At 51.4% G+C, this 71,524-nt stretch overlaps 2 protein-coding genes and 1 pseudogene across 2 annotated transcripts; 1 reads left to right on the plus strand and 2 right to left on the minus strand.

The window, feature by feature from the left end:
• The first annotated feature begins 205 nt into the window (after positions 1 to 205).
• LOC149328993 (uncharacterized) lies at positions 206 to 7,868 on the plus strand (annotated as a pseudogene).
• A 7,761-nt stretch (positions 7,869 to 15,629) lies between these two features.
• Positions 15,630 to 18,595, minus strand: LOC149328994 (uncharacterized). Its single transcript, XM_089560036.1, has 2 exons — positions 17,173 to 18,595; positions 15,630 to 17,079 (listed from the first exon to the last, which is right to left on the minus strand). The coding sequence occupies exons 1-2, from the start codon at positions 18,328 to 18,330 to the stop codon at positions 17,005 to 17,007; spliced, it is 1,233 nt and encodes a 410-aa protein (XP_089416162.1). The 5' UTR covers positions 18,331 to 18,595; the 3' UTR covers positions 15,630 to 17,004.
• Positions 18,596 to 49,764: 31,169 nt separating this feature from the next.
• Positions 49,765 to 53,727, minus strand: LOC149328995 (uncharacterized). Its single transcript, XM_089562031.1, has 2 exons — positions 53,594 to 53,727; positions 49,765 to 50,482 (listed from the first exon to the last, which is right to left on the minus strand). Exons 1-2 carry the CDS (start codon positions 53,725 to 53,727, stop codon positions 49,765 to 49,767), a joined length of 852 nt encoding a protein of 283 aa, XP_089418157.1.
• Positions 53,728 to 71,524: the final 17,797 nt, after the last annotated feature.

Consider the following 71,524-nt stretch of genomic DNA (forward strand, 5'->3'; position numbering starts at 1 on the left):
TGAACCGCGCGGCAAAAGACACGCGCTACAACACAGGTGACTGTAGCGTGGCGATTATATTCCGGGAGCGGGCAATTCGGACAGGTTCTGGAGCGTAACACACCCCACCGCTCTAACCGATCACAAGTAAGGAGCACTGCCAAGTTTCCAGACAAAGTCGCGTAGATGGTCTGGGAGAGGTGTCGACGCTAAGCGCGATCCTGGAGACGCCGATCTGACCCAGGTACGCCCAATTTTCGGCCACTTCGAGCAACCCTCCGCATCACCACGTAGCGGTCGAGCTGAGCCTAACGGCTCCGGCTCCCCCGCCGCTGGCTGCGGAGACGCCCGCCGGTCAACCTCTCAACATGGCTCTGCCTGAACAACGCGGATACGACCCCACGACTCTGTCGTGGTCGTCTGTCCCTGCAAGCCAGCCAGAGGATGGCCCATCCACCATTTCGGCGCAGCAAGCTGCCCTTTTTCAAGTCGTTGAGAGCCGGCCCCGCCGCCGGCAGAACGCACGAGTAGCTGCAATGCCCAAGACTCCTCTCGACAAATCAGCAACGGAAGACGCTCGCGCTCCGTCTTCTAAATGTCCACAAAAGACATTTTCACCAGTCTCCAAGTGGACGCCCAAGCCAACGGTCAGGATGAACCCTGACGATTACGTGATCGTGCTGCGGCCATGTAGTACGGTCGCCCTCAAGACAGCATTCCAGCACGGTGAGCTCGGCGCTGCCATTTCGCAACTCATCGGCAGACAGCATATGAATGCGATTACAATTTCTCCCAATTGGGAACAAAATATTATCGTCTGTGGCACGAAGAACCCCGAGGTGGCTCAAAAGCTTCTGACGGACATCCAAATTACCACCAGCAAAGGATCGCTCCCGCTTCACGGACACCTCAAGCTCACCGATGATGTGTGTCGTGGTGTGACTACTGTGCATAACCTTGAAACCAGCGAATCCTTGAAACATAGTGTGCAGTGGCGCGGTGGTGAATTAGTCCATGTGCGCAAGCTGGGAACATCGAATGTAGCTGTGCTAACTTTCGAGGGACGCAGCGTTCCGCGTTACATCCACTACAATGCAGAACTGACTCCCGTCAAGGAGTATAAGAAAACGGTGCCAGCGTGCTACCGTTGCGGCACGCTGGGGCACCGGGTGGACAACTGTCCCACCCCGCTCAAAGAAAGATGCGGCCTTTATGGCCAGAACGTGGGGGTTGGTACTGAGGGGATGGCCCCCCACGTTTGCAATCCCGTGTGCATAATATGAGGGGGCCCGCACCTCACCAGCTCCCGCGAATGCACCAGCAAATTCATCCGGCTTCCGCAGCCAGGGCCCAGGCCGCCAATCAAGCCACCCAAGGGAGCCAATTCCGGCGCGACACGGGGAAGTCACGCCACCGGCCGGCAGCAAAACAACCAGAAGACGCCACGGCCTCCCCCTGGCAAGACAGCAATGGTACCGCCACCACCCGGAGCAGCGGAGTTCCCAGCTCTCAGCGCTTCATCTGGCGGCGCCGCCTGCAACCAACCCAAGGTGGGCAGCTGGGGGAGGGTCGCCTCCTCTCCTTCCCCTCCTCCCTCCTCCCCCACCAGCACCGCCGAGACGCAGCAACTCAAGCGCGAGCTCGCCCTCTTGCGAGCTCAAAATGAAAAAATTCCTGAGGCTAAGCTTGGCTAAGCCTGGGGAATGCGAAGCATATTAGTGGCTAGGCTTGGTAATACATGGCTTTCCTTGGTTGAATACTTGGTCATTTTAATACAACCACTAGAAGCCTTCGTCGTGGAGGAAGACAACGGCATGGCTACAGCGGAACGCCGACTAACCCCGAGAGGCGCGTTGGGTGAGCGCCTGGATTGCCACGGAAGCCGCGTCTGCCTGCCCGGTGGAGCGAGCGTTTCACCTACACCGAGTGTGAACGCGCGTTCGAAATGCGCGGGAATGCGCGGGTGTGACGGCTAGGGGTCCCACGGCGACGGCGCGAGGTGGAGGCCGGCTCTCTCATCCGATGTCACGTGGTGTGACGTCACGGTGTCACGTGGCGTGACGGCTAGGGGTCCCACGGCGACGGCGCCAGGTGGAGGCCGGCTCTCTCATCCGATGTCACATGGTGTGACGTCACGGTGTCACGTGGGGGTCCCACGGCGACGGCGTGAGTGGTAGCTCTAGCAATATGCTTCGCATAAAAATTGCCGAGGCTTAACTTGGTTAAGCCTGGAGAATGCGAAGCATCATCGTGTCGCGTAATTTGGAGGCGCACAACCACAGCGACGGCGCGAGGTGGGCCCCCGTTTCTCCACTGTCGTGACGTCATCGTGTCACGTGGTGTGACGTCATGTATCACGTGATTTGGAGGCGCACAACCACAGCGACGGCGCGAGGTGGGCCCCCGTTTCTCCACTGTCGTGACGTCATCGTGTCACGTGGTGTGACGTCATGTATCACGTGATTTGGAGGCGCACAACCACAGCGACGGCGCGAGGTGGGCCCCCGTTTCTCCACTGCCGTGACGTCATCGTGTCACGTGGTGTGGCATCATCGTGTCACGTGATTTGGAGGCGCATAACCACAGCGACGGCGCGAGGTGGGCCCCCGTTTCTCCACTGTCGTGACGTCATCGTGTCACGTGGTGTGACGTCATGTATCACGTGATTTGGAGGCGCATAACCACGGTGAAGGGCTGAAGTGGTAGCTAAAGTGGTATGCTTCGCATAAAACTAGCCAGCGAGCTTAACTCGCTCAAAGCCCAATTCCCTACTCCGCCCGCGTCGAGCGGCGAGGAAGAAAACATCACGACAGGGAGATTCCTACTCCTGTGGAGAGTCGTGCCGCGGCCCTGGAGACCCGGGTGACCGGGATTGAAACACAATTGGCTGACCTCCCCAAAATTATCCACGATACCATTGCGCGTCAGGTGGAGAGTGTCATCGCACAGGTGACACAAGCCGTAACTGACATCATCCAAAATGGATAAAAGACAATCCGCGCGTCCTTAAACGCGTAGGGCCCATCAGGGACGCTAACCGCCCCTCCAAATTCAACAGTTATTCCCGATGAGTTTGACTTCTCGGAAGACTCCTGCATGTCTGCGCCGGGCACTAGCGGACTGGGGAGTCTTAACAACGTAACCCCACCCTCCGCCTTCGACCATGGCCCCCAACCCTAAATCGCGAGCGAGAACAACTCAGCCGCTTATACTAACGCAGTGGAACTGCCGTGGTCTCAAGAACCGCACGAAGCGGACTCATCTCCGCCTCTATCTTGAGACCTTTGAGTTCCTCGTTGCCGTGGTTGCCCTTCAGGAATCCGGCACGGGGCCAAACTAACAAACTACACTACATTTCAACACAACCCGCAGACATGTATACTTGTTCACAAGCAGTATACTGCGCAGGAGGTCACGCTCCCCACAACACCGCCTTTCCCATACACGATGGTGTCAGTGCTGCCCCTAAAGCAGTCTGACCCACCTGTACACATTCTAAACATTTACTGCCCACCTAAACTTAAGAACGTCACGTTCAATGAAATTTTCACCCAAGCTATGCAGGTGGCTGGAAGGGATCCCCTTCTGATCGTCGGGGATTTCAACGCCGCGAGCAGGCTATGGGGGTACCCCCGGGAGGACAGACGTGGGAGGAAGCTTTCGGAACTTCTTTCCACACTTGGACTCACTTTACACACTGACCCCGCCAACCCAACACGTGTCGGCAATTCGATTCAACGAGATACTTGCCCGGACCTCACATTTACACGCAACATACGCCATGCCGACTGGATGAATACAGAAGACACTCTGGGTAGTGATCACTGTATAGTCAACACAACCATTTACATGCGTCCCCTGAAACGCCCACTAACACAAGCTCGTGTCCCGGACTGGACGACTTTACGCACCTCTCTACCCATCGTGGACCCCCTCCAGTCGGGATACGACGCATGGTCCAAATCGCTCACTTCTACACTCACACAACACGAACAGCAGATACAGCTCACAGAAACACAAACGGACGTGGACAACCACTTGCTCCACCTTTGGGAGGCCCGCCGCAGCCTCACCAAATGATGGAAGAAACAGAAACATAACAGACGCCTAAAGAAACGCATCCTCGAACTCACACAACAGGCAGCGGAATATGCTACTCAGCTAGCCGACACTAACTGGGCGGACCGGTGCAACGCGGCTGCGCGCCAGATGTCTGGCCGCAACACGTGGCGCCTATTCCGCGCTCTCATCGATCCAATACAAACACGCACGGAAACCCAACGCCACTTACATAGGGCATTGCACAACTTTACAGGATCGAGAACACAGCTAGCGCACACGCGCAGGGATCGATACCTGTGCACCACTAAGGACCCCCGGCCGGCGGCATACTCTTATGGAGGCGAAGAGAACACGGAGCTGGACACTCCGTTCCAGCTCCACGACCTCCGGGCGGCCTTAAGAAAGATGAAGCGGGCACTGCACCCGGGCGCGACAAGGTTACGGTCAAGCTCTTGGCCAACCTTCCCGACGCAGCCTACGCCGCGCTTCTCAAATACATCAATAGCATTTCGGACGGAGAGACTCCTCTCCCTCTCGATTGGAAATCGGCTCTCGTGACCTTTATTCCGAAGGACGGCAAACCTATTGATGTGGAGAACCTTCGCCCCATCTCCCTCACGTCTTGTGTCGGCAAGCTGATGGAGACGATGGTGCGTGACATACTCTCCGATTATCTCGAAACACAGCACATTTTCGCGGACACTATGTTCGGTTTTCGTCCTCACAAGTCAGCACAGGATATATTTCTGCATCTCCACCACGACATTTTAGATCCTGTAGAGTGTCCCCACAACGACAAGGTTGTCCTGGCCTTGGATCTTAAAGGCGCATTCGACAACGTCAAACATGAAGTAACCCTGGACCACCTCAGTAACACCAACTGTGGCCACAAAACATTCCATTACATAAGACAATTTCTTACAGACCGTCAAGCCTATATACGCATGCAAGATGCGGAACACGGGCCATACACCATTGGCTCGAGGGGAACACCTCAAGGCGCGGTCCTGTCTCCCCTGCTCTTCAATTTGGCAATGCTTCGTCTTCCCTCCAAATTGTCTTCTCTGCCCGGGATACATCACGCTTTTTATGCGGATGACATTACAATCTGGGCCACGCAAGGTAACCTGGGCCACATGGAGTCCTGCCTGCAAGCAGCGGCGACCCTAGTCGACGACTACGCGGCCTACTGCGGACTCCAGTGCGCCCCAGCTAAATCAGAATTTGTGCACTTACGTCCCTCCCCTCGGGACACAACAACGCTTCGCATCAGTCTCCCCTCGGGACCGATCCGGGAGGCCAAGGAGATCCGCGTCCATGGCCTCTTCATACACCACCAACGCAGAGTCGACACCACCCTTTTATTGTAAACTCTCAAGAAATAAAATAAAATAAACAAAAATTGGAGAGGAAGCCCGCACCCAACCAGAGGTTATCGCAGGCGATCCAATTAAACATAAAAGAAAAGAGGCCAACGCCCTAGCCAAACTTCGCACGGTGGGAGACCAGGTGGGCCGCATGGTCCGCCGGGTCTCCAACAAGCGGGGCGGATTACGAAGCAAGGATGCACTGCGGCTTGCCCATGCTTTCGCAACGAGTAGAATCCTCTACTCAACTCCCTACTTGCACCTGCGCAAACACGATGATGACCAACTGGAGGTCATCCTGCGGAAACTCATCAAGCGGACTCTCGATCTCCCGGTCACCACGTCCAACCAGAGGCTTCTGGCCTTGGGCGTGGTGAACACATTTCGTGAGCTTCGAGAAGCCCACTTAGTCAACCAATACACGCGTCTTGCACAGACCACGTCCGGTCGCCGCCTCTTGGACCGGCTACACATCAAACATAACTATACCACATTGAGGAAAGGAAGAGAGTGCCAGAACCCTGGAGACGCGCCCTCCGGGTCCGACCCCTTCCCCGCAACATGTCCAGAGAAGACCATAGCGGTCGTCGCCAGGCGCGCGCGGAAGCGTTGGCGCGATACCATGGTAACCAAGAACACGTGTATTACGTGGACGTTGCCGGCCCACACCACGGGGGGTGGTACATGGCCGCAGTCGTACACAACACAAACACAGTTAACGGGCACACTTTCAAAGCCTACAGCGCAGCACACGCGGAGGAGATTGCCATTGCTCTGGCTCTCACGAATCCCAAGTCAAAACACATCATCACCGACTCGCGAGGGGCCTGTCGGAACTACGAGTTGGGCTGGGCTCCCCCGCTTGCCTGGCGCATACTAGAATATAGCTGTCGATGCTAATATCCAACTCCACGCAACCTGATTTGGGCCCCCGGTCACCAGAGACTCCAGGGAAACGGGAGATCCAGGGCTCGCTTAGTTGCCTTGCGGATGATGGCGTCTATTCGCGCCTCGTCTTGCTTAGTAGTGCGGATATGGCACGGCGTAGAGGATCCGGCTAGTCACGAAGGCATAGACGAGCCGAAGCGCGTCCCTGCCCCGCAGACCACCCCGCTTTACATTATGTAGACGTAGCAGGGCCATCGCCCACGGGATTTTACTCGGCCGCTGTCGTTCACCAGGAAATGCACGTTGATGGACTCTCCTTTCGAGCCCCGAATTCAATGCGGGCCGAGGAAGTAGTGATAGCGCTTGCTGCCGCCCAAGCCAATTCGAGAATAATCATCACGGACTCCCGAAAAGCATGTGAACATTACTTGGCAGGGGAGATCTCCCCCTTAGCTGCTTGTATTCTACGACGGACTGCCACTGATCCAACACCCAAACGAATCATTTGGGCTCCTGGCCACCAGGGCTTACGAGGTAATGAGGCCGCTGACGCGGCTGCCCGAGCGCTTACTCACCGGGCTCCTCATCCCAGCTCTTCTGGCTCGGAGACTAACCAGCCGCTGCTGCGATTCAGGGAAATATTAACACATTATAGCGACAACCACCGCCTTTTCCCGGCCCCTGCAAAAGGGCTGAGTAAGACGGAGGAGCGAACTTTAAGGCGCCTGCAGACAGGTACTCTACTCTGTCCTGCAATAATAAAACATTACGATCCTAACACGGATGGGCGATGCCCACACTGTGGGGAGACCTGTGATATCTTCCACATGGTGTGGGCATGTACTCAAAATCCCCACCTCCCCCCCTCCCCTACCCCTTCCAGAGAGCCATGGGAGACTGCCCTCCTCAACTGCTCCTCGCTTGAGTCCCAAAGGGCTCTGGTGAAACGGGCGAGAGACGGGGCCTCGTCGTGCGGTGTCCCGGACTAGGGACGCCGACCATGTAGCGGGGCCACTCTGTGGCTCCCAAACTCTTTTTTTTACAATATAAAAGTTTTCACCACCACCACCACCAGGGAAACGAACACGCCGATCAGGCCGCCCGCGCACTCTCTCCCCGGGCTATCTCCCTGTCCTTGGAAGGGTACTCCCAATCAGACAATCTGGCCCTTACATTCAAACAAATCACCGATTACTACAAGGAGGAGCACCGGCACTACCCGGCCCCTTGTAAGGGTCTGGATCGCGCTGACGAGCGCCTCCTCATCAAAATTCTTACTAACACTGTGCTGTGCCCGGCGGTGCTTAAACATTTCAATACATCCTTTGATGGCGCGTGCCAGTTCTGTGGGGAGGTGGCTGACACCTTCCACATGGTTTGGGCGTGTCAGTCAAACCCATCTATCCCCCCCAACCCCAACCCCACCAGAGAGGACTGGGAGGCGGCCCTGCTCGGCTGTCAAAACCTAAAGAGCCAAAAGGCTTTGGTTCAACGGACGCGGGCGGCGTTGCTTGCCAATGGGGCACCGGAATAGGGGCTCCACCCAGTATTGTAAGGGGAAAGGGCCAATAGGGTCCTACCCCAATCACCTTTCTGTAAAAAACTCAATTTCCCATAAATGTTTTTCACCACCACCACCACCCATGCACTGAACGCGGCGCATAGGTGAGCGGCGAGACGCCGGCACAACAGGCAATAGCGTGCCCATAATGTCCACCACACGGTCTGCAGCGATACTGACATCAGGTGTACTGCTCTTACATGCCTGTGAAAGGCCACTGACGAAGCGTAGAAAGCGGTGGGTTGCTCTGACTGAGGTCCGTGATAAACAGGGGCCGCCGGATTGAAAAAGCGTAAAGAGGGGCCCAAAAAGTGCCGAGTCAGGATTCGCGCCGTAGACGCGTTTCCTAGCAGGATACGCAAAAAATTGTATTCGAGGAAAGGAAATTACGCAGTAACTGTCTCGCATATCTCGGTGGACACACGTCAAAACGCGGACACATCTGCCGACATTCAATGTGGGTGTGTATCTGTCCTCGCTTCGGCGAGCGCGGCTTCGGCCGCTTATCTGTTATTGCAGCAGCGTCCGCTCCGGCGGACGCAGTTGTTGCTGCGACGCGCGTCTTTTCTTTAATTTTATGCGAAGCATACTACTTCAGCTACCACTTCAGCCCTTCACCGTGGTTATGCGCCAATATGCGCCTCCAAATCACGTGATACATGACGTCACACCACATGACACGATGACGTCACGACAGTAGAGAAACGGGGGCCCACCTCGCGCCGTCGCTGTGGTTGTGCGCCTCCAAATCACGTGGCACGATGACGTCACGACAGTGGAGAAACGGGGGCCCACCTCGCGCCGTCGCTGTGGTTGTGCGCCTCCAAATCACGCGATGCATGACGTCACACCACGTGACACGATGACGTCACGACAGTGGAGAAACGGGGGCCCACCTCGCGCCGTCGCTGTGGTTGTGCGCCTCCAAATTACGTGACACGATGATGCTTCGCATTCTCCAGGCTTAACCAAGTTAAGCCTCAGCCATTTTTTCTCTTTCCTCTATCTTTTAACTCTCCTCTATATGCACGTGGCAGCGGTGGTGGCTCGGCTGGAGCCAGTTGGCAGGCCCGTGCGATTTCCTTTTCATCCTTCTCTCAGTCACAACAACAACAACAACACGGCTGTCGACACGGCTGCTAAAGACAGTATGAAGCATTAAAGGCTTTCGCCTTAATACTCTTCAAAGCTAACAGCGAGGACGTGACGGACAAATTTGTAAAGGCAAAACCTCCTCTCTCCTGTGGTTGTCCAAGCACATCATGGGCCACAAGCCAACACCCTCTGCGCGCACCACTGCAAAGGTATTGAAGATGTAATACGAGCCGGGGTAGACCAACACCCTCTAGAGATTTAGAGGGTGTTGCACAAGCTCGGTTCCAAATGTCGTCTGCACCTGCCTTTTGACACGGAGGGGCGGTTTAACAGTGTAGCAGTGGTACCAGAAGGCACCGAGCATGACGGACTGAACCAAGTAGCGCCTCTCAAGCAGAGACAGGCCGAATGTCTGCGCCCTTCGCAGACGAGCTGTAATGTCTACGATGACCGAAGACCACACACCACCCCATATTCCAGCCAGTCGTAGATCACACCTAAAATGCGCATCTGCGCGCACCACTGCAAAGGTATTGAAGATGTAATACGAGCCGGGGTAGACCAACACCACCTAGACGAATGTGGTATTCCTCTTCGGGTAACAAAAGCAGACCAAAGGAAGAGCTTTGGAAAACGGTGTCGCTGGAGTCGGCGCTCGGTGTACAGTCACCCGAGTGTCACCACGGATAGCCTACTTTGGTGCACTGACAATGTTCGCGTTTCCTGCTAGGGGAGATACAAAAGCCTTTTTCGACGTCAGTGATACGAAGACGTCACATCGCATTCCATCTAACGCTTGAACTTTTTTTTTCTGCTGGAGTAACTGGCTTCACATGAACAGAAAACGGGCTGTTTTGAGATTGGAAGCCTTAGTGTTAGCGTAGTGCTAGCGCACAGCCCTCAGAGAAATAGGTGGTGGGGGCGGTGAAAACTTTATTCGGTGGAATAGAGTTTGTGAGCCACACAGACCAACGCCATCATGGAGGTGCAGGTGCAGGGAGAGGTTCTTAACCCCAACGACTACGACCCAAGGGACTGGACGCACATTCTTAGTGTGCCTGCCCGCTCCAAGGACGTCCTTTCAACAACCCGACGCCAGGAGGCCGCAGCCTCTGCTACCGGTACCCCGAAGCCTCCATGCCTTGAAAGTCAGCTCACCTGCAAGCAACGCGCACAGCTGCACAGCGTTCGCGGCAGCAACCACCGCTTCCTGCTGCAGATTACAAGATCGTTTTTAGATCACGAGGCGGGATGCAGCTGGACCTGCTTCCACCCCGACAACTACGACAGGCCATCCTCCAAGCGGCGTCCCAGCTTAAGGAGCCAGCGCGTACCCAAATCAGGGTACACACGGTCAACAACACCTGCACCGTAAGCACGCCCGTAAAGGATGACGCGCTCGCTCTGGTTCGGGTGAACACCATCACACACCAAGGCAAGGAATTCGCCGTCGCACCTTACATAGCCCCGCCGGACGGAGCAGTACGCAGAGTCATCTCCAATGCGTACTGGAATGAGACCCCGACAGAGCTCCTACAAGACCTGATCGCCGGCAACCCAGACGCCTTCATCGCGGACGCCCGCCGAATGGGCTCCACGCGTTCTATTTTGATCACGTTCCGTGATGGACCAGTCCCACGCGCCGTTCTTTATGGAGGAGCCCTCCACAGATGCACATCGTACCGAGGGCATATAGACGCCTGCACGAACTGCCGCGTCCCAGGTCACCGGACTGATGTGTGCGTCCAACCAAGAGAGAGAGAGAGAAAACTTTATTTACAAAGGAATTCGGGGCATGCCCCAGGGTCCCCGCACGACCCCACTGCACTCAAGTGTTTATGTTCCTGAGGTCCATAACACTGGCAGCACGGCCGGTGGCGATGGTCTGCACGGCCGGGTCCTCCGAGCGCAGCAGGGTCTCCCAGTCCTCCCAGGTCTTGAGGTTCTCTAGGTCCCGCGGGGGAGGGTCCGCCGGGCAGAGGGAAAGGATGTGGAGGGAAGAAGCGAAGGGTTCTGGGCATAGGGCGCAAGCAGGAGTGGGGAAGGAGGGATGATAGTGGGTTAGGGTAAGGGGCGAGGGGAGAGTATGTGTTTGTAATCTGCGCCAGAGTGTTGCGTGTCTGTTATCTAGGGAGGGGTGGGGCGGGGGGTAGAGCTGGCGAGAGGCTCTGTATGCCTGGGTCAGCTCACTGAATGAGTGCATGCGATCCTTCGTGAATCCCCAATCCGAGGCCACCTGAGCCCGGTTTAAAGAACCTCGGGCTAAAAGGTTGGCGGCCTCGTTTCCGGGATTCCCGGAGTGCGCAGGCACCCATATCAGCTCCACTTGGCGGGGCGGGGGTGCATCGGGCGAGTCCAGTATGCCAAAAGCAGGGAGATGAACTCGGCCTCGAGCAAAATTTAGAATCGCAGTTTTAGAGTCAGTTAAAATATACCGGGCTCCCGTGCGGGTTATAGCAAGTGCAATGGCGGCTTCCTCTGCAGCCTCTGGGGACGTATCTGGAGGGAGAGGTAGTGTGAGGAGGGTGGATGAAGAGGAGTCCACCGCAGCTGCTGTCGCTTCATCACCCGTGCAGGCAGCGTCCACCCATACGGCGTCCGGCTGGGGGCCGTACGCTCGATGGAGTGCCTTCGCACGGGCTCTGCGGCGCTGCTCATGGTGGGACGGGTGCATATTCCTCGGGAGCGGCCTGATGAGAAGCTCTCGTTGAAGGGATCGTGGGATGGCGAGAAGGGTTGGGTCGCTGGCCGGTATTTTGATTCCCAGAGAGTCCAGGATATACCGACCTGTGGAAGTTTTTGTGAGCCTGATGTATTGGGCCTGTCGGTGGGCCTCCACCAGTTCCCCGATCGTGTTGTGGAGGCCCAGGCCTAGTAATCTGTCTGTGGGTGTGTTGAGGGGAAGATGAAGTGCTACCTTGAATGCCTTGCGAATCAAAGCATCCAAAGCGTTTATGTCATGTTTGGATAGTTGTAAGTATGGGGTAGTGTACAGTACACGGCTGAGGACAAAGGCATGAATGAGGCGACATAGGTCGCGCTCCTTCATGCCTCTATGATGTCCCGAAACCCTGCGGATGAGGTGCGATATCGCGACTGCAACCTGCTTTAGTTTCTTGAGGGTAGTGGTGTTTTTGCCATCGTTCTGGATGTGCAAGCCCAATACACGGAGGGTGCCAACCTCAGGTACCGGGTAACCATTCAATTCAATGGCAATGGGGGAGCGGGGAAAGCGGTGGTTCTTAGGCCGGATGAGGAGCAGTTCGGACTTCTCTGGGGAGCAAGACAGTCCGATGGTCCGTGCGTAATTTTGGGTGAGGGTGGCTGCTTCCTGTAAGGTGTTCTCTATGTCGCCGTCACTGCCGTGGGTGGTCCACAGGGTGATATCGTCGGCATAAAGAGTGTGCTTGAGGTGGGGAATAGTTGCCAATTTCCGGGCGAGGGGTATGAGGGTTATGTTAAAGAGAAAGGGGGAAAGGACGGACTCTTGAGGGGTGCCGATACTCTGAAGTGTGTAGGAGGTGGAAGACAGAGGGCCGAAGTGTATCTCAGCCGTGCGGTCAGTGAGGAATGCTTGAATGTAGGCATACGTGCGCACACCCACATTCAATGGGGATAGAGCAGTCATGATCGCCTGATGTTCAATGCGATCAAAAGCTTTGGAGAGATCCAAAGCTAAGACTGCCTTGGTGTGACCTGGAAGAAGCGGGTCAAAAAGGTCGTGTGTGAGTTCCAGCATGGCATCCTGTGCGGATAGATGAGGGCGGAATCCCACCATGCTATGCGGGTAGAGATTGTTGTCCGCCATGTGACTTGTGAGTCTCGCTAACACAACATGCTCGAGGAGCTTCCCGAGGCATGAGGTTAGCGAAATCGGGCGAAGGTTTGGAATGGTGAGTGGTTTGTTGGGTTTTGGTATAAATATTACCTTCGCGTGGCGCCAGGACTGCGGGAGGTTACCCTCCCTCCAGCACTGGTTGAAGTATTTCGTAATGTGGGTGATCGATTGGTCATCCAGATTACGGAGCATGGAGTTTGTGATTTGGTCTGCACCAGGTGCGGAGTTGGCGCGGAAAGTCAGGAGGGCCGCTCTGACTTCCGTCTCCGTGATGTCGGTGTCGAGTGTTGGATTTGCTTCTCCTGTGTAGTGCGGTAGAGGTATGGGGCCGCCTGGAGATGTGTACATGGTTTGAAGTGTGTCTAGAAGGGTGTCGGGATCGTCAATGTGTTCATGTGTGAGGCGTGTCACGTGGTGCTGTGCTGCTGATTTGGTGCGTGTGGGGTCAATGAGGTGTCGGAGGAGTTGCCATGCTCGTTTGCTGGACAGGTTTCCGGCGATGCCGTCACATATCTGTCCCCAGTTGGATCGACAGAGCTCCTCAGAGTGCTGTTGGATTTGTGTCTGCAGCGCGGCCAGCCGCTTTTTAAGAGGGCTCACCAGCTACAAGGCAACTCAGATTTGAACTTTTTCTGTCGATAGATGGCAGCACCTGAGTACCCCAAAAAGGAGGGAAGTTCTATTCCGCCTCCAGGTGTGTAAACTACACCGCGACACGAAAAAAAGTATTCGTTCTTCCGCGTACACAAAGTAGAGCCCAGAACTATCTGTAGGTATGCGGCCAAGGTTCCAGAGACCGAAGCACAAGAAAGTTGACCCCCCTCTCAAGCCATTGAGCACAGAAGGATGTGGGGGTCATACAATGGACCATTTCCCAGTAACCCACCAATTTAGCGTTTCTGGTTTGGGTCGCCTAAGCTTCCTTCAGTCTTTTCTGCGAAAATTCTTTTACAATGGTAAGGTGGGGTGACTGGTTTCGCCTGAGCAGACAGGTGTGGTCGGTTAAAATGGCTTGGTGCATCCGCAGGACATTACCCGGAAAAGGTTCCATTGTGTTGAACACCTATGTAGTCAGTCTCTAAATAAAAGGAAAGAAAGGAGCTCCTAGCACTGTAACGGACACGTGTCGTGTTCGTATCAGTGCCGCGCATCGCGCCGATGCGCAACAGTAATGCGCAGTAGGTTACAGCGTCCCGCTCGGCTCGCCCAGAACGCCGGCGCGCGTCCCGCTCGGCTTGCCCAGAACGCCGGCGCGCGTCCCGCTCGGCTCGCCCAGAACGCCGGCGCGCGTCCCACTCGGCTGGCCCAGAACGCCGGCAAGCGTCGTCCCTCCGGTACAGCGCTCTTGCTCGTGCCTATAAAAGCTGTGCCGTGGAAAGAGTACAATGGTACAGCACACAAAAGGGGATCACAGTCAACCAGCTGTTTCTATCTGCAACTCCGGCTACGTTTCTCGTTATTGAGCTCCTAAGCGAGCGAAGCTGACCTTGAACACCTTGACGTAAACACTCGCATTTTTGCGATAATTACGAAGGTTCAAGTAAAAAAAAAATTTTTTATGTGCGCAAATATATTTTTTCAGGAACTATGACATTTACATTTCTTTGTTGCTACACAATTTCCGCGTAATTTCGTAAGCAGAAGCACACCAGAATTACTGTAAATTTGCTCAGTTCAGCTATGTTTTCTTTGTGAAGTTGGAATTATATGAGGTATGAGCTTTATAAAACTGTTATCTTGAGTTCTTACAGCAAAGACGCACTGATTAAAATTTATGGCCATGGAGTGACGGCAAAGTAAGGTGCGATACTTTTTTTCGGTAACGGTAACGCGTTCCTTTTTTTTTAGTGTAACGAGTAACGTATTTAGTTACTTTTTTTCGGTAACGCCTACAACACTGTAATTATTGGTAATAAGAAAGTAAAAAGAAGGACCAGACGTCGCGTGTTTGCATAAACTCGATTTTAGCGAGTGAAGACCGGTTCAACTGCAGCGACACCAAGCTTCGAGCCTCGCATTGCAAGCGAGCAGTGGTAACATATCCAAGATTGAGGCACGCCACCGCTGCTTCGGAGATGCGACGGCGCAAGCAAAAACAATTTCGCGCTTATCCTTTCCCCTCCGTTTTTTCGGCTCGACAGCGTTTACAAGCACATCGGGGCAGGGAGGAGTTGAGTCAACCTACCCCTTTGCGCGGAGTTGACTGGTCCCGACTCCTGACCCGACACGGCGCGTTTACATGAACCCAGTAACCGGTTTTTGGCCGGATAACTCGACACACCTGCGTTTTGGTGCAAACAGTGCCTTACTGTGTGTGTGTGTGGGGGGGGGGGGGGGTAGCTTGTAGGTGTGGCCTTGCATCTCACTTCTTTTTAGCACCACCAGCTCGAGAAAAAAAGAAAAGCAGGAATCTTTTAGAAATACAGCCCAAGCAAGAAAAAAGGAAAGAAAGAAATGAAGTTCGTCCGGGTTCTAAGAAAAACGCATGCGCACGAACACAGACAAGCAAGAAGTTGGTGGTAGAGTGCAGTAGCGACAAAATATTCTGTCGCCAGATGGAGCCACGCCGCGGTAGTAAATTTTGGCGCGAAATTCAAATCCCCTCAGAAAATACATACACAACTTTCAGAGCCTGTAAAAGGCTAACACTAACTTCGATATGGATAAAAATCGTGTCTTAACAATCAAGAAAGAAAAAGGGAGGAAATGTTGCGGACGAAATTTTGATTTTTGGCTTGGTTTTTTCACGAGATGACATGAAAGACCTACATATCTAAAAGCACCATTTTTCTGGAACTTTGCGTCTAATTGGTAAAAAAGTGAAACTTAAACAATAAAATCTGCCCGCAACATTTCCTTTATTCATTCAAGAAGAAAACGCTGCCACAAACCTCATGAAAATCGAGCCATATTTAGACACGGTATAGCTTCTGAAAGTTCCCATGTATTTCCTATGGACACTGCCACTGGTGAACCCTCTTAAGCGTTCTGTTGTGTTTGTTGCCTTTCCAGCGTTCCAGGATGCTGTGATAAGCCTCCCAGAGGTGGGCTAGGCGTGTGTCAAGGGTCGGTGTTTCGGTTGTAGTTTCAATGTGTCGTGTGTTGTGGTGAACGTCATGCTTGAGTGATTGCACCCATGCATCGATGTCTGCGATGGGAGTGTCTGGGAGGGCGGTGCGTGCAGCGCGAAAGGCATCCCAGTTAATGAGTTCGTATGTCATATTTGCGTGACGGGGTGGTTTGTATGGGACAGTGATTTGTATAATGTAATGATCACTGCCCAGTGTATGTTGTGTTCTGTTCCAGGTAACGCCGCGGATACAGCGGCTCAGCGTCAGGTCCGGACTGGTGTCCATGCTGACACTGTTGCCGATCCGCGTAGGCGTCTGAAACGTGTTGTGCACAGTGAGTTGCAGGTTCTGCAGGAGCAGCCAGAGCCTGCGACCTCGATGTGTCGTGGTTGTGTATCCCCAGTCAGTATGCTGACTGTTGAAGTCCCCACCGATGAGTAGGGGATGTTTCCCTGCTAGATGGTGTAGCTTTCGCAGAAGTGATTCTAGCGGGGCCATCGGCAGGGACGGGGGGTGGTATATGTTTGCTATAAATATAGAAGGAAGTGAATGTGTGTGATGTATAATTTCCGTGATCACGCAGGGCGTCTCAGACGTAATGTGATGAGTTTTGTAGGTGAGGCTGCGGTGGATGAGTGTGGACGCCCTGGGTGTGTTAGTGGTATCCGAGTGTGTAGATGTGTAGCTGGGGAGGGTTGCTCGGTGTGCAGTCTCCTGGAGAATAAGTATGTGGGGCGTGGGTGTGATGGTGGGAAGAAGTTGCAGAGGTGCGCGCTTTGCCCGGAAGCCGCGGCAGTTCCAAGTTATAATGGGGAGATAATTAGTGTTCCCCCCCGCCATATTGGATGGTGGGGGGATTGAGGAGGGTATTAAGACGGGTGTCAATTGGTATGTGTGGCTCAGGGAAGGTGTTTTGTGCTTGTGGAGGTAGGATGGGGGGAGTGGAGGGGGTTTGAAGTTGGGTGAAGCGATGGGTAAGATTATGCTCCAAGAGCTCCATCATCTTGGTAAGCATAGCGTCCATGCGCTGCTCAAGTTTTTCGGCGAGGGTGGCGGCAAGGTGATTGAATCTGGCCTCGAGGCGGGCGACTAGCTCCTTTAGTTTATGGTCAAATTTTGCTTCGAGTGCTGCTAATTTAGCGTCTATTTCTGGGGGCACGGGAGGGGGTGTGGCGTCTGTGGTGCGCTGTTTCTTTGCAGGAGGGGTGCTCGAAGTGTCTGTGGATGATGAGCTCGAATTAATGACAGGGGTGCGGGTTGAGGGGGCATGGAGGGGGCGGGGGTGCTTAGGAGAGAGGATAGGCGGCTTACCTCGTCACGCAAGGCCTTGAGTTCCTGGTCTCTCGGGTCTGCCTGGGAGGACTGGGGTGGTGGGGGTTGACGGGTGGTTTTGCCGGAAACGCGGTCTGCCCAGGTGAGACGCGTGGCGTTCTTGCTGCCATTCTGCTGGCTTGTAGAAGGCGACCGGGAAGCCGTCGAGCTGCGTCTGCTGGCTGTGCCTGGTTGATCGCAGCGGGAAAGCCGCGATGTACCCGGAGGAGAGAGAGCGTTCTTCGGGGACGCTAGTTTGCGGCCCCGTCCCTTGCAGTTCCCGGTGCCGGCCATATGAGGGCCTCCGCAGAGAATGCAGCTGGGGGTGCATGAGGGCACATCTTCCTTTGGGTGGGACTGCCCACAGCGGGGGCACTTATGGGATCTTGGGTGGACACACACGTCTGCCCGGTGACCAGGGACGCGGCAGTTAGTGCAGGCGTCTATATGCCCTCGATAGGGTGTGCACCTGTGGAGGGCTCCTCCATAAAGGACGGCGCGTGGGACAGGTCCAGCCCGGAAAGTTAAGATGGAACGCGTGGAGCCCATTCGGCGGGCGTCCACGATGAGGGCGTCTGGGTTGCCGGTGAGCAGGTCTTGCAGGAGCTCTGACGGGGTCTCATTCCAATAAGCATTGGAGATGACTCCGCGTACTGCTCCGTCCGGCGGGGCTATATAAGGTGCTACGGCGAATTCCTTGCCTTGGTGTGTGATGGTGTTCACCCGAACCAGAGCGAGCGCGTCATCCTTTACGGGCGTGCTTACGGTGCAGGTGTTGTTGACCGGGTGTACCCTGATTTGGGTACGCGCTGGCTCCTTAAGCTGGGACGCCGCTTGGAGGATGGCCTCTCGTAGTTGTCGGGGTGGAAGCAGGTCCAGCTGCAGCCCGCCTCGTGATCTAAAAACGATCTTGTAATCTGCAGCAGGAAGCGGTGGCTGCTGCCGCGAACGCTGCGCAGCTGTGCGCGTTGCTTGCAGGTGCGCTGACTTTTCAAGGCATGGAGACTTGGGGGTACCGGTAGCAGAGGCTGCGCCCTCCTGGCGTCGGGTTGTTGAAAGGACGTCCTTGGAGCGAGCAGGCACACTAAGAATGTGCGTCCAGTCCCTTGGGTCGTAGTCGTTGGGGTTAAGAACCTCTCCCTGCACCTGCACCTCCATGATGGCGTTGGTGGCGGAAGCGTCCGTCGGAGTAGGCCTAGCTCAGGCGGAGAGGTCACAGAGAAGAAAGGGCCGTGGGTGCCCGAAAAAGGGCGTAGGCGGGCCAAAAATTGATGGCGTGCAGCGCTCACATTCGCAGATCCGTGGGTGTTGAAATTTTGGCTGATGATGCTGGCGATTGGCGAATTCCGCTGTCTTTGTGCGGAGCCGATGTGGGGTGCGTCTGTACTACACGGCCCCCTAGCGGCCAAATCCTCCAACCAAGACCAAATAGACCAAGAACCAAATAGTCTGGGTTTCCGCTGAACTTGGCCATATGCTTTGCATTATAGGCGCCTGTTATAGACCACCAAGTAGCCAACCTGAATTCATTGAACTGTTAAACTACGCTATCGAGCAGATCCTTGTAAAGCACCCGAATTGCCTCCTATTTTTAGCATGTGACTTTAACTTTTCTGCGATTAACTGGACGACGCTAACCGTTGACTCCAACAATTACCGACAGGATAACATTAACTTCCTTCACTTACTTCAATATCACCAGCTCACCCAAATTGTTCACGAGCCCACTCGCGTTAAGCATATCCTGGACCTCATCTTAACAACCCATCCTGAGCTCTCAGAGATCCACGTCTTGCAAGATGATGATGATGATGATGATGATGATGATGATGATGATGATGATGATGATGATGATGATGATGATGATGATGATGATGTCCTCGGGCTGAATAATTAAGTGACCACGAAGTTGTGCACTGTTCTCTTTCTCTTCCACGGAGCGACAAAACAGAAATGAAAGAGCTTATCTACAATTACGCACGCGCGGACGTTGAAAAAATGAACCTGTTGCTGGAAACTTTCACAAATAGTATTCAGGCCAATTTTCATAATCGCACGGGCAGTGAAAATTGGAAGTTGTTTCGTGACAAGCTAAAAGAAGTTGAAGATTCCTGCGTGCCAAAACGAATCATAAGCACACGTACTAACGATCCTTGGTTTACCACAGATGTCAAAAGGGCACTAAATAGGAAGAAAAGAGCATTTAGGAAAGCCGTTCGAACAAAGGAAACTACAGACTGGGAAAATTATCAAAGCATTTCTAAAATAGCTGAAAAACAAATTTCTGAAGCCAAAAACAAATATTTTATTTTACACTTCCTAGTTTGATAAAAACAGACCCTAGGAAATTTCGGAACACTGTTAATCCTAAAAGCGCTAGTACGGTTCCTATTCTTTTGGGTGTAAACGGCAGCACTCTACCTATAGAACAATGTGCAGAACAATTCAACAGCCACTTCTCACAAGTTTTTACAGATAAATTGCCCTATTGCAATCCACTGCAGCTTGCTGAGGCCGATATCCAGATTCCATTTTCACCCATTCACATATCTGCGCTTGGCGTGGCTCGTGCAATTGAACGCCTACCCCACCACACTAGCCCAGGACCCGATGGTATCAACGCGAAGCTGTTAGAAATAACCTGCCAGCACACAGCTTTCCTGCTATCACTCATTTTCCAACAGTCACTCGATACGACATGTGTGCCAGAAGATTGGTTTGGTTTGGTTTATGGGGTTTAACGTCCCAAAGCGACTGAGGCTATGAGAGACGCGGTAGTGAAGGGCTCCGGAAATTTCGACCACCTGGGGTTCTTTAACGTGCACTGACATCGCACAGTACACGGGCCTCTAGAATTTCTCCTCCAAAGAAATTCCAGCCGCCGCGGCCGGGATCGAACCCGCGTCTTTCGGGTCAGCAGCCGAGCACCATAGCCACTGAGCCACCGCGGCGGCGCCAGAAGATTGGAGGTCCGCTTATGTAATCCCGGTATTTAAATCTGGAGACAGATCCGTTCCTAATAATTACAGGCCAATTTCACTAACCTCGACATGTTGCAAGGTATTCGAACACCTAATATACACAAATATTATGACCCATCTTAACCAGAACAACTTGCTTCGCAATAACCAGCATGGCTTCCGCAAACATTTATCGTGCCAGACGCAGTTATTTGAGCTAAAAAATAAAGGGGGCACTTTGACTGTCTAAAGTGCGTAGAGGCGAAAGCGTTTTCCGCACCACTTTCAGTGCTTCTGTGGCATTGGTGGCGTCACATGTAATTGAGTACTAATTACTAAGTGATGACAAATCACTAATTAATGGTTAATTACTGATTAATGCCTGAATACTAATTAACTGCTAATTAATGACGCTTAAGCTTCGCCTTTAGGAGTGGAACGCGACAGCGAGCTGTAGCGCTGCCAGGGAGTCCACGGAACGCCACCACCCGTTCGGCGCGATGCCTTGCCCTTTGAACGCAACGCTTTTTGAGGAAAGGAAATGGCGCAGTAAATCTCTGTCATCTCCGTGGACACCTGAACCGCACCGTAGAGGAACGGAGGAAGTGGGAGTGAAAGAAGAAAGACGAAGATGGCCCGTAATGAAGAAAATGAAAATTGTATTTGAGGAAAGAAAATTACGCAGTAACTGTCTCACATATCTCGGTGGACACCCGTCAAAATTCAGGGGGGGGGGGGGTGCACTTTTTTGACCTAAAGTGTGGTCACTGATGTGTAGTTAAGATGTTAAGCTTCGCCTCTAAGAGTGGAACTCGAGAGCGTCTTGCAACGCTGCCAGGGAGTCCATAGAACGCCATCGCCCATTCGGTTCTACGCCTCGCTCGTCGGTAAATTGGTTTTTGAGGAAAGGAAATGTATTTCTCTCTCATATCTCGGTGGACACCTAAACCTCGCCGGAAGGGAAGGGAGGAGGATGCCAGTGAGCGAAGACACCGTATTCACTAGACGTGCCTTTGTTCATTCCAAACCATCGAGCTGGCATGGCGGAGACCCTTTGTAACCGCCTCCGCCATGCCAGCTCGATGGTTTGGAATGAGCAAAGGCACGTCTAGTGAATACGGTGTCTTCGCTCACTGCCATCCTCCTCCCTTCCCTTCCGGCGAGGTTTAGGTGTCCACCGAGATATGAGAGAGAAATACATTTCCTTTCCTCAAAAAAAAAAAACAATTTCCCGACGAGCGAGGCGTAGAACCGAATGGGCGATGGCGTTCTATGGACTCCCTGGCAGCGTTGCAAGACGCTCTCGAGTTCAAAGGACCATAAAGAAAGAGCTACCACTTGACGCGCACGGAATTCGCTATTTAAGCACTAATAATGAGGATGGGGCACCTTTTGATCTCATAATGCTCTTGGGCCTCCACTGTATATGGCGCTCCAGAATGGCAGGCTACCATTGTGACAAAGACGCACGACCGGCCCGAATTTATTTTCGGGAAAGCATGGACTAGTTTCTTGCAATCCAAAAAGTAGCTGCGGAGCCTCCCGAGTGGCTCTCAAGACTAGAGCCGTTGTGTATGTTGCGGGAATTTTAAGCTGACGAAGCCAGTCTCGTGCTGGCTGACCACGACAGTGTCGTATGTATATAGCGTTATGTGTATTTTTGTTGTGCAATGTCATGAGCCAAAGACAGGCAATAAAAAAAAAAGCTGGCATGGCGGACTGGATAGCATGCTCGTCTCGCACTCCGAAGACCGGGGTTCGATTCCCGAGCTCGACCAATTTCTTACTAGGTTTTATTTATTTATATGGCCTGACTAGAGAAGTTAATTAGGCTAATTGGGTAATTAAGCAATTAACTAAGCTCTGTCCCACTTGGAGCATCACTATATGGTCCCTTCAATTGGTTGCATGGTTACTAGCCAAAGTACAATTGGCCTCGTTTGAAATTGGCGCACTGTGACGTCACGACCGTTTCGACCAACTGAAAAGCGTGACATTCTCTGTCGACAACTGCTGCTTACAACGATGAGACATTAAAGGCTTTCGCCTTAATAACGGACCTTCATCAAGCAATCGTCTCTTCCCTCTACATTGACTCCATTTATTAATTTCTCTAAAGCCTTCGACCGCGTGCCTCGTAACCGTCTGATGATAAAAATACGCAACTTGCAGCTGGATCAACATACTACGCAGTGGATTAACTCATTTCTAACAAACCGCTTTCAGTCAGTTAAATTAGGAAGCTTCTTATCAAGACGTACAGGTGTTGCTTCAGGAGTACCTCAGGGTTCGGTGCTGGGTCCACTGCTTTTCTTAATATATATTAATGACATCGCGTCGAACATAACATCTCCAATACGACTATTTGCAGATGACTGTGTAATTTACCGAGTAATATCGAGCCCTCGCGACATCTTTCCTCTCCAGACTGACCTTGATGGGCTAACTAATTGGTGCGGCAGGTGGCAAATGGTAATTAATGCAGATAAAACTCAACACCTCAAGTTTACTTCCGTTGCCAAGACGAGCCCTAATGCCTACTCAGTTAATAATACTACCATTGAAACTGCAGCGTCGGTAAAATACCTCGGTGTAAATTTTGACTCCAATTTATCCTGGAGCACTCATATTGAACAAATCACTAACAAAGCCTTAAAAAAACTTGGTCTTCTTAAATGCCTCCTGCACCAAGCCAACCAGGACACAAAACTACACGCATTCAACATGCTGATCAGGCCTGCGACAGAATACGCGTCGGTGATCTGGAACCCTCATCACGTCTATCTTATCAACATGTTGTAATCTATTCAAAACAAAGCTGCTCGTTTCATCCTTTCCCGTTACTCTCGGTATCAAAGCGTAACAGCACTGAAAATATCGCTCCATCTCTCGCCTCTGGTCATGCGCAGAAAATTCAGCCGTTTATCCTTTTTCAAGACTATCTACCACAGCAACAAACCATTTTCAAGCTCTCATCTTCTCCCGGCACCGCACACATCGGCTCGTGTAGATCACATGCAGAAGACTAAACCTATTTTCGCTCGAACAGAACGATACAAATACTCACCTTTGGTCTTGTCTATCGAAGAGTGGAATTCGCTTCCTTCTAGCATTGCGACTATCGCTGAAACATCATCATTTCAAACAGCTCTTTGGTCCTATTTAGAAAATTCTAACATATGTTGACGTGCGTTCTTTTTTTTTTATCACTGTGATTTTCGTATTTTTTGTTTTTTTTTTCTCTTGGTTGCTCCAGTGTGTGTGTGTTGGCCGTAACGTTCCACAGAATGTTAGATGCTGTGTTTAGTAACTTTCGAAGCCGGGATTTTTCTTGATTTCTTTGCGGGGTTTGCTACATGTGCATTTTTTCAAATACCTCATCCTAGCCTTTTTTTTTCCTTTCTCTTATTAACTTGTACCTGCCTTCTTAACTTGTTTACTTCTGTTTTCAGCCATTTGTATTCTGTGTTGTATATCTGTTGCTTTCTTTGGTGAATCCCCCCCTATGTAATGCCCACATTGCACCTTTAGGGTACTGAAATAGATAAATTAAATAAATAAATAAGTGCCCCCGCTGCGGACAGTCCCATCCTAAGGAAGATGTGCCCTCATGCACCCCCAGCTGCATTCTCTGCGGAGGCCCTCACATGACCGGAACTGGGAATTTCAAGGCACGGGGCCGTAAACTAGCGTCCACGAGGAACGCTCTCTCTCCCTCGTCTACACCACGGCTTTCCCGCTGCGATCAACCCAGCACAGCCAACGGACGCAGATCGACGGCTTCCCGGTCACCTTCCGCAACCGGGCAGAATGGCAGCAAGAACGCCTCGCGTATCACCTGGGCAGACGGCGTTTCCGGCAACACCACCCGTCATCCACCACCCCCCAGTCCTCCCAGGCAGATCCCAGAGACTAGGGAACTCAAGGCCTTGCGTGACGAGGTAAGCCGTCTTTCCTCCCTCTTAAGCACCCCCGCCCCCTCCATGACCCCTCCATGACCCCTCAACCCGCACCCCCTGTCATTAACCCGACCTCATCAACCCCAGACACTTCGAGCACCCCTCCTGCAAAGAAACAGCGCACCACAGACGCCACACCCCTCCCGTGCCCCCAGAAATCGACGCTAAATTAGCAGCACTCGAAGCCAAATTTGACCACAAACTAAAAGAGCTAGACGCCCGCCTCGAGGCCAGATTCAATCACCTTGCCGCCACCCTCACCGGAAAACTTGAGCAGCGCATGGACGCTATGCTTACCAAGATGATGGAGCTCTTGGAACATAGCCTTACCCATCGCTTCGACCCTCCACTCTCTCCATCCTACCTTCGCAAGCAAAAACCACCTTTCCTGAACAACACATACCGATTGACGCCCGTCTTACTACTCTCCTCAATCCACCCCTATCCAATATGGCGGGGGGAGCACTAATTATCTCCCCATTTTAACTTGGAACTGCCGCGGCTTCCGGGCCAAGCGCGCGCCTCTGCAACTTCTCCTTTCCACCATCACACCCACGCCCCACATACAACTTCTACAGGATACTGCACACTGCGCAACCCTCCCCTGCTACACATCTACACACTCGGATACCACTAACACACCCAGGGCGTCCACACTCATCCACCGTAGCCTCACCTACAAAACTCATCACATCACGTGTGAGACGCCCTGCGTGATCACAGAACTTATCCCTCACACACATTCACTTCCTTCTCTATTTATAGCAAACACATACCACCCCCCGTCCCTGCCGATGACTCCGCTAGAATCACTTCTGCGAAAGATACACCATCTAGCAGGGAAACATCCCCTACTCATCGGTGGGGGCTTCAAAAGTCAGCATACTGACTGGGGATACACAACCACAACACATCGAGGACGCAGTCTCTGGCTGCTCCTGCAGAACATCCAACTCACTGTGCACAACACGTTTCAGACGCCTACGCGGATCGGCAACAGTGTCAGCATGGACACCAGTCCGGACCTGACGCTGAGCCGCTGCATCCGCGGCGTTACATGGAACAGAACACAACATACACTGGGCAGTGATCACTGCATTATTTATTTATTTATTTATTTCATAATACTGCAGGCCAATAGATTGGCCCATGCAGGAGGGGCTATACAAGGCATTGAAAATGACAAATACTAAGAAAAATACATGGGGTTACAAACAATGAGCAGAATAACAAAATACAACGCTCATTCACTCGAGAAAATGCTTCTCAAGAGCTTTACTAAAATTTGAGGACTGGAAAATGGCCTCGGGAAGAGAATTCCAGTCGGAAACAGTCCGCGGAAAAAAAACTGTGCTTGAATGAGTCAGTCTTTGCAAAAATGGGTTCCAGCAAATGAATTCGCGAATGGTGTGTTCGGCGCGACAATTGTTTGAGAATTACAGGGCGGGGTATGTTTAGTTTATGTGTTAAAAGGTTATGCATAAACTACAGACGGGAAATTTTTCTGCGTACTTCAAGTAATGGAATATGGTTGGTTTTCATTAGTGTTGTAGGTGAGTCTAGCCTCCTGTATTTGTTATAAATAAACCTAACCGCTTTCCTTTGCACCATCTCTATCTTATATATGTCTTTCTTTGTGAATGGATCCCATAATACCGAAGCGTACTCTAATTTGGACCTAATGAATGTTGAGTATGCAAGGAGTTTAACTTTACTTGGGGCATCTTTAAGCTTTCGCCTTAAGTAGCAAAGCTTGGAAAAGGACGAGGAGCAAATGTCTGCAATGTGTGAAGACCATGTTAAGTCATGAGTTAACGTTACCCCTAAATATTTGTATTGTGTAACCTCGTGGATTAAATGATTTTGCAGGGTGTAAGAGAAAGAACTAAAATGTTTTTTGCGCGAAATACGTAAGAAAACAGTTTTATCAAGGTTTAGTTGCATATCCCATTTTACGCACCACTGATGAACAGCTAGAAGCGCATTTTGCAACATGTAGTGATCGTTCTGGTTATTTATGGTATTAAAAAGTATGCAATCATCTGCAAAAAGCTTTAAAGAGACATTTCCGGGAATGGAAGTAGACAGATCGTTGATATAGATTAGGAAAAGCAGTGGCCCTAAGACGCTGCCTTGAGGTACACCTGAAGTAATTGGAAGATCGTTAGATCTACAGCCATTAACGTCTGCGTATTGTTTTCTATGTTTAAGATAAGCATGAATCCAGTTGACAAGATAAGTAGGGACGCCAATACTATCTAATTTAGAAATGAGTTTGCCATGAGAAACAGTGTCGAAAGCTTTGCGGAAGTCTAAAAAAAGAACATCAACCTGCCCGGATTTATCAAGAACAATTTGGAATTCATTAACCGTAGAAACCAACTGCGTCACGGTGGACATACCCTTTCTGAAGCCGTGTTGCAAAGGGGATAAAATGTTATTTTCAGCTAGAAACGAATTAAGGTACCCTGAGACTATGTGTTCTATTAACTTACAACAAGAAGAAGTAATTGAAATCGGTCTGTAGTTAGAAATACTTAGCTTATCTCCTTTTTTATGGATTGGTACAACGCGGGCCATTTTCCAGTCCTCCGGCACATCACCAGAAATTAAAGAGACTTGAAATATCTGTGTTAAAAACTCGGATACTTGTGTTGCAAAACGTTTAAGAAAAGCATTTGCAAGCCCATCAGGACCAGAACATTTCTTATCATCAAGTTTACGCAGCATCGACAGAACACCATTCACAGAAATAGCCGGTACGTTGCCAAGATCTTCACCTCGAATTCTAGCTGTGGTTGCCCTCTCCGTCAGAAATACGCTTTGAAAGTAAGAGTTAAAACCTTCTGCAATCACTGTGCAGTCGGTCACAATGTCGTCATTAATTCGAACCTTGCTCAACTGCTCATTCTTTCGACCTAAAAAATTCCAAAACTTTTGGGGATTGCTTCTGATGAATTCGGGGAGCGTCATGTTAAAATAATGAAACTTTGCTGATTTTAACTTTAAGGCAAGTTTCTGTTTCAGTAGTTGGAACTGTTGTAATGAAGATATCTTTTTCTTCCTAAGTCGCTTCACTTTGCGTTTCAGTTGAAGAATTTCTCGGCTTATCCAAGGATTGCGACGGTTGATATGAACTTTTCTAAGTGGAATAAAATGTTCAGTACAGTACTGCACTGCATTCTTAAAGTGATGCCACAAACTATGAACGTCATTCCCGGCAGAGCTGCTTAACAGCGACTGTAAGGCGTCGATGACTGCATTATCATCAGCACGAACGAAGTCCTTTATCATTTTAGCTGGACGCACACCCGAAGCACCAGGCGAAGCACAACAAAAGTACAAAAGACAATGATCTGATATTCCCGGCTCAACGTCAAGCACTCCATCAAAAAAGGTCTGGCTAACAAAGAATACGTCTAGCACAGATGACTGTCTGGTGTATTCACGAACAGCTTGCTTAAGGTTTAGAGAAAACATCAGATCTAAAACAATATCACATGAAGCACATAGGCCATACGACGGTTTGTCCCAGTCGATGGCAGGAAGATTGAAGTCACCGGTAAGGATTAGATTCCGATTCTGTTAATGTATTAAATGATCGAAAAGACTAGACATGAAAAAATCCGTTGCATCAGGTGGACGATACACAGCGCAAAGGTAAAATGTGAAGCCATGCGTTACTAGGCGCAAAAACAAGCTTTCATGCTGATCAATTTGGTCAAGCAACGTTACGTTCACTTCACGCCTAGCAATCACAGCAACCCCTCCACCACGTGAACCGCGATCACGTCTGTAAATAGCGTAGCCCGGTGGCACAATTTCTTCATCAAAAATACCACTGTGTAACCATGTCTCGCTTATCACCAGCACATGGGGATCATAAGAGATGAGCACTACCTCTAGGCTGTCTGTTTTATTAACAATGCTTCTGGCATTCAAAGATATCACACGTAGTTGGCGAATTTCAGGTGGTGGTTTCGTCCGATTGCCAAAAGAATTGCAAACGATATTCTCTGCAGATGACGGTATCTGTTTAATTTGATGATCAGTAAAAAGGGCGTTGAAGGAAGACCGAATTGAACTTGTTGCCTGTCAAGTAGAAGAAGCGGGAGCACATTTCCTTCACGGACGCCCGGCATTTTTCACTGATTCAGAGGAAGTTGCGTCATTACTCGGAGCGTTTTGACCGATATCACCTGAAACTGCACCACTTACTTTATACCTTTGGTTCTTCTTTTCGTCCCACGCGTACACCTCTTTATTGACAACTAATTTGTCATATTTGAGGTACACTTTATCCTCGGGCTTCTTAACATCCTTAACAGTAGCCCAGAGTAGCTTTCTCGTTTTCCGTAGCCTAGGTGAAAAGTCCTCCGAGATGGACGTTTGGGAACCCTTCAATTTTGAAGCATTCCGGAGAACCTCTTCCTTTTCAGCGAAATCAAAAAACCTCATAATCACGGGACGCTTTTTATCTTCAGCTTTTTTCCCCAAGCGGTGCACCCTATCCAAACTTCCTACTTTGACTTCAAGTTTGCTTTCAAATATTTCCGTCAGAACATGCTTCTTAAGGTCATCTACTGTTTTAGTTTCCGACTCTTCAATGCCATAAATGAGCAGGTTGTTTACAAATCACTGTCCCGTACAAACCACCACGTCACGCAAATACAACGCACAAGCTCATTAACTGGGATGCCTTTCCCGCTCCACGCACCGCACTCCCGCAGATATCGCAGATATCGACGCATGGCTGCAGTCACTCAAGCATGACGTTCACCACAACACGCGACATATTGAAACTACAACCGAAACCCCTACCCTCGACACACGCCTAGCCCACCTGTGGGAGGCTTATCACAGCCTCTTGGAACGCTGGAAAGGCAACAAACTCAACAGAACGCTTAAAAAGCGGCTGGCCGCGCTGCAGACACAAATCCAACAGCACTCTGAGGAGCTCTGCCGATCCAACTGGGGACAGATATGTGACGGCATCGCCGGAAACCTGTCCAGCAAACGCGCATGGCAACTCCTCCGACACCTCATTGGCCCCACACGCACCAAATCAGCAACACAGCACCACGTGACACGCCTCACGCACGAACACAATGACGATCCAGACACCCTCCTAGACACACTTCAAACCATGTACACCTGTCCAGGCGCCCCCACACCTTTACCCCACAACACAGGACAAGCAAATCCCACACTCGACACCGACATCACGGAGACGGAAGTCAGAGCGGCCCTCCTGATTCTCCGCGCCAACTTCGCACCTGGTGCTGACCAAATCACAAACTCCATGCTCCGTAATCTGGACGACCGATCGATCACCCAGATTACGAAATACTTCAACCAGTGCTGGAGGGAGGGTAGCCTCCCACAGTCGTGGCGCCACGCGAAGGTAATATTCATACCCAAACCCAACAAACCACTTACCATCCAAAACCTTCGCCCGATTTCGCTAACCTCATGCCTTGGGAAGCTCCTCGAGCATTTTGTGTTAGCGAGACTCACAAGTCACATGGCGGACAACAATCTTTACCCGCATAGCATGCTGGGATTTCGCCGCCATCTATCGGCACAGGACGCCATGCTGCAACTCACACACGACATTTTCGACCCGCTTCTTCCTGGTCACACCAAGGCAGTCTTAGCTTTGGATCTCTCCAAAGCTTTAGATCGCATTGAACATCAGGCGATCATGACTGCTCTATCCCCATTGAATGTGGGTGCGCGCACGTACACCTACATTCAGGCTTTCCTCACTGACCGCACGGCTGAGATACACTTCGGCCCTCTGTCTTCCCCCTCCTACACGCTTCAGAGCATAGGCACCCCTCAAGGGTCCGTCCTTTCCCCGTTTTTGTTTAACCTTACCCTCATCCCCCTCGCCCGAAAATTGGCAACTATTCCCCACCTGAAGCACACTCTTTATGCCGACGATATCACCCTGTGGACCACCCACGGCAGGGACGGCGGCATAGAGAACACCTTACAGGAAGCAGCCACACTCACACAATATTACGCACGGGCCATCGGACTGTCTTGCTCCCCAGAGAAGTCCGAACTCTTCCTCATCCGGCCTAAGAACCACCGCTGCCCCCGCTCCCCCATTGTCAGGTGACCCGGTACCTGAGGTTGGCACCCTTAGTGTATTGGGCATGCACATCCAGAACGATGGCAGAAACACCACCACCCTCAAGAAACTCAAGCAGGTTGTAGGCGCGATATAGCACCTCATCCGCAGGGTTTCGGTACGTCATAGAGGCATGAAGGAGCGCGACCTATGTCGCCTCATTCATGCCTTTGTCCTCAGCCGTGTGCTGTACACTACCCCATACTTACAACTATCCAAATATGACATAAACGCTTTGGATGCTTTGATTCGCAAGGCATTCCTGGTAGCACTTCATCTTCCCTTCAACACACCCACAGACAGATTACTAGGCCTGGGCCTCCACAACACGATCGGGGAACTGGTGGAAGCCCACCGACAGGCCCAATATATCAGGCTCACACAGACATCCACAGGTCAGTATATCCTGGTCTCCCTCGGAATCAAAATACCGGCCAACGACCCAACCCTGCTCGCCATCCCACGACCCCTTCACCGGGAGCTCCTCATCAGGCCACTCCCGAGGAATATGCACCGTCCCACCATGAGCAGCGCCGCAGAGCCCGTGCGAAGGCACTCCATCGAGCGTACGGCCCTGAGCCGGACGCCGTATGGGTGGACGCTGCCTGCCCGGGTGATGAAGCGACAGCAGCTGTGGTGGACTCCTGTTTATCAGCCCTGCTCAGACTACCTCTCCCTCCAGACACCCCCCCCCCCCCCCCCCCCAGAGGCTGCAGAGGAAGCCGCCATTGCACTTGTTATCACCCGCACGGAAGCCCGGTACATCTTAAGTGATTCTAAAACTGCGATTCTAAATTTTCCTCGAGGCCGAGTCCATGTCCCTGCTTTTAGCATACTGGACTCGCCCGATGGACCCCCGCCCCGCGAAGTGGAGCTCATATGGGTGCTCGCGCATTCCGGGAATCCCGAAAACGAGGCCGCCAACCTTTTAGCCCGAGGTTCTTTAAACCGGGCTCAGGTGGCCTCGGATCGGGGATTCACGAAGGAGCGCATGCACTCATTCAGCGAGCTGCCGCAAGCATACAGAGCCTCAGGCCAGCTCTACCCCCCGCCCCACTCCTCCCTAGATAATAAACAAGCAACACTCTGGCGTAGACTACAGACACACTCTCTGCCCTCACCCCTTACCCTAACCCACTATCGTCCATCCTTCCCCACACTGGCATGCGCGCTATGCCCTGAACCCTTCGCTTCTTCCCTACACACCCTTTCCCTCTCTCCGGCGGACCCTCCCCCGCGGGACCTAGAGAACCTCAAGACCTGGGAGGACTGGGAGACCCTGCTGCGCTCGGATGACCCGGCGTGCAGACCATCGCCACCGGCCGGGCTGCCAGTGTTATGGACCTTAGGAACATAAACACTTGAGTGCAGTGGGGTCCTGCGGGGACCCTGGGACGTGCCCCGAATTCCTCTTTAAATAAATTTTTTTTCTTTCTCTCTCCCTCTCCCTGAGCCACACAGTGGCCCCGCTATATGGTCGGCGTGCCTAGTTCGGGACACCGCATGACGAGGCCCTGTCTCTCGCCCGTTTCACCAGAGGCCCTTTGGGACTCAAGCGAGGAGCAGTTGAGGAGGGCAGTCTCCCATGCCTCTCAGGAAGGGAGAAGGTGGGGATTTTGTGTCCATGCCCACACCATGTGGAAGATATCGCAGGTCTCCCCACATTGTGGGCATCGCCCCATCCGTGTTAGGATCATAATGTTTGATGTTCGCAGAGAATCAGGTGGGCGCATGAGCTCCAGAAGTCTGCGCCCACAATGTGGCATAGGTCAGGACCCGCTTGCACGAAGCGAATGAAGTAGTCCAGTTCGAAGTCTAATCTTATTAATGCGAAAGCATTGCTTGCGCCGCCGCGGTGGCTCAGTGGTTATGGTGCTCGGCTGCTGACCCGAAAGACGCGGGTTCGATCCCGGCCGCGGCGGCTGAATTTCTTTGGATTAGAAATTCTTGAGGCCCGTGTGCTGTGCGATGTTAGTGTAGGTTAAAGAACCCCAGGTGGTCGAAATTTCCGGAGCCCTCTACTACGGCGTCTCTCATAGCCTTAGTCGCTTACGGACGTTAAACACCATAAACCAAACCAAGCATTGCTTGCCTCAGGAGGCGGAAAATCCGGCGTTTTCATGCGAAAACATAACTAGTCCCATTACGAGAAAAGCTGGCGGCGTGCGTGTACTCACAGGTGGTGCAGAAAATCCCAGCGACGGCAAGCAAGAAGGGTGACGTCGTCAAGATGCAGCATGGCGCACTCAGCAAGACAAGCACCGCCGGTTCAGAGAATCCTAGACGTGTTCTTCGTCTACATGTACCCGCCACTGGCCGACCGCCATGTGGCTCCATTCATGTGACATTCCTACCAAAATAGTGTCGCAACCTTTTGTAAGTGAGCTACATTGGCCACAGTCTCGCCTTTTCGCGTGCTCTCTTGCTCGACCATAATGCGCATGCGCGGGGAGCAAGTGACGTCATTACGCACAGCTGGCGTGCTTCGCCGCGCGCTGGCCGCTGCGGGCTACTGCGCATGCGCGAGGAGCATGCGCTGCGTGTGTAAATGTGGATCATGATGATGGCGAAAACTTTATTTGGAGTATGGGAGTTTTGGACACGTCGGTCCTTGGGCCCCCGTACGGCCCCACTGCACTCAAACGTTCATGTACCGGAGGTTCACGACGCTGGCAGCCCGGCCTGCGGCGCTGGCTTGCTTGGCCGGGTCCTCGGAGCGCAGTAGGGTCTCCCAAGCCTCCCAAGTGGTAAGGTGCTCCAAGCCCCGCGGGGGAGGATGCGCCGGGCAGAGGAAAAGAATATGGTCGTGAGTGGCTTTGGAGTGGTGGCAGAGGGTACAGGAAGGGTCTGTGTGGATGTGGAGAGATACACAGCTATAGTAGGATACAACTTAAAAAAACAGCAGTTGCTAACATTGGGCCGCGGACCGCGGCGTCCTGTATTACTCCGCTGACCAATCGCAACAGTAAACGAAATAAACTTTTTAATGTTTGACTGTATCAAACAATTCACGCGTCAAAAATCTAGACCTCATAACCTTTTTTTGTGCTAAGCTTCTTGTTTTGGTAACAAGAAAGGTTTCAGCAGTGGACTACTTTTTTGTCGTGGAGGAATTCTGTACGCGGAGGCTGAGTGTGGGCGGAGCTTCACTGCAGACTTAAGTTGTATCCGACTATAGTGCGCGGTGTTTCATGGAGGACGCCAACGCCAATGAACACAACGAACGCCGACGGCCTATGGCTTCACCAACGAAAACAAGAGAGACCATAATAAATAAACGCTTCACATTTGATACTGCACATTGTGTCATGTTTAATTTAGTCATAGACGTACCGGAATTTCAAGGTTTAACAGGGGGGAAACCAACCTAATAACAGCAAGCTTATCCAAGATATGCCAATACCTCACGCTACGTATATCCAGGCATAGCAGAGCTAAGGCACTGCCAATTTTTTTCGCACATCGTCCCGGGTGGGGCCACACGATTTCTCGTGGCATGTAGCTTACATGTCCTAGTCATGTTGCGGCTAGCTTGCGAGAGGGATTCCACTCGACGACATATGGTACGGGTCTGCCTTCTCCCCGCAAAATCTGCATTTTGATTCGAGTGAATCCGGGTTTAGGGCGTGTAAATACATAAGGGCTGTGGAATCTCGTTGTGTTTGCTCAGATTTTTGGCAGCCGGGGTGATATGTCTGCAGCTCTAGTCTGAAGAGTTGTAGTATCTGGTTGTGTGTTGTGAGTGGATCGAACTGGTCCGATTCCGAGGTGCACCTGTCGGTTCCCCGGGGCAGAAAAGCTCGGGTTGAATTGTGGGCCAACTCATTCCCCTCGATACCCCGGTGGCCAGGTATCCACACCAATTCTTTGGCGTCAGCATAGGCTTGCCTGGTATGGGGGATCATGGACGCAAGCGGGGAAAACCTACCCTTAATGAAGTTTCGGTACACTATTTTTCAATCTGTGAGCATGTATCTCGAGGCGGGATGTATGGCCGCGAGAGCTACTGCCACCTTTTCTGCTGCTGTTGCGTCGTGGCTGACTGCTGTAAGTGCATCAATCGCCTGCTCTTAGTACACAACCGCTACGGTGGCTAGTACAGCTTCGGGACCAGTGGCACATAAGAGAAGTTTATTTGGACTCTAGATCAAGAAGGGACATCCGTCCCTCTACAAAAACAAAGATACATTGCGGCAACTGAGGTCGCCCTGGACTGATGTCGCCTCGGTACCAGTGGTATTGACGTAGAATACGCCATCTTGCATGCCATAGTGCTTCTGGATTCCCTTTGCCCTTGCTTGTCTTCGTGCCCGGTGGTACGTCAGGTGCATGTTTCTTGGAAGCCTTCAAGCTACCTCTCCAGGCGCTTGGAATGGCTTGTTTAGTAAGAAGGTTGAGGGGGCACTGAATGTTGAGGTTACTGAGGACTCTTCTCCCTGTCTGTGCGGTTGGCAGTCAGGTGACTTGAGCCGTGAGGTGTGCCTCGATGGCTCTGTGGACCCCTAAGTAAGCAGTCGCTCTGTTGATGCCGATAGTGGTATCCCCATAGCTTTTTTGTATGCCATTCTTCAACAAGGGCAATTGTATAGATCCGTGGTTTTGAATGGGTACCATTTTTCGTTTCATTGTACACAGCCGGCTCCTTAGTGTTCATATGTATTTATTATGTTCTGTATCGTTTTGGTTGTACACAATAAATTCTCTTTGTGTAGGGTCGAGATCCTTTATATCACGTTTCTTGAGGCGGATTTCTGGGGCCACATATAAGTTACGGCTGATAACAAATGCCTATATTAGGCAAAGGGTGTCATTTTCCTTCATACCGTGTTTCCTAGCTGGGGTTCGGCCAATGGTTCGGGCAGCTTGTTCGCTCACGTCACAGAGATTTTGTAGTTCTTCCGTTGTCGAATGATGAGAAGCTCTGATTTTTCAGGTGAGCATGTGAGTCCACAGCCTTGTGCATAGGTCTGAGCAGTCGTTGCGGCTTCCTGGAGAGACTCTTCCATTGTGCCCATGCTGCCCGTCGTGGTTCATATTGGAATGTAATCTGCGTACAACGCATCACTGATACCCGGAATCTGATCAAGATGGGAGGGGAGAGCTATCATAGCAATGCTGATTAGAAGTGAAGGGAGCCCCGCTCCTTTCGAGGCATCTCTTGCTACCATCTTAACTTGAAGAGTGTGTTGCGTTCCAATGTTGATTTGTACTTCCCGTTCAGTGAGCGAGCTGCCTATGTGGTGGTGGTGGTGGTGACAACATTTATTAAGAATGAACAGGAGGTACGTTTGGATCAGCCCGTAAGGGACCGATGTAAGCATACGTTCGTGTACCGCAGTTAATTGCTTTGAGACTGTCCAGTATTGTGCACTCTTTCACGATATCAAATTCTCCCTTCAAATCGAATGCCACAATAGCTCTGTTGCTGTTTTGGCTCAGTGGTTATGGTGCTCGGCTGCTGACCCGAAAGACGCGGGTTCGATCCCAGCCGCGGCGGTTGAATTCCTTTGAGGAGAAATTCTAGAGGCCCGTGTACTGTGCGATGTCAGTGCACGTTAAAGAACCCCAGGTGGTCGAAATTTCCGGAGCCCTTCACTACGGCGTCTCTCATAGCCTGAGTCGCTTCGGGACGTTAAACCCCATAAACCAAACCAAACCAAGAGCGAAGTCTTTGGCGCCCGTTTCTGCGTTTCGCGGCGTCGCCGTCGCCGCTATCCGTTGTAACCAGCAGCGGATAATCGCGCTTTAAGCTGCGAAACCAATGGGGCGGGAGCTTGGAAAGGAAAGGAAAGGAAAGGAAAGGAAAGGAAAGGAAAGGCGCATAGTGCCCTCTTGGAACAGTGGATACCTCAGTCGTGCTTTAAGCTACGTGGAGGTAGTGATAGATGTGCGCTGCATGCGTTGGCATTGACAGCGTTGTGCCATTTCAGGGAAGTGCGCATAACTGGCTCATTGGGTCAGCGGACGCCTGAATGGCGCTTATAGGTACGTAGGGTAATGAGAGAGAGATGTGGGCTGCATGTGTCAGCGCTGATAACGGGGAGCGAACTCTCGCGATCAATGGTTAACTGCCACCTGTCAGGATGGCAGGGTGGATGGGGACATTAACATAGCTATAAAGACGAACAGGACTTTCTTACCACTTATGCGGGATAACATCCCGTTCATCTCGCTCGTAACGCCTCCCACGGCTGTTTGATTTGATTTGATATATTGGGGTTTAACGTCCCAAAGAGACTCAGACTACGAGGGACGCCGTAGTGAAGGGCCCCGACAATTTCGACCACCTGGGGTTCTTTAACGTGCACTGACATAGCACAGTACAGGAACCTCCAAAATTTCGCCTCTGTCGAAATTCCACCGCCGCGGCCGGGATCGAACCCGCGTCTTTCGAGTGAGCAGCCGAGCACTGGAACAACGGAGCCACCTGCTGTAGATCCCTCGCACGGCTGCGACAACCTCGCGAAATACTTGCACAGACCTCGTCTTTGAGAACCAGGCATTGGTGCAGCAAGTCGAGCATATATCCATCTATTTCTCCGTCGACAAAGCCTCCTTCATGACAATCAAGAACTGTTAGTGGAGTGTTTCATGAGGAAGGAATATGTGTGAAAAATTCAGGGGGCACTTTGACTGTCTAAAGTGCGTAGAGGCGAAAGCGTTTTCCGAACCAATTTCGCTGCTTCTGTGGCACTGATGGCGTCACATATAATTGAGTACTAATTACTAAGTGATGACAAATCACTAATTAATGGTTAATTACTGATTAATGCCTGAATACTAATTAACTGCTAATTAATGACGCTTAAGCTTCGCCTTTAGGAGTGGAACGCGACAGCGAGGTGTAGCGCTGCCAGGGAGTCCACGGAACGCCACCACCCGTTCGGCGCGATGCCTTGCCCTTTGAACGCAACGCTTTTTGAGGAAAGCAAATGGCGCAGTAATTCTCTGCCATCTCGGTGTACACCTGAACCGCACCTAGAGGAAGGGAGGAAGTGAGAGTGAAAGAAGAAATTGTATTTGAGGAAAGGAAATTCCGCAGTAACTGTCTCGCATATCTCGGTGAACACCCGTCAAAATACAGGGGGCACTTTTAAGGCGGAAGCCTTTAATGTCTCATCGTTGTAAGCAGCAGTTGTCGACAGAAAATGTCACGCTTTTCAATTGGTGGAAATGGTCGTGACGTCACAGTGCGCGAATTTCAAACGAGGCCAATTGCACTTTGGTAGGTTTCGTCGACCGGGCAGTGGATGAGTCTGGCTCCCTGAATTTCACGAAGGACTCCATGATCACATATCATGATCTCACCAATCATTTTAAACTAGAGAGGAGAATTTTCCCCCCTCCAGACAAAAGACTTACTAAAGAACAAGAGGTTACGTGGCGTCGTCTACAGACGAGATCGATACGCACCCCATCACTCCTCGCGCACATTTATCCAGATCTTTACAACCCAAACTGCAAACACTGTGGCCACCGTGCTACCTACGATCACATCCTGTGGGACTGCAAAATAGAGCCACCTCCGGGTGATCTAGTTACAGCTCCTTCTCTCGAGCGGTGGGAGACCGTGCTGGCTAGCTCTGACCCCAGAACGCAAGTTTTGGCGGTGGAGTGGGCTGACAAAGTCGTCGAGGGCTATGTACTCTCGACCACTTAACGCGACCTCTTGCCAAGCTCTTCCCGGCGAATAAAATGTTTTACAATCAATAGTAACCATACAACCAATAGAAGGGATCGTATAGTGACGCTCCAAGTAAGTGGGACTGAGCTTAGTTAATTGCTTAATTACTCAATTGGCCTAATTAGCTTTACTAGTCAGGCCATATAAGTAAATAAAAGCGATTAAGAAATTGGTCGAGCTCAGGAATCGAACCCCGGTCTTCGGCGTGAGAGACGAGCACGCTATCCACTCCGCCATGCCAGCTCGATGGTTTGGAATGAACAAAGGCGCGTCTAGTGAATACGGTGTCTTCACTCACTCTCATCCTCCTCCATTCCCTTCCGGCGAGGTTTAGGTGTCCACCGACAAATTAGAGACAGATACATTTCCTTTCCTCAAAAACCAATTTACCGACGAGCGAGGCGTAGAACCGAATGGGCGATGGCGTTCTATGGACTCCTTGGCAGCGTTGCAAGACGCTGTCGCGTTCCACTCTTAGGGGCGAAGCTTAACATCTTAACCACACATCAGTGACCACACTTTAGGTCAAAAAAGTGCCCCCCCCCCCCCTGAATTTTGACTGGTGTCCACCGAGATATGTGAGACAGTAACTGCGTAATTTCCTTCCCTCAAATACAATTTTCATTTTCTTCATTACGGCTCCTCTTTATCTATCTTCTTTCACTCCCACCTCCCTTCTTCTACGGTGCGGTTCAGGTGTCCACCGAGATAACAGAGAATTACTGCGCCATTTCCTTTCCTCAAAAAGCGTTGCGTTCAAAGGGCAAGGCATCGCGCCGAACGGGTGGTGGCGTTCCGTGGACTCCCTGGCAGCGCTACAACGCGCTGTCGCGTTCCACTCCTAAAGGCGAAGCTTAAGCGTCATTAATTAGCAGTTAATTAGCATTCAGGCATTAATCAGTAATTAACAATTAATTAGTGATTTCCGATGACTTAGTAATTAGTACTCAAATATATGTGACGCCACCAGTGCCACAGAAACAGTGAAGGTGGTGCGGAAAACACTTCCGCCTCTACCCACTTTAGACAGTCAAAGTGCCCCCTGAATTTTTTTGACCTAAAGTGTGGTCACTGATGTGTGGTTAAGATGTTAAGCTTCGCCTCTAAGAGTGGAACGCGACAGCATCTTGCAACGCTGCCAGGGAGTCCATAGAACGCCATTGCCCATTCAGTTCTAGGCCTCGCTCGTCGGTAAATTGGTTTTTGAGGAAAGGAAATGTATCTGTCTCTCATATCTCGATGGACACCTAAGCCTCGCCGGAAGGGAAGGGAGGAGGATGGGAGTGAGCGAAGACACCGTATTCATAGACGCGCCTTTGTTCATTCCAAAACCATCACAGTCCTAATTCCGAAAACTACTGATGAAGGAAAACTGCGCTCCGTAGAAGGTTATCGGCCCATTACATTGGCAAATGTGGATTACAAAATTTTTGCTAAAGTCTTGTCAAATCGCCTGCAATTTGCAATGTCGGTACTCATTGGATCTCACCAGACTTGCGGTTTGAGAGGCCGCTCCATTCAAAGTAATGTGCACATTGCGCGGACAATACTTGAATATTCCTCCAGCTGTCATGAGCAGCTTGCCCTCCTTCAGATTGACCTTGCGAAAGCATTTGACCGCGTACGCCATTCATTTCTGTTTTCACTTCTAGAGCGAGCAAACGTGGGTTCTACTGTACTTAAAGGGGTGCAACTTTGCTACAGCAACTGTTCAACACGATTGATCATTAATGGCCAGCTCTCAAACCCTGTGCCAATCCGCTCTTCTGTGAAGCAAGGCTGTCCGATGTCTCCTCTGCTTTTTGCTCTTTACCTGGAACCGCTTTGTTTGAGTGTTTTGCGTAACAGTAATATCCATGGGTTCCCTATTTTGGGTAATGAAGTCAAATTGCTGGCATATGCTGACGACCTTGCATTTTTCTGCATTGACAAGCCCAGCATTGATAATGTGTTGTCCACAATAGATCAATTCGGCATCGTTTCTGGTGCTCAAATGAATCGCTCCAAAAGTTCTGGCCTATGGTTTGGTTCATGGGGCACAACTCCACCTCTTTACGCTGGCATAGAATGGTCTTGTGTGCCTCCTAAATATCTTGGCGTTCCACTTCATGCCTACAAATCCAGTGCCCATTACTGGAGAGAGCGAGTTCCGGCTGTTGAGCGTTACGCTCAGACGTTTGTACCGCATCGCCTCTCAATTTTTGGTCGAGCCCAGGCTTGCAACACCTTTCTGGCAACAAGAATTTATTACGTACTCCAGGTCCTTCACTGCGCCAGACATTACATACAGCGTTTCCATCGTATATTTGCGACGTTTATTTGGTCCTCCAAATTTGAGCCCATGCGGCGTGATAACCTTTTCAGGCCTGTTTGTGCAGGAGGCCTGGGCCTAGAGCACCTGTATGTGAGACAGTTGGTTGCCCGTTTCTTCTTTTTTTCGTGCTTGTTCCCTTCCGATTATTAGAGCATTCTTGCAGGTTAACTTCATGACTCTACTTCCGAACTTAGTAGTTTCTTCCAATTTTACTGAACGACCCCGTTTACTAGGCTTTATGCAGGAAGTTTATGCCTCCGTGCGTTTTTTGACAGTTCGATTTTCAAATGAGTACTTATATTCTGTTTCGCGCAAAAATCTGTACAGGGATTTGATATCCATGCTCTTCCCGCCCCCACTGTATCGTTCCGTCTACGTTGGGCTCATGGGTCATGATGTTTTAAAGCGAGTGCGTAAAATGCCAATTTCTCCTTGCACCAAAACATTTTTCTATAAATTACACACTGAAACTCTACCTGTCAAGACGTGGCTAGATAGGAAAAACATTTTTGTGTCTTCTGTAAACTGTCGCTTGTGCAATGTGCCTGAAACAATTGAACATTGTTTTATAGACTGCAAAGACGCGATTTTGTTTTGGGATGTGTTGCAAAGGACGCTACAGAAAGATTTCCTCCTAAATTCCTACAGTGTGCGCTACCTTGTTGTTTCCCAACCTGACTCGAATCCTTACGATATGATTCTTCTGATTGGCCTTCATAGTCTTTGGAAAACGCGCATGCAAGATCGCAACGTTGAACCTGTTGTTTCGCCCAGAATTCACTTTAGCCGAATGTTGCTGCAGGTAACGGACATTTACAAAAAATCGGACTTTGTACCGGATTGGTTCCCTCTCCTGATGCGCTGTATATCTTTACCGGCCTTTTAGTTATAATATGTTACTATTATGTTTCTGCCACGTAGCGCCTACCTAGGTGCTCTGTAAATAGTTGTTTTTGTGTGTGTATATACACACACACATATGTATATATATGCTTTGTATACAAAACCATGTAAATAAATACCATGAAAAAAAAAAAGAGCTGGCATGGCGGAGTGGATAGCATGCTCGTCTCGCACGCCGAAAACCGGGGTTCGATTCCCGAGCTCGACCAATTTCCTACTCGGTTTTATTTATTTATATGGCCTGACTAGAAAAGTTAATTAGGCCAACTGAATAACTAAGCAATTAACTAAGCACAATACCACTTTACAGCATCACCATACGATCCCTTCAACTGGTTGCATGGTTACTAGCCAAAGTACAATTGGCCCCGTTTGAAATTCGCGCACTGTGACGTCACGGCCGTTTAGACCAATTGAAAAGCGTGACATTTCTGTCTACAACTGGTGCTTACAACGATGAGACATTAAAGGCTTTCGCCTTAGGATAGGATAACTTTATTAAGCCCGGTACATTTTAAGTGATTCTAAAACTGCGATTCTAAATTTTGCTCGAGGCCGAGTCCATGTCCCTGCTTTTGGCATACTAGACTCGCCCGATGCACCCCCGCCCCGCCAAGTGGAGCTGATATGGGTGCCCGCGCACTCCGGGAATCCCGGAAACGAGGTCGCCAACCTTTTAGCTCGAAGTTCTTTAAACCGGGCTCAGGTGCCCTCGGATCTGGGATTCACGAAGGAGCGCATGCACTCATTCAGCGAGCTGACGCAGGCCTACAGAGCCTCACGCCAGCTCTACCCCCCGCCCCACCCCTCCCTAGATAACAAACACGCAACGCTCTGGCGCAGACTACAGACACACTCTCTTCTCTCACCCCTTACCCTAGCCCACTATCATCCCTCCTTCCCCACTCCAGCATGCGCCCTATGCCCAGAACCCTTCGCCTCTTCCCTCCACATCCTTTCCCTCTGCCCGGCGGACCCTCCCCCGCGGGACCTAGAGAACCTCAAGACCTGGGAGGACTGGGAGACCCTGCTGCGCTCGGAGGACCCGGCCGTGCAGACCATCGCCACCGGCCGGGCTGCCAGTGTTATGGACCTTAGGAACATAAACACTTGAGTGCAGTGGGGTCGTGCGGGGACCCTGGGGCGTGCCCCGAATTCCTTGTACAATAAAGTTTTTTCGCTCTCTCTCTCTGTAGCACAAGGTTTTTTTATGTGGTCAGATGAGTCCATCCGCAACGGTCGGTTGCCCCTATTCCAGGGCTCCGCTGGATGCTGCCGTCAGCTGAGCTCGCCGTATCAAACCGATCTGGTCATCGCGGCAGTCGCTGCAGAGCAGACCCTCCCATTGCTCCACACTTGGGTTTTGTATAACTGGGACGATGTCGACTTTTTGACACGCCCATGTGATGTGATACAGTGTAGGTTTTCCATGGCAACACGGACAATTGTGTGCGTAAAGTGTGGGGTGAATTTTACTTAGTGTGTTTAGACTTGGATATGACCCCGTTTGAAGTTGTCTCCATGTGACAGCCTCTTCTTTGTTTAAAGATTTGTGCGGTGGTGGGTACCGCATCCTGCTGCCTTTGTAGTTGTTTAGTATGGCCGAGTATTCCTGAGGTACTGGCAGGGATTCCTCAAGGTCGTTGACGTTGGATGCTCGGTAGTTAGTATATCCTCGAGCTATCCTGTCTGCGTCTTGGTTTCCTGCCACCCCCGTGTGCCCCGGTACCCAGATGATCTTATGTTTGATCGGCTTGTGTGGTTTTGCATGTGTTTGTTGCTTCTTGCAGTCTACAGAGCGGAGTATGCGGAGCGCTCTGTGACCGACTCTACCGCAAAGATAGTTGCGGCAGGCTGCTTGTGAATCAGTAAGAATTGTCAGTGACCGCCCAGTCCGATAGCCCTCCGCTGCCGCTAGAGCGACGGCCGCTTCTTCAGCCTCAGCTATCGTGCAGTCTTGCAGGGAGGCGCTGGTAATCTCGTGTAATTCCGAGTTGACTACAGTTGCCACTGCGTTGTTGGTGCCTTGTCCCCTAGTCATGGCATATGTGGCAGCGTCGACATACACTGTTGTATCCTGGGATGCGTGTGTTTTCTGTAAGCGGTCGGCCCTTGCCTCTCTTCGGTCTTTGTGGAGGTTCGGGTCCATGTTTCTTGGTATTGGTGCCACCCTGAGCGTGCTGCGGTACTCATCGGGGATCGTTTTAGTTCTCAATATTTCTCGAATTTGTTCGGTGTAGCCCAGTTTCTTTAAAAGAACTCTGCCTGTGGGGGTCTGCTGTAGTCTGCGCATTTGGGCAACATGCTGCGCTTCCCGTATTTCCTCGAACGTGTTGTGCAGTCCCAAGGCTAAGAGCTTTTCAGTTGAGGTGTCATGCGGTAGTCGAAGCGCGGTTTTATACGCTTTGCGTAAAATCGCGTCCGCCTGTTGTATTTCACTTTTGATATGAATGTAGTACGGGAGACTGTATGTCGCCCGGCTGACCACTAGGCTCCTGACCAGCTTGAGTGTGTCTTCTTCTCGCATGCCATGACGTCTGTGTGAGATGCGCGTAATCATGCGGGCCACTTGGGGTGTAGATGCCTTTAATAGCGCAAGGGTGTGAGTACAGCGTTGATTTGACTGTATCCACATCCCTAGTACCCGTATGAGTGTCTTCTCTGGTATTGGTTCTCCTTGGAGGTAAACTTGTAGTCGAAGTTCTTTACTGGTAGGGACTGTTCGGTTCCGTTTTCCTCTCCAAACCCGTAAGAGCTCAGATTTTTCGGTCGAGCATGCTAGCCCCCTTGCTTTCTCATAGTTTTCAACGCAGGTGGCCGCTTCTTGTAGCCTATCCTCTTTCTCGCCGAGTGAGCCAGTGTTGGTCCATATTGTGATGTCGTCGGCATAAATGGCATGGTGGATGTCGTCAATTTCTTTTAGTTGCTTCGCCAGTCCGATCATGGCCACGTTGAATAGCGTGGGTGAAATGACCGACCCTTGAGGTGTTCCCTTCTTAGGCGTTCGAAACTTCTCGGATCGAAGTTCTCCTATACCGATGGTTGCAGTTCTGTTGGATAGAAATGCTTTGACGAAGCCGTGAATCCTGCGCCCGCAGTTCAGGTTGTCCAGGCCCGTAAGGATTGCTTCGTGGCTCATACTGTCAAAAGCCCCTTTGATGTCTAGGGCCATTATCACGTTTTCTCCGTCCCGAGGAACGTTCCGAAGTACACCTTCATATAATTGGAGGAGTACGTCTTGAGCTGATAATTTTGCTCTAAAGCCGAACATCCTGTGAGGGATCAGTTCCTTGTCTTCCATGTAGTTTTGAAGTCTCTGCGTTACCACTCGCTCGTATAGTTTTCCCAGGCATGACGTAAGCGAGATCGGCCTGAGGTTTTCTATCTGCAGTTTCTTGCCTGGCTTGGGTATCATCACCACTCCAGCATGTTTCCACTCCTCGGGGACAGTTTCAGCTTCCCAATGTTTGGTGAGGAAGTCTGTCAGTTCAGCGACCAGCGCATCGCTGAGGTTGCGGATGAGTGCATTGTTTATTTTATCCGCTCCCGCGGCCGTATTTCTGGTGGTGTTTCGCATGGCCGCGTAGACCTCTTCTCGTGTGATGGGTCTGTCCAGATTAGCGTTATCGTCTCCCCGGTACTCCCCTGTATAGGTTGGCGGGTTCGTGCTGCCAAAGCATTTGGCGCGCAATCTGTCGAGGAGTTCCGAGTCAGTGCCCTCGAATTGGTGAATGAACCGGTATATGGATTTATTGTTTTCAGCTTTTGTCTTAGTCGGATCGAGGAGCGCTCTAAGGATACGCCAAGTCCGTGTCGTGCTTAGCGTCCCACTAAGAGAGTCGCTGAATTGTTGCCAATTTTGTTTTGCCAGCTGTGTGACGTATTCCTCTGCTTTCGCTGTAAAAACATTTGATGTGGTTTAGCTCTGGTTAAAACCCGCCCCACCCCTCTGTAGATAACAAACACGCAACACTCTGGCGCAGACTACAGACACACTCTCTCCCCTTAACCCTAGCCCACTATCATCCCTCCTTCCCCAATCCGACATGCGCCCTATGCCCAGAACCCTTTGCCTCTCCCTCCACATCATTTCCCTCTGCCCGGCGGACCCTCCCCCGCGGGACCTAGATAACCTCAAGACCTGGGAGGACTGGGAGACTCTGCTGCGCTCGGACGACCCGGCCGTGCAGACCATCGCCACCGGCCGGGCTGCCAGTGTTATGGACCTTAGGAACATAAACACTTGAGTGCAGTGGGGTCGTGCGGGGACCCTGGGGCGTGCCCCGAATTCCTCTTACAATAATGATTCTCTCTCTCGCTGGTTAAACGTGGAGGATTGCGAAAGCAACAACTGTGCGTAGCCATAGATTGTTGCGTGAGCTACATTGAGCTCGAACTTCGCACGAAAAAGTAACGTAACTTTTTTACATTCAAGGAATGAAAAGCATAAACGAAAGCACTGCCGCTGGAGTCGGCGCTCAGGTTACAGTCATCCGAGGGTCACCATGAATAACTTGCTTTGGAGCACAGACAATGTTCGAATTTCCTGGCCGTGGAGCTGCAAAAGCCTTTTCCTATGTCACTGATACCAAGTCATCACATCGCATTTCATCCAATGCGCAAAGTTTTTTTTTCTGCTGGTGTAACTGGTTTCAGAAGAAAATACAACGGGTTGTTTTAGGATGGGAAGCCCTATGCGTATGAGCTTATAATGAATGCTCCCACAATGAGGCATAGGTCAGGACCCGCTTGCACGAAGGGAATGAAGTAGCCTACCCTCCTCCCCACAAAGACCTTAGTAGAGAGCAGTCGGTTGCATGGAGACAACTGCAGACTAATACATGTACCAATCTGAGTTTACTCAGAGAGAGAGAGAGAGAAAAAAAAACTTTATTATGCGAAGCATACTACTTTAGCTACCACTTCAGCCCTTCACCGTGGTTATGCGCCTCCAAATCACGTGATACATGACGTCACACCACGTGACACGATGACGTCACGACAGTAGAGAAACGGGGGCCCACCTCGCGCCGTCGCTGTGGTTGTGCGCCTCCAGATCACGTGATACATGACGTCACACCACGTGACACGATGACGTCACGACACTGGAGAAACGGGGGCCCACCTCGCGCCGTCGCTGTGGTTGTTTTGTTTGGTTTTATGTGGTTGTGCGCCTCCAAATTACGCGACACGATGATGCTTCGCATTCTCCAGGCTTAACCAAGTTAAGCCTCAGCCATTTTTGTACAAGGAATTCGGGGCACACCCCAGGGTCCCCGCACGACCCCACTGCACTCAAGTGTTTATGTTCCTAAGGTCCATAACACTGGCAGCCCGGCCGGTTGCGATGGTCTGCACGGCCGGGTCCTCCGAGCGCAGCAGGGTCTCCCAGTCCACCCAGGTCTTGAGGTTCTCTAGGTCCCGCGGGGGAGGGTCCGCAGGGCAGAGGGAAAGGATGTGGAGGGAAGAGGCGAAGGGTTCTGGGCATAGGGCGCATGCTGGAGTGGGGAAGGAGGGATGATAGTGGGCTAGGGTAAGGGGTGAGGGAAGAGAGTGTGTCTGTAGTCTGCGCCTGAGCGTTGCGTGTTTGTTATCTAGGGAGGGGTGGGGCGGGGGGTAGAGCTGGCGTGAGGCTCTGTAGGCCTGCGTCAGCTCGCTGAATGAGTGCATGCGCTCCTTCGTGAATCCCCGATCCGAGGGCACCTGAGCCCGGTTTAAAGAACCTCTGGCTAAAAGGTTGGCGGCCTCGTTTCCGGGATTCCCGGAGTGCGCGGGCACCCATACCAGCTCCACTTGGAGGGCGGGGGTGCATCGGGCGAGTCTAGTATGCCAAAAGCAGGGACATGCACACGGCCTCGAGCAAAATTTAGAATCGCAGTTTTAGAATCACTTAAAATGTACCGGGCTTCCGTGCGGGTGATAGCAAGTGCAATGGCGGCTTCCTCTGCAGCCTCTGGTAGAGTGTACTATCTACTTCTGGGGAGGTGTCTGGAGGGAGAGGTAGTGTGAGAAGGGTGGATAAAGAGGAGTCCACCACAGCTGCGGCCGCTTCATCACCCGTGCAGGCAGCGTCCACCCATACGGCGTCCGGCTCGGAGCCGTACGCTCGATGGAGTGCCTTCGCACGGGCTCTGCGGCGCTGCTCATGGTGGGACGGATGCATATTCCTCGGGAGCGGCCTGATGAGGAGCTCTCGGTGAAGGGATCGTGGGATGGCGAGGAGGGTTGGGTCGTTGGCCGGTATTTTTATTCCGAGGGTGTCCACGATATACCGACGTGTGGAGGTTTGTGTGAGGCTGATGTATTGGGCCTGTCGGTGGGCCTCCACCAGTTCCCCGATCGTGTTGTGGAGGCCCAAGCCTAGTAATCTGTCTGTGGGTGTGTTGAGGGAAAGATGAAGTGCTACTTTGAATGCCTTGCGAAGAAGGATGGAACCAACTCCTCAAAAGGCCAGACAAGAGCATCCAACTGGCACTCATTTCGTGGGCCCAGGAAGTCGCCCCCACCTGGGGGCCACACCATGCCCACCTGCCCTAAATCCCTCCAATCTATGGCAATAAAGTTGTTTCTCTCTCTCTCTCTCTCTCTCCCGCCAAGTGGAGCTGATGTGGGTGCCTGCGCACTCCGGGAATCCCGGAAACGAGGCCGCCAACCTTTTAGCCCGAGGTTCTTTAAACCGGGCTCAGGTGGCCTCGGATCAGGGATTCACGAAGGAGCGCATGCACTCATTCAGTGAGCTGACCCAGGTATACAGAGCCTCACGCCAGCTCTACCCTCCGCCCCACCCCTCCCTAGATAATAGACACGCAACACTCTGGCGCAGATTACAGACACACACTCTCCCCTCGCCCCTTACCCTAGCCCACTATCATCCCTCCTTCCCTACTCCGGCATGCGCCCTATGCCCAGAACCCTTCGCTTTTTCCCTCCACATCCTTTCCCTCTGCCCGGCGGATCCTCCCCCGCGGGACCTAGAGAACCTCAAGACCTGGGAGGACTGGGAGACCCTGCTGAACTCGGAGGACCCGGCCGTGGAGACCATCGCCACCGGCCGGGCTGCCAGTGTTATGGACCTTAGGAACATAAACACTTGAGTGGAGTGGGGTCGTGCGGGGACCTTGGGGCGTGCCCCGAATTCCTGTTGTAATAAAGTTTTCTCTCTCTCTCTCTCCCATTAAAAGAACAGCTGGCGGCGTGTGTGTGTGTGTGTGTGTGTGTGTGTGTGTGTGTGTGTGTGTGTGTGTGTGTGTGTGTGTGTGTGTGTGTGTGTGTGTGTGTGTGTGTGTGTGTGTGTGTGTGTACTCGCAGATAGTGCAGAAAATCCCAGCGATGGCAAGCAAAAAAATTCAGGGGGCACTCTGACTCTCTGAAGTGCGTACAGGCGAAAGCGTTTTCGCACCACTTTGACTGCGTCTGTGGCTCCGGTGACATCACGCATAATTAGTGACGAATTATTAGGTAATTACAAATTACTAATCAGTGGCCATTTACTGTTTAATGACTTATGCTAATTCACTGCTAATTAATGACGCTTAAGCTTCGCCTTTAGAAGTGGAACGCGACAGCGTGTTGTAGCGCGGCCAGGGAGTGCAGGCGACCCCACCACCCGTTCGGCGCGATGCCTTGCCCTTTGAACGCAACGCTTTTTGAGGAAAGGAAATGCAGCAGTAATCCTATGTCATCTCGGTGGACACCCGAACCGCACCGCACAGGAAGGGAGGAAGTGGGAGTGAAAGAAGAAAGAGGGGCCGTAATGAAGAAACTGAAAATTGATTTTCAGGAAAGGAAATTAAGCAGTAACTGTCTCACATATCTCGGTGGACACCCGTCTCTCTCTCTGTCTGTCTGTCTGAAAAACTTTATTATTGTTCCATAATTGGTAGGGTGGTGGTGGTGGTGTGACACTTTTTATTAACAGCCTTTATGTTAGGCGTTCAATAGGTTCTGGGCCAAGGTGACGAGGGCGCGTTGCAGGTTCAGGTCCCAGGAGGCAAGCCAGATGGGCCACGGTGGGGGTGGCGGGAAAGGATAGGCGGGGGACTGGAAGGCTACGTGGCATTGTGTAAGGCAGTGTTCTATGTCGGCATATGTGTGTGGACAGTTTGGGCTCTGAGGTGTGGAAGTGAGAGGACGGCTTCTTCCCTCCACATCCTTTCCCTCTGCCCGGCGGACCCTCCTCCGCGGGACCTAGGGAACCTCAAGACCTGGGAGGACTGGGAGACCCTGCTGCGCTCAGAGGACCCGGCCGTGCAGACCATCGCCACCGGCCGTGCTGCCAGTGTTATGGACCTCAGGAACATAAACACGAGTGCAGTGGGGTCGTGCGGGGACCCTGGGGCGTGCCCCGAATTCCTGTGTTAATAAAGTTTTTTTCTCTCTCTCACCTTGTGGAGTTCCACGAGTGAGTGGAATGGGGTGAGGCAGTTTGTCGAGATAGCGAATACGAGCGGAGTGGTGGGAGAGAAAAGCTCTTATGTAGTTGTACATGTGTCCGCATTGCGTGTCAGCTATTATGGTGAGGATGTGGTCGTGCGATAAGTAGTAGAAAGCCTTGCGTATGTCAGCTGTTACTAAGGGAGGGAGTTTCAGGTATCCCGGAAAGGGCCACCTCTTACAAGCACTAGGTGCGCTCCTCAGTGCAGGAGCCCATTGGCGACCACTGCGTCTCGGGCGCGCTCGACCAGGGCCTTCCCGCTCACCAGGTCGGAGCAGCCAAGCAGGGCTGCCTCCCAGTCCTCCCGGGTGCGGTTGGGTTTTGGGGCGAGGTTCAGGGTTGACTGACATGCCCATACCATGTGGAAGATGTCCGAAGAATTCTCCGCACAGTACGGACACTTTCCTGTACATGCAGGGTCAAAGTGCTTTAAAACTGCCGGGCACAGCAGTGTTTTCGTGTAAGGACGGAGGAGTGTGCGTTCCTCCGTCTTTGTAAGGCCCTTACAGGGCTTAGGATAAAATGCGTGGCCGGATTGGTACAACTCAGTAATTTGTCGAAAAGTGACGGCCGGATTGGGTTCAGGATCCGTTTCCCAAGGGTCTGAAGGCGTTGCCCGAAGAGTGAGCGTGAGGGCGGCGGCATCTGCCGTTTCATTGTCTTTGAGGCCCATGTGAGCAGGAGCCCATACGATCGTTCGAGAGGCGGGGGCCCCGAGGTAGTCGCTATTTTGAAGGATACGATACGCAAAGAAAGGAATGTATCCCTGTTGAACATTTCTGCAGGCCCCTCTCGAGTCGGTAATGATAACTAGCGAGTCCTGGTATGCGGCGGCTAGCGCAATGGAGACCTCCTCCGCATGTGTTATGTCTTGAGCTCGGAACGTTAGGTCGTTCACCACGAAGTTTTGGTGGACGCCTGCGGCCGCGTACCACCGGAGGCGTCCGCGTTGAAGATTCCGGATTTGTTTCCATAGTGGCGGGTCAGTGCCTCCGTCCGCGCAAGGCACCTGCCACTGTGGTCGTCACGTGTCATGTTGGATGGAAGAGGACACACGTGCAGGGCGTATCTCCAGACCTCGGGGATGCGTACGCGCTCTTCCATTAGTGTTGGGTGGTGGATGTGTAGTCTGGCTAATAGGCGGCGTCCCAACGGCGTCTTTGAAAGACTTGTGTATTGATTGGTAAAGTGTGCCTTCCGGAGCTCTGCAAAAGTGTTTACCATCCCTAGGCCCATGAGGCGCCGGCTGGACGTGTTCACCGGGAGATCGAGGGTACGTTTGTACATCTTTCCGAGAATCACCCCCCTCCCGTGCCCTTAGAAATAGACCCTAAATTAGCAGCACTCGAAGCCAAATTTGACCACAAACTAAAAGAGCTAGACGCACGCCTCGAGGCCAGATTCAATCACCTTGCTGCCACCCTCACCGAAACACTTGAGTAGCGCATGGACGCTATGCTCACCAAGATGATGGAGCTCTTGGAACATAATCTTAACCATCGCTTCACCCAACTTCAAACCCCCTCCACTCCCCCCATCCTTCCTCCGCAAGCACAAACCACCTATCATGAGCCATACATACCAATTGACACCCGTCTTACTTCCATCCTCAATCCCCCCATCATCCAATATGGCGGGGGGAACACTAATTATCTACCCATTTTAACTTGTAACTGCCGCGGCTTCCGGGCAAAGCGCGCGCCTCTGCAACTTCTCCTTCCCACCATCACACCCACGCCGCACATACTACTTCTACAGGAGACTGCACACTGGGCAACCCTCCCCTGCTACACATCTACACACTCGGATACCACTAACACACCCAGGGCGTCCACACTCATCCACCGTAGCCTCTCCTAGAAAACTCATCACATCACGTCTGAGACGCCCTACGTGATCACAGAACTTATACATCACACACATTCACTTCCTTCTATATTTATAGCAAACATATACCACCCCCCGTCCCTACCGATGACCCCGCTAGAATCACTTCTGCGAAAGCTACACCATCTAGCAGGGAAACATCCCCTACTCATCGGTGGGGACTTCAACAGTCAGCATACTGACTGGGGATACGCAACCACGACACATCGAGGTCGCAGGCTCTGGCTGCTCTTTCAGAACCGCCAACTCACTGTGCACAACACGTTTCAGACGCCTACGCGTATCGGCAACCGTGTCAGCATGGACACCAGTCCTGACCTGACGCAGAGCCGCTGTATCCGCGGCGTTACCTGGAGCAGAACACAACATACACTGCGCAGTGATCATCACATTATACAAATCACTGTCCCGTACAAACCACCCCGTCACGCAAATACAATACACAAACTCATTAACTGGGATGCATTTCGCGCTGCACGCAACGCCCTCCCAGACACTCTCATCGCAGACATCGACGAATGGGTGCAGTCACTCAAGCATGACGTTCACCACAACACGCGAGACATTGAAACTACAACCGAAACACCTACCCTTGACACACGCCTAGCCCACCTCTGGGAGGCTTATCACAGCATCCCAGAACGCTGGAAAGGCAACAAACACAACAGAGCGCTTAAGAAGCGGCTGGCCGCACTGCAGACACAAATCCAACAGCACTCTGAGGAGCTCTGCCGATCCAACTGGGGACAGATATGTGACGGCATCGCCGGAAACCTGTCCAGCAAACGCGCATGGCAACTCCTTCGACACCTCATTGACCCCACGCGCACCAAATCAGCAACACAGCACCACGTGACACGCCTCACACATGAACACATTGACGATCCCCACACCCTTCTAGACACACTTCAAACCATGTACACATCTCCAGGGGGCCCCATACCTCTACCGCACTACTCAGGACAAGATAAATCCAACACTCGACACCGACATCACGGAGACGGAAGTCAGAGCGGCCCTCCTGACTCTCCGCGCCAACTCCGCACCTGGTGCAGACCAAATCACAAACTCCATGCTCCGTAATCTGGATGACCAATCGATCACCCACATTACGAAATATTTCAACCACTGCTGGAGGGAGGGTAACCTTCCACAGTCCTGGCGCCACGCGAAGGTAATATTCATACCTAAACCCAACAAACCACTTACACTTCAAAACCTTCGCCCGATTTCGCTAACCTCATTCCTCGGGAAGCTCCTAGAGCATGTCGTGTTAGCGAGACTCACAAGTCACATGGCGGACAACAATCTTTACCCGCATAGCATGGTGGTGGTGAAAAACATTTATAATGCAATAAATATTTACAGAGAGGTGATTGGGGTAGGTCCTATTGGCCCTTTCCCCTAACAATACTAGGTGGAGCCCCTATTCCGGGGCCCCATTGGCAAGCAACGCCGCCCGCGTCCGGTGAACCAAGGCCTTTTGGGTCTTTAGGTCCTGACAGCCGAGCAGGGCCGCCTCCCAGTCCTCTCTGGTGGGGTTGGGGTTGGGGGGGATAGATGGGTTTGACTGACACGACCAAACCATGTGGAAGGTGTCAGCCACCTCCTCACAGAACTGGCACGCGCCATCAAAGGATGTATTGAAATGTTTAAGCACCAGCGGGCACAGTACAGTGTTAGTAATAATTTTGATGAGGAGGCGCTCGTCAGCGCGATCCAGACTCTTACAAGGGGCCGGGTAGCGCCGGTGCTCCTCCTTGTAGTAATCGGTGATTTGTTTGAATGTAATGGCCAGATTGTCTGATTGGGAGTACCCTTCCAAGGACAGGGAGATAGCCCGGGGAGAGAGTTCGCGGGCGGCCTGATCGGCCTGTTCGTTTCCCTGGAGTCCCTGGTGACCGGGGGCACAAATCAGGTTGCGTGGAGTTGGATCTTCAGATCGACAGCTATATTCCAGTATGCGCCAGGCAAGCGGGGGAGCCCAGCCCAACTCGTAGTTCCGACAGGCCCCTCGCGAGTCGGTGATGATGTGTTTCGACTTGGGAGTACTGAGAGCAAGAGCAATGGCAATCTCCTCCGCGTGTGTTGCGCTGTAGGCTTTGAAAGTGAGCCCGTTGACTGTGTTTGTGTTGTGTACGACTGCGGCCGTGTACCACACCCCGTGGTGTGGGCCGGCAACGTCCACGTAATACACATGTTGTTGGTTACCATAGTATCGCGCCAACGCTTCCGCGCGCGCCTGGCGACGACCGCTATGGTCTTCTCTGGACATGTCGCGGGGAAGGGGTCGGACCCGGTCGGGTTCTGGCACTCTCTCCTTTTCCTCAATATGGTAGTCATGTTTGATGTGTAGCCGGTCCAAGAGGCGGCGACCGGACGTGGTCTGTGCAAGACGCGTGTATTGGTTGACTAAGTCGGCCTCTCGAAGCTCCCGAAATGTGTTCACCACGCCCAAGGCCAGAAGTCGCTGGTTGGACGTGGTGACCGGGAGGTCGAGAGCCCGCTTGATGACTTTCCGGTGGATGACCTCCAGTTGGTCATCATCATGTTTGCGCAGGTGCAAGTAGGGGGTTGAGTAGAGGATTCTACTCGTTACAAAAGCATGGGCAAGCCACAGTCCATCCTTGCTTCGTAATCCGCCCCGCTTGTTGGAGACCCGGCGGACCATTCGGCCCACCTGGTCTCCCACCGTGCGAAGTTTGGCTAGGGTGATGTCGACTCTGCGTTGGTGGTGTATGAAGAGACCAAGGACGCGGATCTCCTTGGACTCCCGGATCGGTCCCGAGGGGAGACTGATGCAAAGCGTAGTTGTGTCCCGAGGGGAGGGACGTATGTGCACAAATTCTGATTTAGACGGGGCGCACTGGAGTCCGCAGTAGGCCGCGTAGTCGTCGACTAGGGTCGCCGCTGCTTGCAGGCAGGATTCCATGTGGCCCAGGTTACCTTGCGTGGCCCAGATTGTAATGTCATCCGCATAAAGAGCGTGATGTATCCCGGGCAAAGAGGACAATTTGGAGGGAAGATGAAGCATTGCCAAATTGAAGAGGAGGGGAGACAGGACCGCGCCTTGAGGTGTTCCCCTCGAGCCGATGGTGTATGGCCCGTGCTCCGCATCCTGTATGCGTATGTAGGCTTGACGGTCTGTAAGAAATTGTTTTATGTAGTTGGATCACACCGGGTCACACCAAGGCAGTCTTAGCTTTGTATCTCTCCAAAGCTTTTGATCGCATTGAACATCAGGCGATCATGACTGCTCTATCCCCCTTGAATGTGGGTGCGCGCACGTATGCCTACATTCAAGCATTCCTCACTGACCCGACAGCTGAGATACACTTCGGCCCTCTGTCTTCCCCCTCCTACACTCTTCAGAGTATCGGCACCCTTCAAGGGTCCGTCCTTTCCCCCTTTCTCTTTAACATTACCCTCATCCTCCTCGCCCGAAAATTGGCCACTATTCTCCACCTGAAGCACACTCTTTATGCCGACTATATCACCCTGTGGACCACTCACGGCAGTGAAGGAGACATAGAGAACACCTTACAGGAAGCAGCCACCCTGACCCAAAATTACGCACGGACCATCGGACTGTCTTGCTCCCCAGAGAAGTCCGAACTCTTCCTCACCCGGCCTAAGAACCACCGCTGCCCCGCTCCCCCATTGCCATTGAACTGAATGGTGACTCGGCACCTGAGGTTGGAACCCTCCGTGTATTGGGCCTGGACATCCAGAACGATGGCAAAAACACCACCACCCTCAAGAAACTCAAGCAGGTTGTAGGCGCGATATCGCACCTCATCCGCAGCGTTTCGGGACGTCATAGAGGCATGAAGGAGCGCGACCTATGTCGCCTCATTCATGCCTTTGTCCTCAGCCGTGTGCTGTACACTACCCCATACTTACAACTATCCAAACATGACATAAACGCTTTGGATGCTTTGATTCGCAAGGCATTCAAGGTAGCACTTCACCTTCCCCTCAACACACCCACAGACAGATTACTAGCCCTGGGCCTCCACAGTACGATCGGGGAACTGGTGGAGGCCCACCGACAGGCCCAATACATCAGCCTCACACAAACCTCCACACGTCGGTATATCGTGGACACCCTCGGAATAAAAATACCGGCCAACGACCCAACCCTCCTCGCCATCCCACGATCCCTTCACCGAGAGCTCCTCATCAGGCCGCTCCCGAGGAATATGCACCCGTCCCACCATGAGCAGCGCCGCAGAGCCCGTGCGAAGGCACTCCATCGAGCGTACGGCCCCCAGTCGGACGCCGTATGGGTGGACGCTGCCTGCACGGGTGATGAAGCGACAGCAGCTGTGGTGGACTCCTCTTTTTCCGCCCTCCTCACACTACCTCTCCCTCCAGACACCTCCCCAGAAGCTGAAGAGGAAGCCGCCATTGCACTTGCTATCACCCGCACGGAAGCCCGGTACATTTTAAGCGATTCTAAAACTGCGATTCTAAATTTTGCTCGAGACCGAGTCCATGTCCCTGCTTTTGGCATACTGGACTCGCCCGATGCCCCCCTGCCCCGCCAAGTGGAGCTGATATGGCTGCCCGCGCACTCCGGGAATCCTGGAAACGAGGCCGCCAACCTTTAAGCCCGAGGTTCTTTAAACCGGGCTCAGGTGGCCTCTGATCGGGGATTCACGAAGGAGCGTATGAACTCATTCAGTGAGCTGACCCAGGCGCACAGAGCCTTTCGCCAGCTCTACCCCCCGCCCCACCCCTCCCTAGATAACAAACACGCAACACTCTGGCGCAGACTACAGACACACACACTCCCTTCACCCCTTACCCTAGCCCATTATCATCCCTCCTTCCCCACTCCGGCATGCACTCTATGCCCAGAACCCTTCGCCTCTTCCCTCCACATCATTTCCCTCTGCCCGGCGGACCCTCCTCCGCGGGATGTAGAGAACCTTAAGACCTGGGAGGACTGGGAGACCCTGCTGCGCTCGGAGGACCCGGCCGTGCAGACCATCGCCACGGCCGTGCTGCCAGTGTTATGGACCTTCGGAACTTAAACACTTGAGTGCAGTGGGCTCGTGCGGGGACCCTGGGGCGTGCCCCGAATTCCCGTGTAAATAAAGTTTTCTCTCTCTCTCTCTCTCGAGGGCGTTCTCGTCAACCTTGCGCAGGTGATGGTAAGGAGTCAAGTAGAGTCTGGTCACGAAAGCATGCGCCACCCGCAAGGCGTCTTTGCACCATAACCCCCGCGTTTGTTGGAAACCCGGCGGACCATCCGGCCAACCTGGTCCCCCACCTTGCGCAGTTTGGCTAGTTTTGTATCAACCCGTCGATGTTTGTGGATAAAGAGACCAAGTACTCTAATCTCATCGTGTTCGGGTATCGGGCTGCTGGCCAGAGATTGTTCTATTTTGGTGGTGCACTTAGGCGACGGGCGAATGTGCACAAATCAAGGAGGATATATAAAACTTGCTGGAGTGGAGGGGGCGCTTGTCAAGTGAAGCCGGCCGCCGCCATCTTGCCAGTGGCAGAAAGCGCGCTTGACGCCGGCTCGCGCTGCTGCTTTGGCGCGCTGTTTGAGTGCAAGCTGACGCGACGGGCATGCAAACACCAACGGTTTGATAATGGTTGCCTCTTGCGTTGCCTACGGATGTGCAAACAGGCTGAAGAATGGTTGTGGCCTCACATTCCACCTGTAAGTACACGAAAACGTGTTCAATTGAGCCCTACGCGCGCGTTGTCGAGCGGCGCAAACTGATGTGGTAGATTTGTGCAACAAATAATAGTGCCTAAATTACTGGCAGGTTTCCAAAAGATCCCGAGCTGCGGAGCCTGTGGGAGCGGGCCGTTCACCGTGAAAGATGGCATGCAAAAGATGGAGATCGCCTGTGCTCCGTAGACTTCGCGCCCGAGTGCTTTGACTGCACCGGACAGACGACGCGGCTGCGCGCGGGAAGTGTGCCTTCTGTGTTTCCTGCTTTTCCGCAGCACCTACAGAAGCCCGTGAGTATTACTGGAGAATGTTAAACCATGACACGCTAGGCAGAATTATTCGCCTTTCTCACGTGAGAAGTGTTCGTGGCATCAATACGGCTGCCGAAGTCGAGATTCGACGAAGGTTCTTGTCGGATAGTGGATGGAAGCAAATGGAAGGAAACGTCTGAGCTTCTTGTCGCTAGTGGTTTTTTTTTTAGTATCGTGCTGAAAAATTGTGTTCGTGGAAAAGGGAGTGCCGTGCGCGCTATTTTTTTGCTTCGTTGTTGAAAAGAAGTTATTGTGATTGCGTGGTAATATGGAAGCGCCCTTCACCCTTCTGTAAAATCGTCTTATGAAGCACTAAGTTCATGGTAAGAAATGAAACCCATTTGCTTTCGCAGCTACACTTTTCTCTTACTTGAGACTGAACAAAAATATGTGGTGTCCATTTCAGGTAAAAAGGAAGCGTTCAGAGCGCAAGCATCAAGACTGCGAAATGCCTGCAGTTCGAGAGCCATCAACTGCGTTTTCGCCGAGCAAACAATGATACAAGGACAAAGTCAGTGCCTCTGAAGAAGAGATAACACAGTTGAAGAAGAAAATTAGATGTTGCAGCAAACGAAGCGAAGGCTTGCGAAGAGAAATGAGAGAGCACAAGAAATCGTAAAAGAAATCAGAGAACGAAAACTCCTGTCCGAGGAAGGCTCGCACGTGTTTGCATCTGCCTTTTCAAGTGACATTCAACAACTTCTGTGCAGGGCAAGCAACGAACAAAAGGGCAAGTACCCACCTGAGCTCCGTGCGTTCGCGCTGACATTACATTTTTATTCTCCAGCCGCATACGAGTACGTCCGATCCAAATTCAATGGTGCCCTTCCGTCACAGCGAACACTTCGGGATTGGTGTCGATCAATCCACGTAGCTCCTGGGTTCACGAGTGAGGCATTTTGTTTCCTCGAAAAGTTTGCACAAACACGGAGTGAACCGTTCTACTGCGCTCTGGTCGTAGATGACATGGCCATAAGGAAACACGTAGAACTCGTTGGAGACAAAGTTGTCGGGTACGTAGGCTTTGGAACGGGGTTAGATGATGATAGTCTCCCCGAAGCCAGAAATGTGTGTCTTCATGATTGTTGGTATAAACATCAGACTCAAGATGCCAGTCGCATACTTTTTAATTGACACACTAACTGGAGCGGAGAGGGCGGAGCTGACCAAACAATGTATTGAGAAGCTTGCATCAGTTCAGGCTGAAGTTGTCTCTCTTACATTTGACGGTGCCTCATCGAACTTCACTATGGCTAAGTGCTTAGGTGCTCAGCTTCGACCGGACTTTGATGGGTTTATTACAAGCTTCGTCAACCCAGCTGATTGCACTAAAAATGTTCTCGTTATTTTAGATGCCTGCCATATGATTAAGCTCATCCGCAACTCATTGGCAACCGAAAGCCACCTCATCGACGCTGAAGGAAAGCATGTGAAGTGGGCTTATGTAGTAGCATTGGAGGCTTTGCGACGTGGAGAGGGTTTGCGTCTTGGCAACAAGCTCACAAAGGTCCACGTTCAGTGGTAAAAGCAAAAAATGAAGGTCCGATATGCTATACAAGCACTCAGTGCCTCAGTTGCCGATGCCTTGGACTTCTGCGAACAAGTGCTCAAGCTGCCACAATTCAAGGGTGCCAGCGCAACATCAAAGTTTATTAGAATTTTCGATCACTTGTTCGACATCATGAACTCCAGGAACCCATTAGCAAGGTCTTATAAGGCACCTCTTCGTAAGCAGAATGAATCCTGCTGGAAGCAATTCTTTTTGGAGACCCGGGCGTACATAAACGAGCTGAGAGATCCGGAAGGACGTCCAGTTACAGAAGGACTAAAAAAAACTGAATTTGTTGGCTTTTTGATATGCATGGCAAGCACCGAAAGAATGTTCGACGAGCTTGTCGGCCAGGATCAGCTGAAATAATTGCTGACCCACAAACTCAGTCAAGATCACGCCGAGAACTTCTTCGGGTCCATACGTGGACGAGGGGGACATAACAACAATCCAACAGCTGCGCAGTTCATGGCTGCATACAAGCGTCTGTTGGTTCAGACGGAAGTGACGTCTTCCAATTCTGGAAACTGCTCCCAAGACATCGTCTCCATCTTGAATTCAACCACTACTGTAGCCATAGTAGATGCAAAAAGCACGGTCACTGACATGCGCAGGTCACCAGTCCTGCAGCCCGATGACCACGACTACACACATCGCATTGACTGGCCCGAAAGTCTTTCTGCTTTTGTCGGTGCCGTGGTGCCATATATAGCAGGCTTCATTGTGCGAAAAGTTAGTACAACGACAACATGCGATCAGTGCATCACAGCCCTGCACTCTGATGCGCTTGCGCCTTTAATTAAGCAGAAGAGCCGGGGTGGACTTGTTTCGCCGTCGCAAGACGTCATTGGCCTGTGTGAAGCAGTTGAGAAGGGGCTGCGCGGCTGCAGGCTGAATGTGATGCCATTACAACGGTGCTGGCAAGGGCAAAACACCTTATCTTGGAAGTCCTGGGTGTGTCCTCAGAGAAAAAGTGGTTCCAGAAACTGGAGGAGCACATCCTTGACTTCGATCCGCTTGACAATCATATCTACAATTTGTGCAAAAAAAATCGCTGAAGAGTACGTGAAAGTGAGGATACACCACATGACAAAGGAACGAAATCGGGAATTGATCAAGAATAAAGTCAGACCAGTTCTGTCAAGGGTGATTATCTTCAATCACCTGTAGGTTGCCTCTCACCATTATTTTTACTGTGCGTCTGATTATTAAGCTTTTTTTCCTTAATATTTGTTCAGGTTAACTGTTTTCTACATGCCAGTTGGCTGCTGATGGATGAAAAATAAACGTTTACAACCCCAACCGCTTGCTTTCATTGTTTTGTAAACGCGAGCAACTTCATAGGCAGCGCGAAGAAGCACGAGCGCGGTTGCGCACTGCTGCTTTTTGCCACTGGCAAGATGGCCGCCAAGGCTTCACTCTCCCGCATAGGCGCGTATAGGCGGCTTCCACTCCTGCAAGTTTTATATATCCTCCTTGGCACAAATTCGGATTTGGACGGGGAGCATTGAAGGCCACAGCGGCGGTCGTAGGCGTCCACGATTACCGCCGCTTTGTGCAGGTTGGCTTCAATGTCTCCAACCGATCCATGTTTGGCCCAGATGGTTGTGTCGTCAGCATACAACGCATGCTGGATGCCTTCGGCCTGCGCCAGCTCAGCCGGGAGTTTCATCATGGCCAGATTAAAAAAAAAATCCACTTCATTCGCTGCGCGCCACGTTTCGACATTTGCTCAGGACGAACTGGCGGGCTAGTTGGTTACACATCTCAAAAATTTTTTTAACGAGCGCACGAGAATGAAACAAGGACTGAAAGAAGAGACACACCACAAAGCGCCGTGCTTTGCGGTGTGTGTCTTCTTTCAGTCCTTGTTTCATTCTCGTGCGCTCGTTAAAATTTTTGAGACGTTTCGACAGCAATGCTGCGACGGCAAACGCTCTGGCCAACGCTGCAGTCATTATTATTTTTTTGACAGCGGTTTCCGACCACCTGGGTGCAAGATTGCTTCACAGTGTCACTCGAGTAGGGCACTGCCAAACCACCTAGTGACGTCGCTGACAAGAGCCAAGCGTGACCAGTGTGTGCGCTTTTATTCGCGCTGCTCTTAAATTTCTCGAGCCAAAAGGTGGGGAGCTTAAATCCGAACTGAAGATAACAGTAATGCCGATTCGCTCGTGGCCAAGATGAAAAGACGAAGCCGAGCTCGCAGAGGCGCGTGGTTGATTGTGCTTCGCGTGGCGCCTCGTCACGTGACCTTTCCGGCGGCTATATAAGGAGGCGACATGCCGCTTTGTGACTACAGGCGAGATATGAGTATCTGTCCTCGCTGTTTTGTTTGTTGCACTGTTCAATAAACTTGCCTGTTATTCGGCGAGCGCGGCTTCGGCCGCTTATCTGTTTTTTGAGCAGCGTCCGCTCCGGCGGACGCAGTTGTTGCTGCGACGCGCGTCTTTTCTTTCCTTTTTCTTTTTCCTATGCTCTTTTAACTCTCCTCTATCTGCACGTGGCAGCGGTGGTGGCTTGGCTCGAGCCAGTAGCAGGCCCGTGCAATTTCCTTTTCATCCTTCTCTCAGTCACAACAATTTGTGATTCGTAATTTGTGAAGAAGAAGCGTGGAGGCTAGCCTGCTGGAGAGTTATCTTCTCTATATGAAAAACCAAAAGAAATATCTAGTTCTTGCGGATTGGTGGCTACACACGACTTCGTCGATGTTGTTCGAGAGCTAGGTCTTGTGGTGCTCCAGGAGTGGTATGTAGACTCCTGGGATAAGTATAGAGAGACCAATTCTGCATATATGGGAAACTGCACGCAATCTTACACCTTCTCTCACGCAAGCAGTCAAGTGTCTCTGTCAACTTTTTCATCTGAATGCTGTTTCTATAATCTCAATGCAAAGTTAAGAGGAGGCTACTACACTGCTATTTCGACTTTTCTTAACTGCTATGAATTTTAATCAAGATATTGGCGCGTCTCCTTTTGCGTGGAACGACCCCCTTGTATGATGTCACGCTATGACGTCACTAGGCATGCCATGACGTCATAGGTCATTCTAAATGTCACGCGTGACTACCGGCCGCCGCTGCGCGACGACTCGACTTGGTAGCCCGTCTCTCACCCTGGTAGGACGACAGAGGTCATTCTAAAGGTCAAACGTGGCTACCGGCCGCCGCTGCACGTAAGGCCGTTCATGAGCGTAGTATTGCTTTGGCAGTAAAAGTAACGGCGAGAGGACCGCGCTCTGGGGTGTTCTTCTCGTTCCCAGTTGATAGGGGTCGTGTTCTTCGTCTTGAATTCGGATGAAAGATTGTCGATCCGAGAGAAATTGCTTGATATACTGAAAGGTGTTATGTCCACAATTGGTCTGGGAGAGATGTTGCAGGATAATTTCGTGTGTGACATTTTCGAAAGCGCCCTTCAAGTCTAGGGCGAGTATTGCCTTATCGTTGAAAGGGTATTCGACAGGATTCAGTATTTCTCGGTCGAGTTGAAGCACAACATCCTGCGCAGACCGGTGCGGGCGGAAACCGAACATGGTGTGTGCGAATGCATTTCGGTTTTCCAGAAACCCAGACAGACTGTCCCGCACCATGGTCTCCATCAGCTTTCCCGCACAAGACGTGAGGGAGATGGGGTGGAGGTTGTCTGTGTTTATGGCATTGCCAGCTTTCGGAATGAAAGTTACCAGGGCGGTCTTCCATTCTATTGGGAGGGGTGCCTCACGAAGCCAGATTGAGTTGATGAAAGCAAGGAGGGTTTCGTAGGCGGGATCCGGAAGATTGGCAAGCAGTTTCAAAGTTATCTTGTCCCGGCCCGGTGCCGTTCCTCGTTTCATTTTGGCCAGGGCCGCGCCTTGAGGTGGTGCAGTTGGAATGGCTGATCCAGCTCCGCGTTCTCTGAACCTGCATACAAGTACGCGGGCCCTCGGAGGTCCTGCTGAGTGCAAAGATACTGGTCGCGAAGTTTGCACGCCAATTTTGAGGTATTTCCATCGAAGCTATTAATAGCTCGTTGGAGATGTGCGTGACACCTGTGCTGAGGAGCTTGTGCTGACACCCTTCTGTCGACAACGATGAGGCATTAAAGGCGCCTTAAAAAGGGTGACGTCGTCAAGATACCGTATGACGCACTCAGCAAGGCGAGAAACACCAGTTCAGACGATCCTATATATGCCTTTCATCTACCTCCTTGTGGCGCCATTCATGTGGTAACATTCGTAGCGAAATAGTGCCGCCACATTTTTTCGCACAGCGTCCCAGGTGATGTCCCAGATTTCCCGTTGCTTATAGCTTACATGTCCTAGTCAAGTTAGAAGCTAGCTTGCGACAGGGATTCGACTCAACGACATATGGTACGGGTCGGCATTCTCCCCGCAAAATCTGCGTTTTGATTCAATTTAATCTGGGTTTAGAGCGTGTAAGTACATAAGGGCTGTGGAATCTCCTCGTGTTTGCTGAGATTTTTGGCAGCTGGGGGATATGTCTGCAGCTATAGTCTGAAGAGTTGTGGTATCTCGTTGTGTGTTGCGAGTGGATCGAAGTGGTCCGATTCCGAGGTACACCTGTTGGGGCCCCGGGGCAGAAAAGCTGGGGCTGAGCTGTGGGCCAACTCGTTCCCCTCTATACCCCGGTGGCCAGGTGTCCATATGAATTCTTTGGCGTCAGCATAGGCTTGCCTGGTATGGAGGATCATGGACGCAAGTGGGGAAAACCTACCCTTAATGAAGTTTCGGTACACTATTTTTCAATCTGTGAGTATGTATCTGGAGGCGGGATGAGTGGCCGCGAGAGCTACTGCCCCCTCTTCTGCTGTTGCTGTGTCGTGAGTGACTGCTGTTAAGTCCATCAATCGCCTGCTCTTAGTACACAACCACCACTGTGGCTAGTACAGCTTTGGGACCAGCGGCATCGACGTAGAACGCGCCATCTTGCATGTCGTAGTGTTTCAGGACTTCCTTTGCCCTTGCTTGTCTTCGTGCCTTGAAGCATCCTCTCCAGGCGCTTGGGATGGCTTGTTTAGTAAGCAGATTTAGGGGGCACTAAATATTGAGGTTACTGAGGACCCTTCTCCACGGAGCCAAGGAGCCGTGAGGTCCCCTGGCTTGAGGCATGAGGTGTGCATCAATTAGTTCATCAATGGTGCTATGGACTCCTAAGTGGAGCAGTCGCTCTGTTGATGTTGATAGTGGTAGTCCCATAGCTCTCTTACTATCCTCTCTTATACGCCATTCTAAATGTAGTATCGAGATGCCTTATATCAGGTTTCTTGAGGCGGAGGTATGGTGCCACATAGATGTTACGGTTGATGACAAATATGCGTATATAAGGCAAAGGGTGTCATTTTCCTTCATACCGTGTTTCCTGGCTGGGATTCGGCCAATTATTCGGGTAACTTGCTCATTCACGTCATGGAGCTTTTTTACTGTGAGTGAATTATTGCCACCTGTTGTTGATGTGAAGCCCGAGAATTTTTAGTGTTTCCACTTCATGTACTGGCGCGTCATTGATGAGGATTTCTGTGGTGCCTCGGTTCTTCCGTTGTAGAGTGATAAGAAACTCTCATTTTTCAGGGGAACATGTCAGTTCACAGCCTTGTGCATTGCCGCTTCCTGGAGAGAATCTTACATTGTGGCTATGCTGCCCGTCGAGGTCCGAATTTAATGTCATCTGCGTACAACGCATGATTGACACACGAAATCCGATTTACTTGGAGGGAAGATCTGTCGCAGCAATGTTGAATTGAAGCGGAGAGTGCCGCGCTCCTTGCGGGGTATCTCTTGCTCCCTTCTTAACTTGATGAGTGTGTTGCGTTCCGGTGTTAATTTGTACCTGCCGTTGAGTGAGGAAGCTACGTATGTAAGCATACTTTCGTTAGATTGTCCAGTATTGTGGACTCTTTCACTTTATAAAATGCTCCCTTCAGGTCTAATGAAGAATAGCTCTGCTGCTGTTTTTCTGTGGTGGATCAATAACTTCTTTCTTGAGTTGGAGGAGAATGTCCTGCGTTTATACATCAGTCCGAAATCGAACTTAGTGTGTCGTAGGACTCTGTTGTCTTCGAGATAGTCTGACAGCCGGTTGTTAACCATCGTTTCCGTAAGTTTTCCCACGCACGATGTCAGCGATATTGGTCGCAGGCCGGACATGTTGACCTCTTTGCCTGGTTCAGGAATGAAATTCACATTGGCGATCTTCCAAGCTCGCGGAATGTTGCCTGTCCGCTAATAATCGTTGTAGTAGCCCGTGAGTCGCTGAAGTACTGTCGTATCTAGGTTACCAATGAGTACCACCGTTACCTTGTCTGAGCTGGGAGCTGTACCTAGGCGCCGTTGCATGAGTGCTGTCTGAACTTTCTCTAACGTGAACTCGTCATCGAGCTCTGTTTTGCTTTGTCCCTGGTATTCTGTGTTCGAGGGTGGGTCTTGTAAGTTGCAAATGTATCGTTTCTCCAGCTCCAACGATAATTGTGAGTCCGACCATCGAAAGTCGCCTAATGCCCGCCGGAGGTTTTTGCTTTGTTCCCCCTTAGCTTTATGGGGGTCAACAAAGCATCTGAGAAGATTCCACGTCTCTTTAGCATCTAGCTTGTCCTTGAAGAAGTCGCACTTGGCAAGCCAGTTATTAAGAACGGGCTCCCACCCATGTTTGTCAGCTTTTTTAAGGCGAAAGCCTTTAATGCCTCATACTGTCGTTAGCAGACGCGCCGGCAGCCGTGTCGACAGACGCGTCGGCAGATTTGTCCGCCTTTCGGCGTCACTGCTTAAAAAGAAACTGCGCCGAGGGTGGGAATCGAACCAGGGCCTTTGGCATTCGAAGCGGAGACGCTGCCACTCCGCCACGAAGGCTCTAGGTTCGAGCATGAATAAAGGCGCATCTAGTGAATCGCATCTTTTGTTCCATAAATAAAATGAAAGGAATAAAGTCAAGAAAAGGACAAATAAAAAATTTAAATAAGAAAATAATCAAAAATAAAAACAAAATAAAAATAAGATACGAAAGTGAAAATAAAAAACAATAAACATAAGAAAAGGACCGATACAAACAAAATATGAAAAATAAAAAAGTACATAAAAACAAACAGTGCGCCAGGAAACGCTTTCTCCTTGCAGCACTTTAGAGAGCCGAAGTGCCCCCTGAATTTTTTTGGTGAGCGCTGCTATTTATCTACTATTATGCTTCTGAGTTTTCTACTTTCTGGTGAGGTTTCTCCCCGCCCCCCAAAGGTGGAGCAGATGGTTGTCGATAACAGGGTGTTCTTCCGAGGTCTTCAGAGTTTTGGTTAGTTGGTCCTTGTATTGAAGCAGTGAAAAGGCCCAGTCGTCATAATTATTGTTTATGAGTGGAAGTGCCTCTGAACTATCTTTTCGGAATTTCTCCCAATCTGTTTATTTTAGCTTGGCCTCTCGGCGTAAGTGACTTGTTGCATTACACCCTAATCTGAAGAATGGTCACTTCCAAGATTTAATCCGGTATTAGACCACTCGTAGTTAAGGGCGTTCCTTATCAGGGTGAGGTCAGGGCATGTGTGTTTAGAGACACTAGCTATTGCCCAGTAGAGTCGGATACCACGAGTCCGTTAGAATCGTAAAAGCCTTGTCAGTGATGGCTGTGGCTAGTTTCCAGCCTTTCCTGTCTTCTTTTGAGTATCCCCAGAGGCGGCTACTGGCGTTGAAGGCCCCTACTATGAGGAGTAGTGGCTTCTGGGCAGTTTGGAGAGCCTTAAGAAATATTTCATCAAATGTAATATTCGTTTGGCGCGGACGACTAGAAATGTTTAGGGCGTATGTATACCTTTACTACCGCGGCAGTGTGGTAATGGCTAGATGAACGTGTATTGAAGTTCTCTGTTAGTTTCAAAGTCTATTGCTGTCGCCGTGCATTTCTTATTGACTAGGATGCACGACGACGTACATTGTTGATGTGTGGTTTACCCCGTGAGCTTGGCGTCTATGTTTACTTCTTGGAGAGCTATAATGTGTGATTTTATGCCTAAAGAGTCGCCATAATATTGGAAGGTTGCTCGCTTAGGTCTGAGGTGTCTACCAGTTCCATTGTAGGAGGGTGAGCATAGGTCTGTGTTTGTGAGACAGGATGAGGAGTACAGAGGTGGAGAGCTTCAGTTTCGGTTTCTGAATCCTTAGCGTAACCTAGGCCACGGCGTACGGAGGCGCGTTCCAGAAGTATGGGTACTTTGGTGCTTAGAGCTTCACTAAATGCCTGAATTTTTCGTCCTCTTTTGATACTTCATGCCTGGAGTCTTTTGACGATGGCGTCAGTCAGGCGCTTAATTATAGATGAAGGAGGTGTGAGAAGAGGGATTGAAAGTAAAGACGCTCGTCTCCACAACGCGTCGTCTGCCAAAGTGACTACGACGGCGGCTTTAGCAATAGTTGCCCCCTACCCTGTGGCAAGTAGCCTTCGCAAAAATCGGCGAAAGCCCCTAGATCCCAGCCTCGAAGTGCCGGCCTCTTTCCGCCACCCCCCCCCCCCCCCCCACCCTTGCGTGTTAGTGACTCTTTTTCTCAAATTGAAGCCTTTCCGTCAACACGTCCACAGAAAATTCTGCAGTATATCCAAAAGTTCATTCTGTATGACTTTTCCCAATGCTTCTGGATACCGGCAGAGTCCTTCAACAGCTGTCATTGACTTGAGAGGCGTGCAACGTTTTATGACGCATATCTAATTAAGTACGCACGTCATGGAAAACATGTTTATATGAAAATTATTAACGGCTTTACGGCGAACTGTGAAAAACTTCACAGTTATTCCTCCGCTGTGAGCAGCAAGCTGCTTTAGACAAAACAAGCAACTGCTTAGAGCACGCCATTTTTTACACAATTCTTGAAAAGATGACCAAGTGGATTAAGTTGGTTCTGTCTACTAATGGAACTTAAGCTGCAGAACTTATGCGTTTATAGTGCAGCTCTTTGGCGCCCGTTTCTGCATTCCGCGGTGTCGCCGTCGCCGCCGCTGTCGCCGTTGTCCGTTATAATCAGCAGTGCATAATCGCGCTTTAAGCTGCGAAACCAATGGAGCGGGAGCTTGGAAAGCAGAGGGAAGGCGCATAACTGCCCTCTTGGAACAGTGGACAACTCAAACGTGCTTTAAGCTACGTGCAGGTAGTGACAGATGTGCGCTGCATGCGTTAGCATTGACAACGTTGGGCCAGAAACGCGGCGCTCTTGATCAAGGAAATGCACGTTGATGGACTCTCCTTTCGAGCCCCGAATTCAATGCGGGCCGAGGAAGTAGCGATAGCGCTTGCTGCCGCCCACGCCAATTCGAGAATAATCATCACGGACTCCCGAAAAGCATGTGAACATTACTTGGCAGGGGAGATCTCCCCCTTAGCTGCTTGTATTCTACGACGGACTGCCACTGATCCAACACCCAAACGAATCATTCGGGCTCCTGGACACCAGGGCTTACGAGGTAATGAGGCCGCTGACGCGGCGGCCCGAGCGCTTACTCGCCGGGCTCCTCATTCCAGCTCTTCTGGCTCGGAGACTAACCAGCCGCTGCTGCGATTCAGGGAAATATTAACACATTATAGCGACAACCACCGCCTTTTCCCGGCCCCAGCAAAAAGGCTGAGTAAGACGGAGGAGCGAACTTTAAGGCGCCTGCAGACAGGTACTCTACTCTGTCCTGCAATAATAAAACATTACGATCCTAACACGGATGGGCGATGCCCGCACTGTGGGGAGACCTGTGATATCTTCCACATGGTGTGGGCATGTACTCAAAATCCCCACCTCCCACCTCCCCCTTCCCCTTCCAGAGAGGCATGGGAGACTGCCCTCCTCAACTGCTCCTCGCTTGAGTCCCAAAGGGCTCCGGTGAAACGGGCGAGAGACGGGGCCTCGTCATGCGGTGTCCCGGACTAGGGACGCCGACCATCTAGCGGGGCCACTCTGTGGCTCCCAAACTCTTTTTCACAAAATAAAAGTTTTCACCACCACCACCACGTTATGCATGCTCAGCGACCGTTACCTCTCGAAAGAGGAATGGCATCGCGTCCTCAACCCTCCCAAGCTTTGGAATGCTAATATGCTAGGGGGGCCCGCTAAACACCTTAGAAGAAAACCCCTTGGGCTGTATACTTTTGAAGGGGACTGTACATATAAAGACAAACTGGAATCTATTACCACTTATGCGGGAGAACATCCCATTTCTCTCGCGTGTAACGCATCCAACGGCTGTGACAAAATCACCACATTCTACAAACTCAGCCGCATGACACTGCCACCACCCCACAGTCCCTTGTCGCCCTTATCTAGCGCCACATGGCGACAATTACAGACATGCTGCTTTATTTCCCCCCACTGTCTCTCATGCTTTCACCCTACCTTTCCTCCTGATTGTACCACCTGTGGCGTGCCCAGATCCACACTTTTCCACTACCTTTGGGAATGTCCTTCCCCAAAGGCAGTAGCCCCCATCCCCAATACCACTCATTCTTCCTGGGAGGTTGCTTTACGGACCGCTCAGCCCGCCGGCCAGAAATGGCTGGTGGATCGGGCCTTACGTGAAGCACAAGCCCGTGGGCTCCTGGGCCTGTAGGGGACCACCCTGTAAGATTTTTTTTTTATGTGTAATAAAGTTGTTTCCATCCATCCACCGTCATGAAATACTTCCGTACACCTCGTCTTTGAGAACCAGGCATTGGCGCAGCAAGTCCATTTATTTCTCCGACCACAAAGCTTCCTTCGTGACAATGCAGGACCAATAGTGGAGTGTTTCTTGAATAAGGAATATATGTGAAAAATAACAAGTTGTCTGTAATTGTACATACATGTCTTGTTCGAATTATTTGCCTCAATCCGTCGAAAAGCTGAAAGAGTTGATGAGCTGCGCTCAAAATTCGCATTAGGAATTCAGATAATCGTCGGCAATTTTTGAAGCGATAGCTTCATAGCGATAGTGATAGCCTCGTCGAGCGTGGTCGCACCTCGGTTGCAACTCAAACGCGAAGTCATTGATCCCGCACGCATAAACAGTGATCAAGCGCTTCTAACTCTCGACCTCAAGGGAGCGTTTGACAACGTCAAGCACTCCACGATCCTAAACAACCTCCACAGCACGAACTGTGGCCAGCGAGTTTACTCATATATCTGCGATTTCCTTACGGACAGAACCGTAAACATCAGCCCATTGCGGATGCCGTGGAACCTCCTACCCCCCTACTAACTTACAATGACATACTTCAGCACTTAAGTTTATCCCACTGGGTATACCCTCCTCCGGCTAAGACACTGGACAAAGGGGAGGAACTACAAGTTCGAAAGCTACAGACCAACACTTACAATAATCCACGAGGACTACACGCAATAGATATGGAGTCTTTTTACTCACAATGAAAATTCTTCTGGGAGATAGCGGACTGGTACCATGTGGTACGGGCCTGCCAACGAAATCAGGCGATCACTGTCAATAACCAGCCAATACAGGAGGGGTGGGAGGCAGCTATGACCAGCTCGGACGAAACGAGTCAAAAAGAACTTATCGAAAGAGCACGGACAGCAGCCTACGCCAATGGGGTTCCGGACTCAGAGCTCCACCCGCCGCTACAACCTCCTAAACAATTTCATTAAAATATTTTCACCATCAGCCGTATGCCCGTGGCTGCAGCTGTGCGTCGGAGCCGCCGCAAGAGCCGTTGCCTAGCAACCGCCGCGGTAGGCACCCCAACCGCATCGTACAGGGAGGGAGGAAGTGGGAGTGAAAGATGGTTTGGTTGGTTTTGGTTTATGGGGTTTAACGTCCCAAAGTGACTCAGGCTATGAGAGACGCCGTAGTGAAGGGCTCCGGAAATTTCGACCACCTGGGGTTCTTTAATGTGCACTGACATCGCACAGCACACGGGCCTCTAGAATTTCTCCTCCATAGAAATTCAACCGCCGCGGCCGGGATCTGACAATGAGGGGCCGTAGTGAAGAGAAATAAAATTGCCATGTACCCACCGCTGCAGAACCTGCGTCTTCTCCTTTGGACCTACCTGACTGACCGCTTAGAACAAGACGGAGAAGCAAGGTTTCTGCAGCGCTGGCACACGCGTTTCTTTGTTGTCCGCGACGGAAGGCTGGTGATACCAGCCCCCTTCTTTTAGTGTGGATGTCTCTGAACGTACTCCTTTCCCATTGTATGGTTTTGTAGACCCTGGTTGAGAGTCTGATGTTGGGACCGGGGAAATTGATACCCCCCCCCCCCCCCCTTCATTTCTAGCACATGTTGCTTTGGGTTTCTTCTAATTCTTTACTGTTTTGTAGATGTGTTTGCTGCCTTGCGATGCAACTGTCTGTAGGCGGCCTCCACCTTGTACGTGTACGTTGAGAAGAGGTTCTCCCCCCCCCCCTTTTTGTGTAGGCACCACACTGTGCCTTTCTGATACTTTGTGAATTGGACTATGTTCAACCGCAAAAGGGTAATTTGTCTCAATGTATGATCTTTTGTTCGGAGTAGGCTCTCCAGTGTATATATGTGTGTACTGAATTATTTGTTTGGTTTGTACACAATAAATT

Source organism: Amblyomma mixtum, chromosome 9, assembly GCF_055824585.1.
Source record: "Amblyomma mixtum isolate Tamu chromosome 9, ASM5582458v1, whole genome shotgun sequence".
Lineage (NCBI taxonomy): Eukaryota > Metazoa > Arthropoda > Arachnida > Ixodida > Ixodidae > Amblyomma > Amblyomma mixtum.

What these genes read in the sequence shown, in the direction of transcription:
- LOC149328995 (XM_089562031.1), bottom strand. Translation starts at nt 53,727, where the DNA reads ATGTCCAGAGAAGACCATAGCGGTCGTCGCCAGGCGCGCGCGGAAGCG. An exon ending in GTGTGGTACACGGCCGCAGT is followed by an intron (nt 50,483 to 53,593) that starts CGTACACAACAC and finishes CGCGGCCGCAGG; the next exon opens with CGTCCACCAAAACTTCGTGG.
- LOC149328994 (XM_089560036.1), bottom strand. Translation starts at nt 18,330, where the DNA reads ATGGAGGTGCAGGTGCAGGGAGAGGTTCTTAACCCCAACGACTACGAC. An exon ending in TCAAGGCCTTGCGTGACGAG is followed by an intron (nt 17,080 to 17,172) that starts GTAAGCCGCCTA and finishes CATCATCCACAG; the next exon opens with ACACTTCGAGCACCCCTCCT.